This window comes from Zychaea mexicana (genome assembly GCF_025766255.1).
Source record: "Zychaea mexicana strain RSA 1403 chromosome Unknown BDB00scaffold_201, whole genome shotgun sequence".
Lineage (NCBI taxonomy): Eukaryota > Fungi > Mucoromycota > Mucoromycetes > Mucorales > Lichtheimiaceae > Zychaea > Zychaea mexicana.
In genome coordinates, this window is record NW_026516864.1 from 1 (window position 1) to 53,974 (window position 53,974).

The 53,974-nt window shown below is 39.6% G+C and overlaps 2 protein-coding genes across 2 annotated transcripts; both read left to right on the forward strand.

The window, feature by feature from the left end:
* Positions 1–13,922: 13,922 nt before the first annotated feature.
* Positions 13,923–14,548, forward strand: BDB00DRAFT_861695 (uncharacterized protein). Its single transcript, XM_053126044.1, has 2 exons — positions 13,923–14,284; positions 14,317–14,548. Exon 1 carries the CDS (start codon positions 14,022–14,024, stop codon positions 14,232–14,234), a length of 213 nt encoding a protein of 70 aa, XP_052972557.1. The 5' UTR covers positions 13,923–14,021; the 3' UTR covers positions 14,235–14,284; positions 14,317–14,548.
* A 13,356-nt stretch (positions 14,549–27,904) lies between these two features.
* Positions 27,905–28,254, forward strand: BDB00DRAFT_861739 (uncharacterized protein). Its single transcript, XM_053126045.1, has one exon. It carries the CDS (start codon positions 27,965–27,967, stop codon positions 28,178–28,180), a length of 216 nt encoding a protein of 71 aa, XP_052972558.1. The 5' UTR covers positions 27,905–27,964; the 3' UTR covers positions 28,181–28,254.
* Positions 28,255–53,974: the final 25,720 nt, after the last annotated feature.

The window sequence follows — 53,974 nt, forward strand, 5'->3', positions numbered from 1 at the left end:
AGGTGTGTATATGCTAATATGTGTCCAAGGCAACCCATTTTATTACAATCGTTTAATATTTCTCATACCTTCCAAAAGATGCTACTACAAGTTCTCCTGCACGCACATCATTGCTTTCGGGATATTCGCATCCCTATGTCCTTGTCATTGTTTTCCTTGTCCTCTTCCAGCTGCACCTTATGTCTGAGCATATGTCAACGGCGCTTATTGAGTTTTGTGGACTCCTCCTCGAAGATCTTCCGCTCCCGTCCACCGACCGCCTTTCTCTCTCTTGCTACCTTGCGTCGAATCACTGGCATCTCTGCCCAGATCAATTCCCTGCGTCGTTATGTATCTTGCCCTAAATGCCATAGCATTTACCTTTTGACTCCAGACTGCCCGCGCACATGCACGAATGACGATATCGGCTACAACCGCCTCTGTGGTCAAACACTGTTTCGATCCACGGGTAATAGCCTATTACCGATTAAAGAATTTGCTTACCAGCCCTTGTCTGCGAGTATTGAGCGACTGTTCAAGCGACCGGGATTCGAAGCAATGATCGAAGCATGGCGCGATCACAGAAGTGTGGCAAATGCTTTTTTGACGTTTATGATAGTGACATGTGGCGAGATCTTGTTGATGGTGCTGGTCGTCGATTCGTCGAAGAGATTCGATCGCTTTTGCTTACACTCAACGTTGACTGGTTTGGCCCGTTCATAAATTCGACTAACTCCTGTAGTACAATTTACCTAACTGTCAACAATCTCCCCTGATCTAAGCACTACAAAACCGAGAACGTTATACTCGTTGGAGTAATGCCAGGTCCTCGAGAACCCAGCACATCTGACATGAATCATTACCTGCGCCCATTGGTTGATAATTTGCTTCAGTGGTATGACTGGAAAACGATCGGGACGAATGAGTGTCCAGACGGAGCGCAAGTACGTTTGGCACTCCTACTCAATGCTTGTGATATACCTGCCGCCAGAAAAACAAGTGGATTCACCTCGCACGCAAGTACTTGTGCTTGCCATAAGTGCGCTTGCCAATTTCCCGTTTTCCCTGGCACATCAGACATCGACTACTCGGGATTCATTTTGGACGAATGGGAATTGCGGACACGCGAAGACAATCGAGAGAACGCCCAGCATTGGCGACAAGCCGAGACACTTGCTGCTCGCCGACAGATCGAACGTGACACCGGAACACGATGGTCTGAATTGCACCGCCTTGAATACTTCGATCCCGTTCGCTGCACGATCATCGATCCAATGCACAACTTGTTTCTTGGCACGGCAAAACGTATGACCAAGATGTGGATCGAAAACGGCGACCTTACCAGGCAGGACCTTTGTGAAATGCAGGTTTTGGCAGACAGCATCGTGCTCCCTCCTGACTACGTTTCCTTGAAGCGGAAGATCGGAGCTGGCTTCTCTTTTATGACCGCTGATGATTGGAAATCGTGGTGTATCGTATACTCGCCCTTCGTCTTGCAAAACCATCTGCCCCGCCATCTTCTCGCTCACTGGCTGAGCTTCGTAAACGCCTGTCGATTGCTGGTCAAGCCTTCCGTCACCATGAACGAGATAGAAGGAGCCAACACGTTTTTGCTGGACTTTTGTCGTGGTGTCGAACGCATTTATGGCAGAGAGCAAATCACGCCAAATATGCATCTGCATATGCACTTGGACGTAACGATCGAGGATTTTGGACCTTTATATGCTTTCTGGCTCTTTAGTTTTGAGAGATATAATGGATATTTAAAGGAGATCGATACGAACCAGAAGGATTCATTCGAGATGACGTTCATGAAGAAGTTCTTGCAAAAGACAGGTGCTCGCGACTTTGTCCGGTCGTTTGAGGACCGCTTCATGGACAAGCCAAGCCATTTCGCGTTCTTGAATCGCTTTTTGGACATCGTGCAGCCGATGAAGCAAACTGGTGACACTACGAGTGGTGCGTTCGATCCACACAGATTTTTTGCGCTGTCGACCGGTACTGAACAGGCCACTGGAGGCGAGCCACTACCACCAGATGCATACCCGTTAGATTTTGCACCAGCAACGTTTATGCCTGACCCAGTATATACTTTCCTTCTGGCCTTTTATCGATCCGTTTATGGCACCCACCTGGACCATTACAGAGATGCGCAGGGTAGCCGGGTGTTTGTGAACAATCGTTATAACAAGATGAAGACAATCACCATTATGGGTCAGCTCTATAGGAGCAAAGAAGCAAGATCGCGGCGTGGTGCGCACGCACAGGTGCTGTATGAAGCAGAAGATCGAGGCGAACCGATCGCTTGGCCGTGCGAAATCCAGTACTTCTTCCGCCACGAGTTAAAGGTCGACGCCCAGCTCAAAGAACATGTTTTTGCCTTTGTTCGCTGGCATAGCATTTACAGCAGTAATGAGTCGTTGTTCGTGGATGAATATCTGGAGACATGGCGTAGCCACTTCCTTGCTGAGGACATGCACTGCATCGTGCCCGTTCATCGTCTGTATAGTCAAGTGGCAGTTGTAAAATACGGCGATCAAACGCACGCAAGTGGTAGAACAGTCGTTATTCCGTTGCCTAAAAAGATGTTGGCGTAAAACAAAGAGAAGCAATTTTTTCTCCTCCCCCTCCTCAAAACTATCTTTCTCTTATTTCTTTCTCCCCCCACCAACTACTTAAAACGAGCGGCCTCTTGCTTCTTCCTCCCCCACCAAATAAATAGCACACTCACACACGCATATTATACAGACGTATTTTTGCCCACCCCTAACCCGCACAGCATAAGCCGGCAACCGCTTTATTTACTTTAAGCAAACATCCAGTCTTGCAGCTGCTCACGCACAGCCGAGCGCAAGGTAACTGCCTTTCGTGCTACTGATCGTTCAAGCACGTTCGGCTGCGAGTCAACGTCCACAGCCGGTCTGAAATCGTCAAGTCTTTTCAGAAAGACGTTTGCCTACAAACAACATCTCTGTCAAGATTCACGCGTAAAGAAATCTACTTTGAAAGTAATTACCCGCTCACTACGCCATTCGGGCACGAAGACCGAGACACGCTTGCCACTGCGCAGGACACCAGTGCTGCTGCTTTCGTTGTCGGTCTCCTCTTCCGACATACATCCGTCCTGGAGCAACGACTTTCCACCGGGGTACTGTTCCTCCAGTTCGATCGCGTGTTGCTGGAAAACATTGAGTCGTCGTACTAATTTCTGTTTCAGATGTTAAGACAATACTCTTACAAAACCTCCTATTACTTTACTTACGCTATGTCTGCGCTGATAGCGTCTTCTCATCACTTTTTTGCGCGCTTTCGTCTCGGGCGACTCGTTCCCCTTCGTCCTTAAATTATCAAAATGGGTGTAGACATTTTTTTATCTGCTTCTTGTCCAAGTTGAAGCAGCCTTGGCCTTCGATGTAGTCGACAAGGCGCTTCACGGCATCCTTGTTGGCCTGGTTTGTGAAGGGGAGGTCGAGCCTGAGACCAGCGTCGCCCAGTCGCTCATTCTGTGTACGTATACAATCCTTCAACACATTTATTGTAACATAGAATTCTTTTTAGCAATCATCACTGTTCTAATATTCACCACTTTCTTTTTTTTACAATTGTCTCTCTGTTCTCTAGTATGGCACTTACAGACACAAGTGGAACACGACGACCACGCGCTTCAGCTTGACGGCCAACGCCAACGCCACCACCTTGACCTTCACCGAGGGCCCCACTACCAACTGTGGCAGTACGATATGCCATATTGGCAACTGTTTGGCCAATTCTATCGACCTTTTCGTGCAGTGCCTGGTTCTCGGCCTGCAAATTACGGACAGTATCCAAGAGCGCGTTATGCTGTTGTTGTTGCTGCTGCCGATCCAGGACACTGTTCTGCTGTTGGGCATCATTTTCACGCTGCGCCATGCGCCGTTGTCGCTGGGCTTGGAGATCGCTTACAGTAGGCATCTATACAGTATTATCATCTCTCAATATACAACATTAACTAACAGCTGCAGTGGTTATTATAATTTACGTTCGTTTTGTTATTTTATCGTGTAGGCACAAGAAGTATTGGAGGAAAGAGGTTTGATAAAATGCAAGTACCTGGATCTACAGGGGATCATTTTATTGTACTCTTTTAATGCATGGTCAGCATGACTTTAACAGTATTGCAGGTTAGTTCAATTTCGCATCGATCGTTCCTTCGTATTTTACGCCTTTCTTTCTGTTTCTTTCTCTTCCTTTTCTCTTCTTTCCTGGCTGCTATGATACTCTATTTTCTCAAGGACCCAATACCGTAGGTTTGTAAGGCACTCTTTACTTTTATCGCTCTTCAACTACCTTTAAGTCTCTGCAGCTTTTATTAAGGATATTTTATTTCGTGTGTACATGTAGCTCATGATTCGACCAGTTTTCCTATCCAAAATCATAGGCATGATCCACACGAGTTGAAGCTTGTAAGTATTCCCTTTGTAATATTTACATACTTTCTTTCTATAGTTTCTTTCACTAAAAGCCTTCTTTCCTCATTCATAGCTTGTTTGTACTTTGCATGGTCTTCCATCCTAAACATCCGCGTAGATCCCCATTTGCACTGCTGCATGCAGGTTGCCCACTGTCCGATCGCTGTTGGCACCGTCCAAGCGGAACTTTTCAGGTACGGTAAAGCTACCCATATTTTTGCTTCTGTCTAGCTGCAGTACAGGTTACCTTCGTTCTTCTTAAGTGAATCGCGGACTCATTAGCACACACAGCATGACTCACCTTTTTGCCTTTGCCCCATCACCATCTAGAGATTTTATGCACCACATTCACACACATATACATAGAAGACTCCTTTCACCCTTCGCATTTATTCTTTACCACCCCTTTAATGCTTTTTATTGCTCTGTAAATGGTTTCCGAAACTTTAATAATGGAATAAATAAATTCGGTTGTATATGACCATACTATGATAATCATCACTGCTATACAATAATCAAAACCTGCTGCGATTATTTCATCCGTTTAGTATATGCCCAAAATCGATCGCGCTAAAATATGCTATGCAGACCTCTGTATGCACGATGAAGCTTCAGTACCCAGTCCGTATGTAAAGCAATTGGGGGATCCCTTCTATGCATATGCACTACCCATTATCAAAATTGGAAACCAACTATAAAGCTGTTGAAAACAGCTGAATATGTGATAAAAAAGCTGCCTTTTGCAGGAACTATAAAGCGGTTATAAAATAGCTTTATATTTGGATGACAAGCAGTATATTCAGCTTATATTCAGCTGTTTTTTGCCCCTTTATATTACCCCTCCTGCCCAGTGGAGGACACTTGCTCAAAGCACCAGCCCTATGATTCTTTTCTCGGGGGATATGATGGACATCCCAAGAGAAGGACATAAATGTCTCTAACCAATGAATTTGTCATTTATTCAGATTGGTGTTGGTCTTGAGAGATGATAGTGCCTGGTTGTCTGTAAAGACAGTAAAATTCTGCATATCCAAATGATGACTCCATTTTAGTAAACAATGCTTGAGCACCAACATTTCTTACTCATAAACGGAATAGTTCAACTCGGCTGGGGTCATAGATCTTGATGTATAAGCTATAGGGTGAAGCTTCCCATCTTCTTGTTCTTGCGATAGGATACCTCCAATTGCTACAATTGATGATGCATCGGTATAGACAAAGAAATGTTTCGTTAGGTCCAGCAGTGCCAGCACTGGCGCAGAAACCAAACTTTGTTTCAGTGTATCAAAAGCATGTTGTTCTTTCTTGGTCCATTGCCATGGAGTATCCTTGCGTAGCAACCGAGTCAATGGGTGGGCAATGCTTGAATAACCCTTGATGAACCGATTGTAGTAATTCACCAAACCGAGGAAGCATTGGATATCCTTGATATTACAGAGTGGTGGCCAATCTACAACCGCTTAGACCTTGCTTGGGTCGGTATTTAAACCTTGTTCATCAATATAGTGTCCTAGGAATTCAAGCTGCTTGACACCAAACTCGCATTTTTTCAACTTGGGGTATAGCTTGTTCGGACTTAGAATATACCAAAATGTTATCCAAGTAAATAATGACGCAGACATCTAAGAGGTCTCTAAGGATATCATTCATCAAGCGCATAAAGGTCGCGGGAGCCGAAGTCAATCCAAACGGCAGAACAATCTGTATTTATAATATGAATTTATATAATAGTTAATATAATATATTGTAGTTCATTTTTATACTTATTAAATAATATATTAATTCTTAGATTTTTCTTAATGTATTATATTCAAGAATAAAAAATTTAAAGAATTAGAATATAATAAATATATTAAACAGAATAATAATAATATTCAAAAAAGAAAACATTGATTAAAAACTATTATTATAAAATATAAAATTTATAAATATTATAAATCTTGAATATTCTATTTTTTTCTAAAATATGTTAAAATAGGTTATTATTATTTTTCTGAATTTATAACATTTTTGTTAATTACCTTAACTTTTAAACTCAAATTATATTTATTATTAAATAATAAAAAGATTAGAATTATTTATATTATAATTATAAATATATGTCTTTTTCAAATATTCTTTTCTATATAATATTTTTATAGATAAATCCTAAATATATATCTAAAAAAATAATTTATTTTTTTGATATTTTGTGTAACAATAAAAAAATGGAACTTCCATTTTTTGAAAATATACCAAAAAAAGATTTTAAAATCTTTTTTTTATTTGGATTTATCTTATTTTTGTTTTAATTATGTATTAATTATTATAAATTATATTATTTTGTCGGAGCTAAAGCTCCTAGAAGAACTTCGTTCTTGGGTTTAAATCGAAGATTTAAAGACTGGAAGGAAGAGGGAAGGAGAGTTTTATATATATTATTAAAATATAAAGAAAAAATAATTTAATTTTTTTTTTTTACTTATAAATATTTTTTTTCAAAAAAATATTAAGTTAATATAAATTATATTATCAACTCTTCTCTCTCCTTTCTTCCAGTCTCGTCGAAAACGAAACAAGGAATGAAGCGAGCAGCGGAATGACTTAAGGAACGAAGTGACTTCTAGGAGCTTCAACTCTGACAAAAAGAATTAATAGAAGTTAAAGATGGATTAATAGAATCATTAAACTATTAGTAAAAGAAAACTTTATAGTAAAGATTAATGTATTATATGTGTTAAATTAATTAAATGTGGTAATTAAAAACATTAAATAAATTAATATAAATGGAAAAAAATTAGATTCTGAAAATATTATGTTGTAATTAAAATAATAAGAAAGAAAATTATTAACTATATTATTTTATTTACTCTAAAAATAGTTGAAAATAGTAAAAAATATATAAAAAACCATAAACAATATATAATTCTTAGATATATAGAATAAATTTATATTAATCTATAAGATTATACTATTGTTGATACTAATTTTTATAGTTCTAGATTATTCTTCACGGTAAAACAGTATACTGATATAATCCATATTGGGTCATAACCACCGTTTTATGAATGTCCTTGGGGTCCACACGAATCTGGTGGTATCTAGAACGTAGGTCTAATTTGCTGAATACCTTGGCACCTTGTAATTGGTCGAGCAGTTCTTCTGTGCGAGGTAGTGGGTAAACATCCTTAATCGTTGTTGAGTTCAATGCACGGTAGTCCGTAACAATTCGTAAGCTTCCATCCTTCTTAGCAACAAATAGTACCGGGGCACCATACAGGATTTTGCATTCGATACTGCTGTCGGCCTTCTATTTCTTCGTACTTGAAGGATATTTTTTAGTGTTTAGGAGGAGTATTTTTTGGTATACGGGTTGCAGGTTTTTCACATAGGGGTGGGTGGTTTTTACTTTGTGGGACAATTTTTAGTTTGTAGGACAACAGCTTTTGTAAATAGGCGAAAAGTTTTTCGGAGTCGGTTCCGCTTACGGGCGGGCTATTTTTCGTATCTACACGACAGCTTGTTCGTAACTGGGTTACCACAACTTCGCAAGTGGGAATATCTTTTTTCGTAGTGGGCAAGAAGATGTTCATTACTAAGCAACTATATTTTGCGTTCGCGGGTGTGCAAATGTTCGTTTATGGAAGTGCCTATCTTTTGCATGTGGTAAGCATTAGTTCGCATTGGAGCTATCTAATTATTCGCACTGAAAAAAACAAAGTTCGTACAGGAGAAATAGCATTGTTCGCATTCGGCATCTCGCATTCATAAGTGAGAGGCAATATTTTGCAACTGAGTTAAGTGATGATACGTCGTCGCCGTTTCACGCCAGAATCAGATGTGTTGGCGTTCATCCGAATGCCTTATGTATTACAAGGGTCTGTCGGTAACCGTTTCCAGTACTATCATAAAAGCATTTTTCATATTTTGAACAGGCTCCCTTTTTCACCGTTTGCATATCCTATGGGAAGAATAAACCGAAACAAGATCGATAACGTCAAAAAAACTTCAGCTTCTAGGAAAAGCGCATAAAAAAAAGTACCGGAGCCGTCGCCGAAAAAGAGCTCAAAGAATCGCTTGCTGGCCTACGTTCGTTTATGGATGATGTCAAGCTCTTACAGCAAAAATGGGTGCCTGATGAGTATGAAATCAGCAACCTAACCGCGAAATTGAAGCGTCTTAACTTAAAGACAACTAGCAAAAAGCAAATTAATAAACAAGGTACAACTTTAAAGATGAAAAGAAGGGTTTGGGTCAACACTCATATCTTTGCTATAGTTGATGAGCATAACACCAGAAGTCTCCCATAATAGATAATGCTACTATGAAGAAACATGCAAATGCAGCTAAAGATGTCAGCCATGAGGACGCTTGTATATGCCACATTATAGAAATTAAAGCTAATTGTTCTAAAGAACTTACCAAGAGTCTTCATTTGTTTACAATTCCGTGTTTTTACTTTTTTACATTGAGATGGTTTGTGTTACAAACAACACCTTATGGATACAAAGATACTTCAATAAACATTAAGCACCTCTTTTTTCCCCTCTTCTAAAAAGAATTTGTATTCTATATCATGATATCACGCCAATATAAAAAAAATCAACGTCCCTCTCACCGCAAGAGCAATAACAAAGCGCTCTCGACAACCACAGCCAGTAGTGAGCACTAGACGGTCACTTCGGCTGATTCAAAAAGCTATGACGCTGATGCAGTTGAATAGTAGCACCGAAACTCCTGGTATACCTCATTTTTTTAATGGAGGTACATGGCTAACAATCTCTCTAATTCATTCGTTACCTTGCTACAGTTAGCACGACCTCGATTCCAAACGAGGATATCGAAATGGAGGAAGAAGTAACCTTTGTCCGTTCTGAGGAGCTGGGCAGTTACGAAATTGTCAGCTTTCCTAGTGACCCTACACGGCTTGGGCAGGAGAATGATGGCATTAACAGTGATACTGACGAGGACAGCAGTAGCAATTCTGATGACGGCCATGAAGTTGATGATGATGAGCATCAATTGCGTTCGATCGACACAACAGTCACTCTAACGGATGCTGATGAAGATGATATCAGTTCTTTACAGTTTGCCAGACGTAGCCGCAAACAAGCTAATGCACCCAAAGTTGCACATAGCAAAAATGCGCCGCACTCGTTAGATATAAAAGACCGGGCTCTTTTCTTGAAGTTGTGTGGAGCGACCAACAAGAAGGCATCCGAGATGTTAGGACTATCAGCGAGCACCATCAGAGATCATGATTCTCGATTCCAAGCACGAGATGGTAACGCCAAGCCTGTCAAACACAAAAAGACACGACCATCAAAGATCACGGAAGCTGGAAGCAAGTTCCTTGTAAAGACCGTCGAAACAATCAACACTGCAACTCTGGAGCAGCTACAGGAATTGTACTTCAAGAAATTTGGGCTGCTATTAGCTGTCTCAACAATTTACCGTCATTTCGTAAACAAGCTCCATATCACGATCAAACGAGCGCATATCTATCCAGAACGCCGCACAGATGAAGAAACAAAGGATAGGCGTGTCGCATTTGTTCTTGATAATATCCAAACCGGCATCGTCGACTATAGGCTCAACAGTGTTTTTGTTGATGAGGCATCTTTCATGGCAAATATGCGACGAAGCTATGCATGGGCACCTGCAGGGGAAGTAGCACATGTTATCGTTCCACAGATGTATGCCCGATCGCGCTCTATGCTTGCAGCCATTAGCTACACTGGCGCTGTCAAGATATGTACGAAGATCAACAAAGGAGGAAAAGGAGGCGGAACAAAAACCCAGGACTTTTATGCTTTTCTGACCATGGTAATGGACGAGCTCGATAAAAGAAACCTTCAAGGCAAGGGTTGGAATATTATATGTGACAATGCAGCAATCCGTACGGCAGAATATATCCGCAACAAGGTGGCTGACCGTGGATATCGCCTTGTCCTGTTACCACGTTATTCTCCTTTTCTAAATCCAATCGAGGAATTTTTCTCAAAGGTCAAGTTCGGCTTCAGACGCGTTAACATCCAGCACCAGCTACAGCATCAGAATACAGGGGACAGCCAGTCTGAGTATACCAACACAGACCAGATGAAGGATATAGATGATCGATTGGCGATGGCAATTAGTAAAGTTACACCACGCGATTACGTTGGCTATATTGACCACTCGATCGAATACTTTGACCGCTGCCTTGCTCGTGAGGACAACCTCTAAATTCAAAACCGATACTACCCCTTTTCCCTTTTTTATATCTCTGTTTGTAGATTTTCTTGATTACTTTTCACTACACTTCCAAAATCAATCAATCGTTCTTTCTTTTAAAAAGTATATATTCATAAAGACATATATTCAATGCATGGGGAAGTACTAGCATAAAAGGTTACGGGCTTGAAGAAAAAGAAAGTATAAAGGGAAGCGGGCAAAGAGATACATAAATAATAGAAGAAGGCATAGTGAATAAGTCAGAGGAAAAATGAAAGCATAGAGCATAGTGAAGAAAAAAAATTGAGCATAAAGACCAAGAAAGACAACGACGAAGAGATGGATACAGTATATAAAGAACGGAGACAAATAATGGAGGCAGAAGAGGGATTATAGACAGAATGAATGGAGAAAAGGAATGTAATGACGGCTTTTAAAGGCTGCAAATGCTGCAGTCGCAATCCAAGCTCTTACCGCGGATGATGGTGTTGAGATCGATTGCTTGCGTATCCCTAATGGCACGCTCCAATCGGCGGAAGATGTAGTCATTGGGGTCATCCACATTGGTCTTGTGCCGCTTACACCGTAGCTCTACTGTTGAAAAAAACCACTCAACAGGATTAAGTGATTCGTTCAAATCAGAGCATCGTGGCAAGAAGATAGCCCTGGAGCCACCTGCTTCGACAACCTGAGATATCATCTTTCTGGTCTCACGTGAAGCATTATCAAAGACGATGTCCCATCCTTGAAGTTCTGTGCTCGCCATTTTAGCTAGCAACGTGCGAACAAACTTCTTTACGTCGTCGTCTTCCGTCTTTCTAAGCTTCTGGTAGTCTTCGTAGACAACTTGTTTGCGCGTCATGGCAACCAGGTAAGATAGCCGTGTTGCTATCGGCAGTTCCGATTTTACTCGCTGCTTGATCTGCAGATTAGCACCCTGCTTTTTGGCAGCTCTGCTTCTTGCTTTGGCTTCATCGCCATACTTGCGATTTGTGTCGACATCGTAGGCTGCCTCACCAACAAAAACACACTTAAGCGGATCGACGCCTGCTACAGCAAGAGAGTGTACGATCTCAGATCGAAGATGCTTTGCATCCTCTTGCTGCTTTGGCCACGTTTGATGGCGTCTCAAGGTGATACGGAAATTTTTCTACAAATGCTCCTTCATCGCATGCCGAGGAACTTGCTCGCTAAAGGTGATTTGGAAGTTTTCGTACACCTGTTCATGCGATGCAATGCTGTTCACATCCACATACTTGCAAATATGCCTATTCATTTCCTCGGTAAAATGATCCTTCGCCTTAGGACCTCTCTTCTTTTCCACCAAGCTATTGACGGTATTGGAGCGGCCACTCAAGGTACTCAACTTGATGTTGTTGTCAGCAGCAGCTTGCTTCATTGACTTTCCAGCAAGCATGTCTCCCAAAGCTTGCTCAATCTGGGCTTTTGTGGGAGGGTTGTATGGGCCCCTTTTCTTATTAACATTGTTGCCTTGCTGCCGGGAAATCCTACGAGAGCTGCTGCTACTGACGGACTCCTCAGGCTGAGGTCGGCTGGTCGAAGGACCCTCCTGACCACTGGCACTCATATCAAGGTCGCCCTCCCAATCTAGTCGGTGATCTCTGGGGCGCTCTGTGTAAACCAATAAACTATATGTTAAGAGCTAGGATATTTACTCTTCCTGTTTGCCTTATTACCCTCAGAATGCGATGCGTTTGGAGTTTCCTCCTGATTGGCCTCTACGCACGCACCAAATACAGTGCTCGCTTCGTCAGATTGTTCGCCATTCAAATAACGTCATATAGAAGCAATGTAAGGATAAGTGCTTTTATTGTACGTTGCAAGTATATGTAATACATACTTTCGTCACTTGGATTGTCTTGCAAAGACAATTGACTTGCAGAACGCGTAAGAGCTGCAACGGGGCCACCAGCAAACATACCCAAAAGACTACTAGCAGCTGCTATTTCCGAGCCTGTGCGGTTGACAGTTCGAGCACGCTTTTGCTGATGAATGTCAACATCCATAGAAGAAGTTGAAGAGGAGCGGGATAGAGTACGTTTGTTAAATAGCATTATTTTTAGAAAAAGAGGAGAAGAGAGGAAGATTCGTAATATCCTTGTACAAGCATTTTAACGCGACTTGTCTGAGAAACATGTTGCACAATGATATTGCGTCTTTGAATACACTCGTCGTGGGCGTGAAACGGCGACGACGTATTATCACTTAACTCAGTTGCGAAATATTGCCTCTCACTTACGAATGCGAGATGCCGAATGCGAACAATGCTATTTCTCCTGTACGAACTTTGTTTTTTTAGTGCGAATACTTAGATAGCTCCAATGCGAACTACTGCTTGCCGCATGCGAAAGATAGGCACTTCCATAAACGAGCATTTGCACACCCGAGAACGCAAAATATAGTTGCTCAGTAACGAGCATCTTCTTGCCCACTACGAAAAAAGATATTCCCACTTGCGAAGTTGTGGTAACCCAGTTATGAACAAGCTGTCGCGTAGATACGAAAAATAGCCAGCCCGTAAGCGGAACCGACTCCAAAAAACTTTTCGCCTATTTACAAAAGCCGTTGTCCTACAAACTAAAAATTGTCCCACAAAGTAAAAACCACCCACCCCCATGCGAAAAACCTGCAACCTATATACCAAAGAATACTCCTCCTAAACACCAAAAAATATCCTTCAAGTACGAAGAAATAGAAGGCCGACAGCGGTATCGAATGCAAAATCCTATAGGGTGACTTGCTTGGCTCGATCCATCCTTTGGCGATTAACTCGTCAAGTCGCTTCTTGAGTTCACCCAATTCGTGACTAGAGAGCCGGTAAAGCTTCTGTGCTGGGATCTTAGCATCAGGTTCCATTGGAATAGTATGATCGACATGTCTTTGTGGTGGTAGTCCTGAGGGCAATTCCGCAGGGAACACATCAGCATATGAGTCAACTAGCTTGAGTAGAGCATTGGAGCTATGCATTTCAGTAGGGATCCGTATCAGAACCGTGGAACTGGAACCGAACCGAACCGAAACCGAGAAAATACGGTTCGGTTCCTGTCAAGAACCGAACCAGAACCGAACCGGTTCTGTATAAGTAGAACCGAAGAACCGAGAGGCAGAAGATTGCAATCAGCGATTTTGGTAATTAGTATAAAGTAGGCTATAATGGAAGTTACAAACAGTGTTATTCCGAAAAGACCACAAAGTAGTGTATTTGCAAGCTATACTTTATTGAAAAACTTAACAAAACCTGCAAAAGCAGAAGGGAGGGAAAAATAGTAAAGAAGAGAAGAGAAAAAACACTTCTTCTGATGGCAGCTTGCTTTCTCCGCCCATGACGCGCATTATTACTTGTTCCTCTACTTTGCTACCCACAATGCATTTTTCTCCGTGATGTACTACTTTACTAGATTTATCATGGCTTCTCGATCAGTTTTATCAAGTTTGTGCATTCTGTTTGAGATTGCGCATTCTGGGGCTCATAACAGAATTATCTTACCCATTCACCCTTTGCCTTTTATGAGACACTATACACTATACACACGTAGAGACACAGCAGCTGTATGTACTGCCGGTTGTGGTTTAATTCCTCCAATGTTACGATAACATATTGTACTAGTAATACTAAGTCGCTCTAAGTAAGTACTATAAGCTCCACTTTTTTTTATAAAAACTGTGCTTCAGTCTTTTAACCATGCAATGACACACATCGTATAAGAATGTTTACATTCTGTTTCTCTTATTCATTTTGAGATCGCTGTTCAATGTACAATAATAAACTTTTCTTTTTTACTGCAGTATTCAAGTATACCGCGACATTTGAACACACACATCAGCTTTCATTTAAAAATACCGAATCTTGCCTTTTTTATATACATGATGGGTTCGCTTCTTCGGTTCGCTTCTTCGGTTCTACGGTTCTCGTCGGTTCTAGTCGGTTCGGTTCTTGCTTTAGACAGTTCGGTTCGGATCCCTTCAAGAACCGAACCGAACCGAACCGTGCAGATCCCTACATTTCAGCTCCTTGAGCTGCCTTCCTTGTATCCATTCCTTCATGCTTCATCCTTGCAATCTGTCAGTATAAGTGCGTATAGTACGAGTTCGTTCCGTCGGCATAAGCAGTTAAATTGTCGGTGCGAGATAAATTGTACTTCTGGGGTCCAATATGTCCTTAAGCTAGGATCTCCTCCCCCGCCATAACAACCTTATGTGATCACCAAACAATCTAGGGTTCTTCATCGAAGTGCCATGGCTTGCTTAAGATAAGGTCGTGCTTAGAGCTCTTGATGCCTGTATAAGCCCAGATGGTCCGTGAAGAACTTGGGCCTAGGGTGATCTTCAGGTCTGCAAAGTAGGTAGATGTTGCCTGAGATGCATTGCCAAATGTGATCGACCCAGTATCTGGTTTAAGCAAATCTTAAAGGCCATGCTTATTGATGAAGTATAAGGAGACAAAATTGTGGGTGGCACCAGAATCAAGCAAAAAACAACAGGGATAAGATTGACAATGTCCAGTAATTCGTATTGTTTGATGGCGATGATCACTACTCTATTCGCTATTTGTGCCTTGTGCCGAATTGTCCTCGAGCCTAATATAGTTGCTAGGATGCTTGTCAGGATCCTTGCCAGGGTTTATATCTGCGTGTTACATACTGACAAATTTAGTTTTTTAGGTGGAACATGGAGCGAAGATGGCACTCTTTCTTGATATGTTCCTTGGAGCCACAGTATTGGCAACGACCTTCCTTACAAGCTTGCTCCCAGGTAAGCTTAGTGGGAGTCCGTTCAGTCTGGTCCACATCCATGGGGTCATTTTTTAATGTTCGAGAGCGGTCCTTAAAGTGGCGGGAGCCAAAGTGCTTCTTGAACTTCTTACCAGGTGAGCTATTCTTGTATGACATGTGGTGTTGGCTACCTTGGGTGTTGAAACTGGCATTGTTATAGTTCTTAGCAAGCTTCATTGCCTTGCGAAGAGTTTTGGGTTCCTCGAGTTCAACATACTTCTTGGTTTGGCTCTAGAGATTATTGACATAATGGCTGAGTGCTTCCACTTAAGAAGAATAATCAAAAGTTAAAAATTATTATATTATATGTAATTTAATAGAGATAATGGAATACAAAAAATAAAGTGGAATATATATTTTTATATTCCTAGAAGTTAGAAATATAACGAAAATTAATAAAATCAATGAAATTAGATTTTATATTTTCTAGGAGTAATAAATTTAATTATTATTTATATTTTTAAAAGAAAAAGAAAACATATAAATAAATATTTTGATGATTGAAAATCATCTAGTAGATATATAATTTGTTTTGTATACAAAACTAGTAGATAATAAACAAATTGTTCATTTTCATACAAATAAATTAGGTCACAAGTTGCTCCAACCTGCGACACGACTCTTTGTATTACTTTCTCTAGAGAAAGTAGCTAGTTGGAAATCTCCATAGAAAACTTTTAAATTTCGAAACTGGCAGAATCCCAAATAGGATGATAGATTCTCTATCATCTCCCATTTAAATAATTATATTCTTGTTATTGATGAATCCTCTTACTTACATCCACTAGGCTTATTGGGGAATATTAAGGGGTAGAAAAGAGCTTGATATTACATTGATATACAGCTTTTCTATAAAATATAAAGGTGTTTTCAAACACCTTGATATTTTTTTGTGCATGTAGTCTCCCAAGTACATAATTTGATTACATCATACATGTAGATGTCTATAACGGTCTTACTATACATTGCATTTGGACCAGGTGCCTTCTGTAGTACGTTCGTAAAAAGAAGGATTACGCATTGGATATTTTCATTCTTTTTATCATACATATAGTAAACAGACAAAGCATGCTATTGGTTTTTATATTCATGGTCATGTGTAATATATATATTATTATGGGTGTCCACAACCGTTTTTATTATATTTGGTATAAATAATCAATACTAGATTATGCTTTATAGAACATTAAAAGAACGTCATCAAATGTAAGTCTATGTTATGTAATGATTTTAAAAGGAAGGCTGTAATCGAAAAGAGATAGTGCAAAGGATGGCAGTCCTACTACGGAAAAATGCATGTTGAGTCAAATTATAAGTGAAAGCAAAAGCAGCGCAGAAGGAGATGTTCATAGACGATTTTGGAGATGACATACCTAAAAGACACAATGAAGATTATTAGTGAAGAATCCAGAATGCATAATTCATAGGATGAAGGAGTTAAAGACTGGCCGCGAAAGGAGCAGTTTGATATATACCAATGGTGCAGAGACAACGAAGCTCGTCATATGTCATAGGAAAAGAGTACTAACAAAGATACATATACCTATAAGGCCTTGCTCCTTATTATCCATATGAGTCAGCCGTAATAGTAGCACTCCATTTCATCACGTTAGGAAGCCTTAGCAAGGCATGAATAAGTTCGTAGTGTACATGTGGCATGATGAGATGGGTGGTAGATTGTAGTTAGTCAGGGTTATAGATAAATGGTATACAGTAGATAAAATGAAAAAAGGGAAACTTACGCTCTTCTAGCTATATATAACATCTGGCAGCGACAGCAGCTTCAAAAGGTATAAAGTACGAACTGTGTTGTATGAAATGGTATAATGAAGGCGTGCATTAGTATAAGCAAGATAAACCGTAGAAAAAGTAAAAAGGAAAGAATAAGAGCCAAGAGGATCACCTTCAAACAAGACTGCAAATAAAAATTGATATAATTAAAAACTGGCTGTTGTATCTGTTACGTAGTGAGAGGAAGAAGAAGAAGGAGGAGGAAGAGGAAAGAGAAGAGGAATCCAGTGAGCCAAAAAAAAGAACTTTTGAAAAGTACTCATCACATGCACACTCACAAAATCCGATCCAAACATTTGCCACAGATTATGCAAGTAGCGCGTCGATTCCACCGACCAACACTTTATCCATCTTTCTGTATTCCAATCTTACCTACCACCTTACACCTTGAGCATGACAAAGTTGTATCCATTTGGCGTTCCCATAGCACTGGGTATTGAATCGTTGAAGAAAGTGGTGGCCTGTGCAATAGCCATGATCATAGTGAAAAGTAACAGGCCGTGCATAAGAAAAGGAAGTGTAAGAAACAATGCACAGAAGAAGTCCAAGTATGCAAGGAAGAGCATCAAGTGAGATCGTTGATTACTCCCCCAACACAATCCATATTGTGCTACTTTATTATCGTACCATAACTTTTACGAACCTTTATCGTAAACCACGCCATCCATTTACATTTGCTGCTGGCAATTTGTCGCTTGAATTTATTACATTCCTAAGAGCATGTATAGTAGCACCTATAGTCGATGAGCAGTCATCCAATACGCCCTTAAAAAAGGTAAGAATGAATACACAGTGCACTACATCGTGACCAACCCCAATCCGATCCACATTGGTCCGACTGCAAACAATAATAACGGTATTCATCTGCAGCAAATATAAACTAATTGAGTGACAAAACATAAAGTCATTATAAAAGACGCTCTCAAAAATATACTTTCCTGAATCAGATCCCTTTCTTCATATCGAACTGCTTAGTGCTAACAACCAAAGTAAGCATAGAGAGTTGCTGGCAATACATTGTCGTTACATGTACTAAGTTATCCTATAGATGCCTACTATACGTGAAATCAACGCGCAAAGAGAGCGCGAAGCCGAATCCCGTCGTGTGGCCATCCAGTAGGACAATGCTACTGCTTACGAGCGTGCATTGATGGAAAAACGGCTGCAAAGGGTGGAGACGGAAAACAGGTTGCTGCGCGAACGGTTGACGTCGATAGGTGATACAGTTTCGCGCCTGTCCGAAGCGCGTCCTGAGCATGGGCAGCAAGAACCCGGTGTGGTCCAAACAGCGAGCACGCCAGGCCGTTTGCCAACTATTTCCGTAAGAAAACAATTATACAACGGCGAGCAATGGAATAGCAGTACATTGATGACTATGATGTGTTTGATAGGAGGCTATCCGCGACTACAATCGTACCCTGGGTGATTGTGGTTTCTGTTTCTCGACTGTGTTCACAGATCCACATAATCGCGCTGCTCGTGATCTGATTGTCAGGTATGTAAACAGCTTGAGCCATATCAACGTCAACAAGCGTCGTTTGTTGGACATGGTGTATACGTTCTTTGATAACGAGCGTACGAAGTCGCGACGACCGCCTTCCGCTGCAGAAGAACTGAAAGTGGTTCGGCGACGTTATCAGCGACGCAATACGGTAAGGTCATATAGATTAATTGGTGAGAATTTGGCTATTTGTTGGTAATAAAGGTAATGTTTAATATATATAAGAAATTGCAACGGTGATTATGAGCCCATGAGAACCATTCTGCTCAATTCGGTGAGCTCTACCCAGATGGTTCTCGGTTGCTCCAGCACAAGTGCCAGTCTGATGAAGAGACAGACACGGAAGGCAGCATCAATGGGAAGCAGTTGTTGGTGCTGGTGCCTGAATGGCGTACCGATAGGGTAAGACGCTTGCATGAGTGTTAAAAGGTTATGTCATGGAGCTGATGACATCTGTAGGCAAACGAGTTTTTTGCAAAATTAGACGAGATTGTGGCTACTAGTGCTGGTCTCCGGAATCAACGAGCGGCACTTGTTGGTAGAACAAGGGTTAGTAGAGCGGTGGATTTGGCACCTGAAGTGGTGTCTACGCTGCCAGCTTGGGCTCACCATTAGAAAAATAAATCGGTTGCACGGTTTCCGTGTGGGTATGGGGAGGGCAAAAGTAGTTATGTGTGTACTGTTTTGTAAGAGGATTGTTTAGGGGAGGGGGACTCAGAATGCAGTTGATATTGGGGGTCAGAAGAAAAAGTCTTCGCCATATTTTGGGGTGACATACAAAACGAACACGCGTCCTTTCTTTGTTCCTTTTCTTCTCTTTCCTGGTTTTTTCTGTTAATCTTTACACTGAACAGCATCTCCTTCATTCGACGCTCTATTCTCAATACACTCGAAGGAAGGGTATTCAGTACACATACAAGCTGCCGCACATCCACAAAAAAGCCTCATTGTTGGAACCAGCATTTGGTATGGTTGGCCTTGTATATACACGCGTTCCTAGATACTATACAGAACCATCTCTTTGTACAAATGAACACTTTCTTTATACAACATAATGTGCTGTTAATCGTTTCGCTGACGAGCTCAGCAAGAATGTAGGCACTTACATAGCTGTTTCGACAGTTGAATGGACATGTAAAGGCAAGAACGAATTTTTTAAGGCAGTGAACGGTTTTGTTTGTTGAGGAGGAAAGATGAAAGTATAAATGTAGAGATGGGACATTCATGCGGAAAGTAAAGGGTTTGCCCTTATGCTAACATTTTTCTAGGCAAGGGAATGACTACTGTTGTTCCGTCATTATCATTGTCTAGGCTATCATATTTAACGACTGCAACTTGTGTGTTCAAACGGTGAATAGGCACGATGCAATCGCTACTCTCGGCTCGAAATCGACTACTCTATGTTGTTTCCAAGTACTCATCCGTGAAGGAGGGAGGAGGAACATCATCGTCGCGCGAAGCATACCATCGTACAAATGCAAATACATGCTCTGTTGGCACGCTATCTATGGTCAACACATGCCGAAAGAAATACTGTATTTCACATGGCCATGCAACTGGCGGTGGCTGTGGGTTAGTATTACGTTGCCCTGATTCGTACAGAACTTGTACATGCGCTCCTCGCTGAGATCGTGCTGCCATGCTCCGGTAAGTCTGACCCATGATGTCAACTGTCTTGATCTTCTGATAATAATTGCTAACGATTTCCAAGCCAGTTACGGGGTACCGGAAATGGTCGAAAGCTTGGTCGTATACATGATCGTAGAATTCATACAGATATTCATACAATGTGTCAGGCATGGTCGCGGTCGGTCCAGTTTTCAGAGGGTAAGAGCTTGGGGGCAATGGCTCAGATCCTGTCGCTTCTTCTGTGCCCGTTGACCATAAGTAGAACCCATGAATGTCAAATCGAAGTGGGTCAACGTCAGAAGTTTGCTGGATGGGTTGAATATAATCAAGGAAACGAGTTAAATATTCAAAATGATGTGGACGGTCTTGGAATCGACCTTCAAACCAGCGAAGAAAATCACGACCACCAGTCTTTTGCAGAAACCGTTTCAAGAAAGTCACTTCGAAAGACTCCTTTTGGTTTGTATCGATCTCTTTCAGATACCCGTTGTATCTCTCAAAGCTGAAGAGCCAGAATCCGTACAAGGGGCCGAAATCAAGGATCGTCATATCCAGATGCATATGTAAGTGCATGTTTGGTGTTACTGCTTCTGCGCCATACAAGTCTTCAACACCAGTGCAAAAATTCAGCAAATTTGCGTGTGCCAAATCGACCTCGCTCTTAGTAATCGATGGCTTTACTAGTAAACGGCATGCGTTGACAAAAAGTAGCCAATTCTGAAGCAAACGATCTTCGAGGTGTCCCTGCAGCACAAAAGGTGAATACACTAGGCACCATGACTTCCAATCATCAGCAGTCATGAACGAAAAACCACTTTCGATCTTACGCTTCAAGGAAACATAGTCGGGTGGGAGGACAATGCCATCAGCCAGTCTAGGTATACGGTCATTCACAGAACAAGATCATGACATCCATCTATTAACAACGATAGCAACAAACACAATAAAGAACTGCTACTAAAACTTACGTTTGCATTTCCTTCAGATCTCGATTTGTCAGATGCGCATCTTCGATCCAAAGTTTTGTCATACGTTTAGCGGTACCAAGGAACAAATTATGCATTGGGTCGATAATAGTACAACGAACGGGATCAAAGTAGCGTAGGCGATGAAGCTCTGACCATCTCGTCCCAGTTTCACGTTCGATCTGTCGCCGAGCAGCCATAGTAGCAGCATATTTCCATCGAGTGGCATCACCCAAATTGCCTTCCTTCGTGCGCAGCTCCCAATCATCGACTTCGAAACCAGAGTAGTTTATACTCGATGTACCCTCGAAGACGGCGAACTGGCGAAGGCATTTATGGCAAGCACAGAGGCATGCATGGGACGTAAATCCACTAGTTTTTCGAGCAGCAGGGATATCGCATGCATTGTTGAGCAAAGCTACGCGGACAAGAGCGCCTTCTGTTGGATTGCTGTAGGTGCTGATCCTTTTTCCATCATACCACTCCAACAATTCATCAACCAGTAGACGAAGGCGATGATTCATTCGGATGTACTTGGCTCACTTGGACCTGGCATGATACCAACAAGGATTACATTCTCTGTTTTAAAGCGCTCTGACCGCGGCAAGTTGTTGACAGTCAAGTATAGGGCACCGCACGAGTACATAGAATTGATGAACGGACCAAACCAATCAACGTTAAGCGCCAACAACAACGAACGATATAAAGAAACGAATGGGGCACCACTTCTATCAAGGATACCACGCCACATATCGCCATCATAGATGTCAAAAAATTTGTTTTCATATCTTGTGCGGGAACGCCATTGTTTAATTTTTGCCTCGAACCCTGGTCGTTTGAAAAGTCTCTGTACACTAGCAGCCAAGGGCTGGTACGCAAATTCCTTTACTGGAGATAGGCGACTCCTTAATGCTTTGAACAATCTGGTACCGCACAATCCTTGGTATCGAATGTCGTCATTGGTGCATTCGGTGGGGCAATAGCAGGCTGTCCAATACTTTATTAATTGTTTTGTTTTTTATTTATTTTATATATTTAGTTGTTAAGTTTTATTTTAAATGATAAATAATGATCAATATAATTAGGGGTGGTCAGAAAAATCTTTGATTTTCGATGATGTGGGTAGCTGGTCATTATGACGGTAGTCATAACCCTAGAATGATGGTAATCACTCCAAACATTTGCCTACAAATGCCTCATAAACAGTGTTCATAGTCGGATCGTTTCAGGTAGAGACTGTGGCACCGGGAACACGACACATATAAGACGATGTTGTCTGTTTTTGTCTGTTAAGACAGAGAAGCCAGTTATACTACGCAGGGTATCAAGTGAACGAGGGATATGGGCATCCAGGCCAAGGAGATCTGCAAGCAGGACTGAGAAAAACTCGATAACTATGCCTGAAATATGCTCAGAAAAAAAATGCAACTGGAACAAGACAAGGAAAACGAGGACGAGTGCAACTGGATGTCGATAATGCTGAAGTAGCATTCTTTCTGATGCTGAATTATTGAGGTAAGTGATATCTTTTTTTAAGAAACACTTATTTAGTATTACTATGCAAGTGAATATAATAAAATTGTCCTTTGGGAACCGACCTCCTGTTATATCGACTATATCGTCTTCCTCGTTGCTGTACCCCCACTCAATGTCGTCCGCATCCAATACACGAGTATGAGCACCAACCACAGTCTCACTATCGCTATCACCACCGTTTTCGAATATGTTATCCTCAATGTCGAGAGGTATTCTGCAGTTGGCATTGACAGCTACATTCAGAGATAATTCGTTATTAGTCGATCTATCAACAATTCTACTCAACAACTTATCATACCTTGAGGACGAGGGTAAGGAAGTGAAAAGGACTCCGGAGATGAAAGATGAATAGGAGAAGGGGGGTTGCCATCATCAATATCCATCGTATCATCACCATAATCGTCCATGTCCGCGTTAGAATTGCCTGCTAGTGGTGGCAAAACACTGGATTCACTAGTACTATCCATGGTTACGCCATTGCCAACTGATGATCGGGACATGTTATTGCTCAAGGATTCATAGAGAGCGATCATACTAGCCACTATATTCGAAGTCAAATATCATTATTACCATACTGATGCTTGGAAAAGTAGCTTATAAAATACCATCCTGCTGTGTCTCGCCTCTTAGTACAACGTGATCACGCTCATCGTGGTTTTGACGTACTTGTTTTGTCACCAACTCATAACCCCGTGGGTTTGACCTGCTGCACGTCTCGACAGTAGCAAGCAACCATACGTCTATTGCTTGCCATTATGCATCAACAAAAAAGCGAATGTAGATAAAAGATTAACCTCAAAAGAATTCACTTTTATATAAGAAAAAGCTTCCTATAAATGGGGTCGTCTTAAATAATTCAGGGGTTGTTGCTCCTACACTGTCCCTAAATTTTCAAATCTCTACTTAATCGCATTGGTTATTCACAACAATGAAAAAAAAATAAACGCATTCGATCAGCATCGTAAAACATGTACTGCTTTGTAATACGCTGAGAATGTTTTAATATATAAAAATGCCTTGTAGCAACCTTTTTTTTGAATGCAACTGGTTTCGGCATAACATCAAATTATATATATGAGAGCGGCATTTTTCGGCACTTTGCATATGTTTGTAAGAGAGCAGTATGAAAAGTACACATGATCTTTTGAAGTAAGGGTTGTAGGGGGATTATGAGGATGCAGAACAGTGGTAGTGCGAGACCCGTTACTTTTTTTTTAGGTACATAGAATGGTGCATGTTGGTGTACGTGAAGAAAAATTCATAAAAGACTTCTCTTTGTAACGAAAGCATACACTTGGAGTGCTTCATCCGATGTAGTATTGAGTAACTAACATGAAGTTCTGTTCTTGCTAGGGGTCGCAATTGGACGGGTCGGGTCGGGTCAAGGGTCTGACCCGTTGACCCACGGGTCAAGAAAACACTGACCCGACCCGACCCGTTCAACCCGACGGGTCAAAACTCGGGTTGACGGGTCACTACTGATTTTGATTTGGTGACAAAGGAGGTGTCAATCAACCTGAGCTTGAGCACTGGAAGTGCAAAACTACATGTATACACAGCTCTCTAAGATGATGGCACGCAAATTCCTAGCAGTGCTAGCAATATCTACGTTTTGTGTGATTATTCTTAAAGGTAAAGGGTTTGTGCCATAACAAAAGAAATCGTTTGCGCTCACATGCATTAAAGAAAGCATAATGGTTAAAGTGTGGTTAAAAATCGACTTCCTTTAAATGCCCCTAATCCTTTTCCCTTTTCTTTTCATTTCTTCCTTCTTCTTCATTTCTCTTTTCTTAATTTCTTCTACGTCTTTTGTCAAATCTCGTCTCTCACTGCCACTCTCTATTGTCTATTCTCATTGTACTATTGCTACTTCTTTACTTTGCTACTTCTTTACTACTATTACATATATTGCTTATAGCTTACTTATCTTACACTTTTGAATATAAAATATGATCCCACAATGAAAAAGAATATAAGTACGTTTTATGTTACAGTTCTATAGCAGACATATTGACAACTACATCTCTAATATAATGATCCTTTCCAACAAGAAGATTGACTACTTGATTACAAGTACCTCATAGATATCATATGTATACACGGGTCACAACGGGTCAACGGGTCGGGTCAAGGGTTAGACGGGTTGACCCGCGGGTCAGAAAAGCATCAACCCGACCCGTTGACCCGTCCTCAACCCGCGGGTCGGTTTTGACCCGTGGGTCAGATTGCGACCCCTAGTTCTTGCAGCTATTGCATATACTGGGAGCTTTTTGGACCAATATAGTAAGCTTACATATACAAACAGAAACTTCATGCATAACTACTGCATCCACTCTCTGAAAACCCCCCAACTTCTTTGGGGGCACACCTTGCCTCTTTATATACAAATATCAAGGTCTTTCAAAAGCCCTTGATATTGGACTTTTCGCATGGTGATCAGTGCACTCAACAAATGCAGCTTGGAATGCCGAGTTGTACTTGGTTACGCTACCAACTTGGCGACAGGACTCGAGTTGTTGGCGATTGGTGTTATAGACATTCAATGGTAAGAATCGTTCACGAATCGCCTTCTTGAAAATTTATGCAATGTTTTAGAGGCCTGGTCTGCTTGTCTCAACATACGCCACCATAGGGTCGCATCATCTACCATTTGACTTGTTGCGATGGCGACACACATAGTCTTCTTGATGTTGGCCTTGGTAAAATACTCCTCGAGGTTGAATAGCCAGGATTCGATCTTGTAGGGGCTACCTGAGTATTTTTCTTCTGGTGGCTTGAACTTGTATGGGCTGCGTGAGTGTGAGTGGGATCCTTGCTTACTGTCACCCTCACTAGTGGAGTCTTCATCTGAGGACTTGTTCACCTGTTCCATTTTGGGGTCCGAGGCATCATCATCAGATGATGAAGATGAGTCCTTATCGGAGTCAGAAGGATCATCATATGCCTGTGTAGATCGGGTGCCCTGACCGTGGGATCTGTGCGCCTTGTCTGACATTACTTGTGTCACCTTTCTTAGTTTGCTGTGATCTCTTGTAACTTGCTCACTACATGCGACATAGTAGACGACAAGGTCGTTACTTGTTCTTGAATCTTGTCCTGGGTAACATAGACCTTATGCATTTCTGATGAGAGTTGAGTATTGAGCTGGTCCCAGAGCTGGTGTACTTCTTGTAGGGCTAGTGCCGCTGTGTCACCCATGTGGTGGGGCTCAGCACCTCGGTCCATGGGTATAGGTTTTTCTTGTGCTTCGTTCATAATACTTGTGTTCAATGAGGGAACTTGTTCTACTTCCTTTAGGTTTTTCATATTGCTGGGAGCTACTTCGTGGTCCAGAACTTCTTGCTCTATGGCTTCACTTGCGTCGAAATACCTGTTCCTAGTCGACGTTGACTGTGTCGGCTTAGGGCTAATAATCTATTTACTGGTACTTGCTTGACTAGAAGAGTCTATTCCAGTATGTGGGTTTTGCACTCTCTTCTCTTAGTTCTGAGATGCAAATTTCTCCAATAGCTGGTCTGCTGGTGTTGATAGAAAGCTTGACCAGAATTGCTTTATTTCTTGACGTTGTTCTTGTTCGTTCAGCTTGCCTTGTCCTTGCACGTGCTCTTGCTAGCTTGCTTATAACTTGTTGACTGTTGATTGATGAATCGAAACTTCCGCTACCAAGTGTTATAGACTAGGGTCTTGTCTACAGGGAACGTTTATCCAGGTCAGTGCATGATTCAGTGGAAAAGAGGTTACTTTTTATTTTCCCAGCCCAGCCAGCCTTTATATACTGCTCGGCCTAATAAGCTTTGTACAACCTAGGCCGGGGCTTAGGTTTCTTGGCTAAATGCTACCTAGTCGGTAACATATATCTATAGTTGAAAGACCAATTGTACGAGTTCTATCCAAACGATATGATCTCAGTACAAAAATGGCTGGATGAACGTCTTATACAAGATAGTTATATCGTTTATTGCAGCAACACAGCTGAATATACAAGCAATGTTAACACTTACTCGCTTGGCTTCCTATCACAGAACCAACTCGCCCAGCTTCAGTAGTCGTGGACAGTTCGCATAGATGCCACCTACAAGATCACTGCACGTATTGCTGACATTATGTACACCATTGTGACATGTGATCCACATACCAGACGCAGATATCTAGTTGCATACATGTTTACGAACGATTATTCAGCTGGCCCAATCCATCAATGGCTATGCTTTCTTCACCAGACATGCCAAATGGATGTTGAGCATATAACCATTGACTGCAGCATCCCTGAAGTCAATGTAATCCAATCTGAGCTCCCTGCTGCAACGATTCACTACTACGCCTTTCATATCATCTAAGCTTGCAACTGCAACCTGAAAAGCAAAGTTCGTTTGGATGCATCGCACACAGCAGAAGAGCTTCAAGATTACCGTGCTAGAATGATGACAGCACTAAAAGAAATTTTACATGAAGACGATGTCGATACGCTCTATCACTCAATCTAAACGTTTCAGACAGAGTTCGAAGTGCAAGAGGGTTTCCAAGACTACTTTGAGGCTCATTGGTTGCCTGAGCACAAGATCCAATACTGGGCATCTGCATATATTGAGCCTGCAAAAAGACATATGATGACTAACAACTTCATCGAGTCCTGGCACAACCAACTCAAGACCGTATACCTTAAGCATTTACGAAACAAGAGACTTGACCGTTTGTTTTTTGTCCTTACATATGAAGTCCAGTATTTTTCAAGAGCGAACAGGACCGTGTATTAAGCAACAATGGGCGCATGGGACCATTGGAGAATGGGCTATCGCGCCGTCGACACCTGGCATCTTCTGTTGACGTCGAAGTACTTGCAGCAATGATCCACAATCCTCAGGGTGAACAAAGTAGTAGCCCAATGGCAGGTATTTGGACAGTGAAATCATTTTAGGCTCAAGCATCTGAGGTATACGAAGTAGTAGTTAGCGATGCCATGCTCCTTGAATCATGTACCTGTGAAGATTATCAGCGTAGGCACACGCCCTGTAAGCATATGTATCTGTTGAAGCAATTTATAGGCATAGAGCTTCGGTTTGAAACAGAGCGGCCCATGACGCGCATCATTACTTATCCCTCTACTTTGCTACCTACAATGGATTTTTCTCTATGACGTACTACTTTACTAGATTTAGCATGGCCTCTCAACTAGTTTTATCAAGTTTGTGCATTCCGTTTAAGATTGTGCATTCTGGGGCTCATAACAGAGTTATCTTACCCGTTCACCCTTTGCCTTTTTTGAGCCACTATACATTATACACGCGTAGAGACACAGCAGCTGTGTGTACTGCCGGTTGTGGTTCCATTCCTCCAATATTACGATAACATATTGTACAATACTAAGTCGCTCTAAGTACTATGAGTTCCACTTTTTTTGTAAAAACTGTGCTTTCATCTTTTAACTATGCAATGACCCACATCGTATAAAAAATGTTTACATTATGTTTCTCTTATTCATTTTGAGATTGCTGTTCAATGTACAGTAGTAAACTATACTTTTTTACTGCAGTATTCAGGTATACCGCGATATTTGAACACACACATATCAGCTTTCATTCAAAGATACCTGATTTTGCCTTTTTTATATACATGACAGGTTCGGTTCTTCGGTTCGATTCTTCGGTTCTACAGTTCTCATTGGTTCTAGTCGGTTCGGTTTTTGCTTTGTATGGTTCGGTCCGGTTCCCTTGAACAAAACCGAACCGAACTATGCGGATCCTTACTCAGTACTCCTCTGTCACCCTTTGTCTTCGTATTGACGATGACGGATACTCATCGTCTACCCAGATCTACAGGACATAGGTCTTGGGCCAACGTCGTTCGCAACAAGAGCGACACTATTTTCACCGCCAATGTATTTGAGGAAACACGCCGTTCGCACCAAGCAGAGACCATCTTAGCCCGCGCCCTCAATGTTGATGCTGTCATTTTCGACTTCGGCACTGCCCTTCCGTCCAAATCAGAAGCGTATCGCTTGATCGCCACATTAGGCCCAGTGCATGGCGCATTGGTTATTTCTCGCACCCAACATCCAGAGGCACCTCTTCTCATCGAAGCTCGCTACATTGACTACAAGGATACACTAAAAGCAATAAACGACGGTGTAACATATCTGGACCACCCACAGCCTTATCGTGCAACAAAGGCCGTCTCCGTAGACGCTGAGTTAGTAAAGGTAAATTTCAAATACTTGCCATTTATATCTCCAGAGGCCCTGTCGGCCGGACTCCAGAACACATGGAAAACTACAGCAAAGTCTGCCAAAATTGCCTCTATGCTTGCCCGAGACTGGAATATTCGAAGGTGAAGCAACCGTAATTCTTGATATCACTCCTCCTGACAACACAATGCGCGACGATGGCAACCCGTACTACATGCCGCTGCGGCGTTTCATTGAATTTGACAATTGGGGTCAAAAATTCCCGGCTTCCTGGAAAAACTGCCCCTAATCTGCTGGTATTGCTCAGAAGAGGGACACCGGGGCAGAGACTGTCCTAAGTTGGACCCTGTCGAATGTTACTACTGTCGCCAAACGGGACATTACCAATGCAGCTGCAATGCCAAAAAAGCTGCTGATCAACGCGCCAGAATCGATAGAATGGACGAGCACGAGCTACTGGCGTCCTTTGAACAACAACCCGAGCAACACCCTGGAGCATAGTCCTCAGCATCGCAGCAACCATCTCAACGCTCTGCACTATCACAACAGCAACCTGAGTCCCCAACACTAGTAGCAGAAACGACCACAACAGCTTGTGAACCAGCCGACGTCGACTCAAACTCACACGCTGCAGATATTGACGATCAGACAGAACACCAACGACCAGCAGTTTCAGTTTCCTTCAGTGACGACAGTGACATGACGGAAGCCGATAAGTTCGAAAAACCCGCCCGACACTCAGACGAGTCGATCTGCCGAGATCCCAAGAAGCAACGAACCGACAACAAACCTCAGTACACCGACCATAGCAGCAATGATACGCATCCCCTAGCCACAGTCAAGGACAACCTACGTGGCTCGACGTTAGCCACCATATCTGAAGGGAGCTCTCCACCCTCTTCCGGTCTGCGATTATAAAGATTGTAACCAACTATGCAAGGGTGGCCTCCCTGAATGCCCGCAGCATTCTTAAAGAGGCCAACCCTACAACCCAGTCTCAATTCACTGCTCATTTACGATCCAAAACGCTTAATATAGACATACTCGCACTATAGGAAGTATCACACACACGTTCCATCTCTTTAACCGACCATGACTTATAAAAACTTTCCTGTATTTTTTCCCGTTCTTCCTCTTGCTTTACCAGACACTGTGGGCTCGTTTGCCTCAACCCCTCTTACTTTCTTTCTAATACCTATGTGACCCCCGATCAATGTTGTATTGTCTCCGATATTTGTACCTCACATGGGGCTCTATGTCGTCTGGTGGTGATATACGCCTACGCGGATGCACACCGTCGACCAGAGTTTTTTTCTTCTCTCCTTACCTTGCCATGTTTTAGATTTTTTACGGACTCCACCATCATTGTGGGCGATTTCAACTTGCACCTTCATGAAACCGTCCCTACTGGTATTCGCCCATGGACACAATTTCTGCTTGATCGTTGCGTCAACTGTCTTTACCTAGACGATAGCGACATCTTATCACCCCCAACAGCTACCCCTACGTTTTCACGAGGGAAGCACCGCACGACTATTGACTATATGTTTGCTCATACGGCACTACGCTCCCACATCATCCGAACCACGCAACAACTCACCAACCCAGCATGGACCGATCACGATATGCTCATGCTTGACTTGAGGACTCGCAACATCAACTGTGGCCCAGAAACATGGCGTTTCAACCCCCTTTTACTCGAACATGAAGACTATCAGTTACTCTTGCGGGAGTCTCTTAAAACTTTCTTTGACTATACCTCCAACGGCACCACCTCACCACAAGCGGAATGGGACCAGCTCAAGAATGTTATTAAGGAGTCCGCTCTCTAATTCAGTCGCTCGCTCAGTCGCTATACCAAGAACCGCCTGTCCGCTCTCCATCGCCAATGACAACAACACCTATTCAGTCCAACACCCACCTCTCGATCGACCCTCCCAGCACTTGAACGAGAAATCGCCCAGATCAATGAAGCCAAAACTCGTCAATTATTGCTACGCACAGCTACTTGCTGGCACGAGGAAGGCAAACGTAACAACAAGTATCTCTTCCGAGTGCTACGTGAGCGCCACAATACAGCTACTATTCAACAATTGCGTGATCCCGCCACGGGCGCACAGTTCTTTACCTCCGAGGATATCCTTCGCCATGCTCAGTCTTTCTATACCAACCTGTTCGCGCCGGAGCCGGTATCACCTCCTGCAATTGATAGCCTCCTCAGCAATGTCCCGGAAGACGCTCGGCTTTCTGAATCACAACAAACCAGACTAACCACCCCTTTCACAATGTCGGAGCTGGTCCTCATGTTGAAACACACTCCACTTGGAAAAAGTCCTAGCCTTGATGGTTTGCCATTTGAGCTTTACCGCCACCTCGCATCCCACGACGGCTTCATCCAGCTGCTTCTCTCTGTACTTAATGGAGCACTTGGAGAACAACTTTTCCCGGACTCTTGGATGAAAATCCGAATTATCTTACTCTTCAAGAAAGGAGATCCACAATTACTGTCCAACTGGCGACCACTCTCCCTCATTAACTCGGACGCCAAAATCTTCACGAACCTACTGGCAAATCGCTTACAACCAATGATGAACACGATCATTAATCCATTCCAGATTGGGTTCCTCGCCAACCACTTGATTTCTGACTACGGCTGGACGGTGCAGAATATCATGAGTCATGCGCACAAAATTGAATCGACACAGGAACCAGTTGGCGTATTAATCGATCAAACAAAAGCTTATGATATGGTAAACAGTGAGTATCTCAAACAAACCATGGCAAGGTTTGGACTTCCCTTTTCTTTCATTGACTCTATTGTATCTCTCTTCTTCTCTACCTCCATTTTTCTTTCTCTTAACAGCTGGCTCTCTGAGCCAGTTCGTCAGCTTCGAGGTTTGCACCAAGGGGACCCATTTTCCCCATTACTCTTTAATACTGCTTTTGAACCCCTCCTTCTCTCCCTTCTTTCTGATTCCCTTCTACTCGGAGCACCCTTGGCGCCACTCCCCCCTCGAAGCAGCACTCATTTACACACCATTAGTCTAGTAAGAGAGTATCCACCAATCAAAATACTTGCCTATGTGGACGACCTTTTGGTCTTCCTACACGGTATTGACGAGTAGGACTGATTGCTGACCCACATCAACACATACGGCCGTGCATCCAATGGACGCATCAACCTCAACAAAACCGTGGTGTTCTCTTTGTCTGGAAAAGCTCATCAACGGTGGATCTCACGCGTTGAAACGCTTGGCGCTCGCTGGCACGACAGCACCTCACCCCAAATGCTAACATACCTCGGGTATCCATTGTACAACAATCCACACCAGCTCGCATCTTTCTTGGATAATCTCTACACCATATTGCTCTACTAAAACAACGCCATCTCTCTATCCAAGCAGAATCTATAGTTGCCAACTCACTGCTACTCTCTCGACTATGGCATGTCCTCCGCGTGTGTATCGTCCTGGTCGAGTGGTTACAGAAATGTCAAAACTTAATTCGACAATACCTGCTCCCTTTCTTCCCTTTCCCTCGCTGGGGTCATGTATGCGCGCCCCGGCCCCAGGGAGGAGTAACCCTTAATAATAGATAAATCCTTAATAGTGTTAACTTTAAAAGATTAATAGTTTAAAAATATATAATGTTAATTCTTTTAATTGATAAATCATTTAATGATTAAAACCTTTAAAGATTAAACGTTATATCTTTTATAGATTAAAACAACCCCCCGGAATGGTAATGAGGATACCTAAGTTACAGTAGTAACTTGCTCTCCTCCTCCAAGTGCTTAAGTCCTTGACTTACGCACGTACTGGCTTGGTTACTTGTCCAAGGAACAAGTAACTTATATCCTTTTAAAAATTCTCTATAAAAAAATTTCCAATTTTTTTGTCTTAGCAGAATTTATTGATAAATCTTTTAATGATAAAGCCTTAAATGATTTATTATTAATGATTGATTCCCAGGGTGGACTCAGCATCGTTGACATCAAAGATCAATATGCTGCCCTCCATCTCATTTACTTACAACGCCTCTTCGCAACACATGCAACACCATCAAAACCACCCTTTGTTGTGTCTCTTATCCAACAACTTTTCGAACTATATACTGGACAGCCCTCTCGGTACAGTATGCTCCTCTGTCCCACTAAATTTAAACGTTTATATTCACCCTCCTCACATTTAGTCTAACTCCTCAAACTCATTCAACGCCTTCCACCATTCAATATCCCGGACAACACGCCGCTCTCCGCCCTTCTCGACCTGCCGCTACTCAGTGTGATTACTGCTCTCTCGCCGGATACGGAACTACGGAGACTTCCCGCTAAATACTTAGTGAGCAAAGCCTACTGTACTACAGATACTGGCCACGGCCTACAACCGTTCAACCACAGCCGGCCACCTAACATCGTCACTATGGTTCACACCCGCGTCATCCTGGGACAATGGCATCTCCACCCAACACTCGACAAGGCACTGCAACTGCCTCATCAACCGCCACCGCTCCACAGCACACCCCCTCACCACATCTCAGCTGCCTCATCGACACTGCCACGAACCTCCCTAGTCTACAGCCGCCCGACTCCACCAAATCCAATATATATACTACATATTGGTCCTGGCAGCCTCCGTTGCTACTGGCGTGACAAGCAACTGCCTACTCCTGACTCTTCCACCATCACAAACGCACTTAATTCGACTGAATGGCGACGCTTTTGGAAATCAGACATCCCCCATAGTGCACAGACGATCTGGTGGCGTCTGCTAATTAATTGTTTATCAAACAAAGTACATCTTCACTGGGTTTTCAGCCAGAGACACCCTACCGACCTCTGCCTTATCTGTGAGGTGGAACCCGAATCATTACGTCATTTCTTCATTAACTGCCCTTCGAACTGATTTTCTGGCAACACATGGCTCAAGTGGTCCACGCCCCCAACCCATAAACCTCATCACATCTGGGCAGCTCTTCAGTTCCGAACTCAGTCAGAACCCACCTTTTGGTCCAAAAACGTAGGACTGGTTGGACTTTTGATCCAAACTATTTGAGCAATGCATTGGCACACCATCCTTGAGGACGAACCTTAGCACTCTCAGACCGCAAATAACCACCTAGACCACCTACTACATAGATATCCCTTTTTACTCCTGCTACCCTCTGCTTAATGTATTATAAATTTTATATTTGGGGCACAAAGCCCCCAAATAAATCAATCCGAATTCATACAAAAAAAAAGTACTCCTCTGTCAGTAGCAAGCATGAACGGTTTAGTGGAATTTGTATAATTGTTGCTCCAAAGCGTATAATCTTTTGCCTGTTTCTTTATGCTCAAATCACTTCTATGTTTGCTTACCGTTTCATTTCGATTATATAAACGCATTTCTCTACCAGAATTGCAACAACATCTGAGATCTGAATGCACTTGCTTCCCCTTTATCTGCACACTAATATCCATATATCCGATCTGTATCTGCATGTATTTGATCCAATCTAACCTGTGAATAACGCTAGTCATTTTGGAGCATTTGGACCAACTGTTGACTATTGCAGAGGTAGTTAATACCTGTCATTGTCACTCAAGAAGTGCTGTTTTGGTTACCAAGAAACGAAGATCTTTAGGCATATTGTTGGTCAAGATGGGTTTTCCATATACACGGCGAAGGTAGACAAGATCGTTAGGTGGCTGGCACTTATATATGTTAACGGAACTCAACCGGTTTCTAGGTACAATTTCCTACTACTATCGCTGTTACTGCCTAGATTTCAGCGAGAAGGTTGCTGTGCTGAATCATTTAAAAAAGAAGAATGTTCTGTTTATGTGGGGCTGGGAAGAACAAAGCTCATTTGAGCAATGCAAGGAATTGCTGACAAAGGGTCCTATTCTCATCCATCTGGATTATACCCATGAATTTTATCTATTCTGTGATGCATCGATCTAGTCACTGGGAGTGGTCCTCACCCAACAATCGCCAAATGAAGACAGTGTATATTTGCCTGTATATTTCGGAAGCCGTGCCTTGACAGATGCCAAGAAGAAATTCTCTATATATGAGCTTGAGATGCTCTCTATAGTGCTCTTCATACATTTCTTTCGATTGTACAACATTAATCGACATATTCATATTATTTAAGATTAAAATGCTTTGTCGTTTTTAGCAAATAGCTTAAAAGAAGAAACATCGCCCAGAGTTTCCTAATGGTCAATGACACTTTCTATGTACGACTTCACAGTACATTACAAGCCTGTCTCATGTAATGTGGTCGCGGATGCAATATCAAGACTCTCAGAAATGGTCCCAGACAAGGTATTGGTAGAAGATGTGATCGTGGACGCCTATTTGCCTCTCTTCATGTTACAAGAGGAACAACTAAGAAAGTAACAAGCCCTAGTACCAGAAGAGTTCTAGGGAGGCATGGATACACGGCGATACAAGGCGATTCTGCACTACCTCAGGGGACCGGCCATGGTTATGATAGTTTTAATGCGATCTAATAGCCATATATGGTTTATAAGCTAAGGTATGCTAGGATAGCTAAAGTAATTTTTATTAAAATAATTTATTCACAAATGTCTTAGCATGCATAATTTAAAAATTTTAAAATAATAAAAATTGAATTTTGAATAAATATAAAAAGAGCATCCTACAATGATTCAAACACCTGCAAATGATGTTGTATTTAATAATGATAAAATTGTTATTGATACAAAAAAATTACAAAATTATTTATCTAAATATAATATTAATATAAAAAACTTTTGTGAAGAAAATATACATGAAAAATATAATATTGAATATATAGAGAAAAAAAATAAATTAAATATTAAAAGAAAAGCGTCTGAAAAATAAAAATCAGCGTCCAAATCAAATTTAAAAAATTCTAATGATCAAAAATATAATAATAATATAATTAAAAAAGTTGGAAATCTAAGAAAAGAGAATTATGAACTAAAAAAGAAATGTAACATATATGATAATTATTACGCAAAAATAGATGAAGAAGATTTAAAAAATAAAAATTCTCAGGAAGAATTAACAAATAAGGAGGAGATGTCTTATGAAAATTCTCAGGAAAATATAATCTCTGAGAATATACCAGTTAGAAAACAAGATTCTCAGGATATATATCCTGAAAATTCAAATTCTCAGGAATCCTCAATTCCTCATATTTCCGAAGCAATGTTAGATGGTAACACCTCTAGTGCGGTTACCTCACAGGGTGGACTAATTAATAGTGAAGATGAGGAATGTCAATTTTATTGCTTAGAGCCATGTGATAATTGTAATGAGAAATTATGGAATACATATCAATGTAACTTTGCAAATGATGTAATAGAAAAACTCGAAAAGGAAAAACATAAATATAAAATGTTCTTTACAAGATATTTTAGTTACTATACTGATTTAATAAAAGCTAAAGAGTTAAATAGGAACGATATCATGCAAGCATGCCAAGATAAGTTACAAGAACTGATTCAACAATATATACAATTATACATTGAAGAACATGAAAGTAGTAGTGAATATAAATATAACTGGGCAAGTAAACGAAAGGTTGATACAGTCAGTTTCAATATGAGATTTTTTAATAAGCAAATAAGTAAGAAATTAATTTAGAGCTGAATACCATGTGTGGCCATATATTCATGTAGCATTTCCCGGGAATTAATCTTATCAACTGTTAACCAACTATTATCCTTTACACTATATCCAACCCACTTAACCTCAAATATGTACTTATTATCAGTATACACATGTCCTACAATCTTCTCAATTTCATATGAATTACTATGTTCTATATTTCTCTGTTCTCTTTGATTTTTTCTCTTGCGTTTAGATGTATTATTTTCAGTTTCGTCCTCACTATCTATAGCCATATCCATTGATTGATTAATGTTAAGCTGTAGAAATTTCTGCTGCATGTCAACCATTTCGTTATATTCAGTATTTACTTTTTGCTCATTTGAAAATACTAAGTCAAGTTTGTTTTTCTTACTTGGGAATTCAAGATCTTTTCCATACCATAATTTATGATGTAATTGTACCTCTATATTATACTTGTTTACAAATCGCCATATATTAGTAAGAATACAAGCAACACGAAGCTGAATATTATAATATCTTATATCGGTTATTTGCAATGCTGCACGATTATTATTAAATCGTTCAAATTTAGAGCCTAACATAGAGAACTGTGCTTCTATTGCTGAACGAAATGATCCAAACTTGTTATTAAAGTATGTCTCATTGATTGTTAACTTTTGTCCTGGTTCTTTTCTTATGGGATGTAAAAAATTACGATCATAAAAACTATATCCAGCATCTGTTGCATTATCTTTAAACTTTTGTATAAATAAGTTATATCCACCATCCATTCCTAAACAATCTGCCTCACTTATTTTTTTATATAGTTTCATATTAATAAACATAGTACTATCATTTCCGATAGCACATTTTTCAGATACTGAAACATGTGTAATTATTTCATCCATATCCTGTATAACTTGTGTACGTACAGCTGGCCCTTTTAATTTATATGAATATAACTGTGAATGTGACTCATTTGGTTTATGATACTTTATTTTACTATCATATCCATCAATAAATAGTGTAACATTCTTAAAACCATCTGGATTGTTTATTATTGCTGATAGAATGCGAATACGTGGTGATGAGAACATACTATCTAGATCTTGTTTTACCTTTTTATTCAATTCATTATAGTTAGTAATCCAGAACCGCTTATATAAATCATAAAATGTTGCATATGGCATAACAGTATACATATCCTTTCCTGATACACCTGATACGATATGATATAATAATGCAAGTCCTTTTTCAATCTCGCGGTATGGCCCTGGATATTCAATATTTCCATATAAAACTGTAAGAAAATAAAATACAGGTATAAATCCAAATCTATTAAGTAATACATCCTTTATATCATTTATTGTATTATTCTTCATATCTTTAATAGCTGTTCTATGATTAAATCTATGTTGCATTTCAGGCCAAGATTTATCAAGAAAAGTCCATTTATTATCAATTAAATTTTTAATTTCAATATCGAGTTGTTCAGTGTGTTGTGTTGTGTTCATTTTTATTTGTTGTTATGTACTTTAAACAATCGCTCTTTTTTTTCTCATGGGAGGCTACCGATATAAATAAAAAAATTCAATTTTTATTATTTTTATTGTAAATCAATAATTAATTCGGTCACTGATGGTTATACCGGTCATAGCAATTTTATTATCTATATTACAGCTAGTAGATTATAATTGGTTAGACAACTAATAGTAGGACGCCAATTTTAAATATTCAGGGGACCGGCCATGGTTATAATGATTTTAATGCAATTTAGTAACCCTAGCTGGCTTATTAGCTAAGATATATCAGGATAGCCAAATTAATTTTTACTGAAATAATTCATGTATGTATGTCTTGGCATGTATACATTTAAATTTTTGAAAAAAATAAAAATTGATTTTTTTTTAATATAAAAATAATACTACAGAATATAAAGCAAAATATATTTGTTATATTTTTTTAGCACTCCAACAAAACTACCCCAATAAAAATACAACATGGACCATATGAACCTCCTCATATTTATTGCCATTATGGCTGAATTTATTCCTATTTTAGGAATAACATTGACGCTCTTAATAGAAAGAGCAAAGCATCTTGCTGAACATCATCAAGATGTTAGTGAAAAAACAATTGCTGACCAACTAAGGGTCGAACTCGAAAAGGACCTCAAAAAGGCTAACATAACAAAGGAAGTAAGGGACGAGAACCGTACTGCAATAATGGGACGGGTTAGGGCTTTTGCAAAATTCCTCAAATCCTCAAATCCTCAATTTTCCGAAGCAATGTTAGAAAACACCTCTGGTGCAGATTCCTTGCAGGGCGGCAAAAAATTCCGATTCCAAAACACTAAAGGACTATTACATATATTTGTAAGGACTTCCATTTAACAAAAGAACAAGTCATGGAATGGTTTATAAAACATGAACGTATTGGTTATCGAATTGAAAAGGCAATTGCATGCGATGAAATTGCACCAGAAACTGGTGAGAAACATGTTCATATATAGATACAAATGAATGAGCGGTTCGACACAAAAACAGCACGTAAATTCTTTACTATCGATGGTGTTACTCCAAATATGAAACCAGGTGGTAGTCCACAAAAGTCCATTAGCTACTGTATGAAAGGAAAAGATTATATTTGTTATAATATGGATCCAAATTATGAAGTTAAGACCAGAAAAATGCATCAACAGTTACTTGGATATCAATTAATTACGAAGCAGCTTAATATGCGGAAGGCTACCGAAATATATCCCGAATTGCTATGGAAATATGATACTGTGAAATCAAATTTAAATTCTTACTTTCATGATGCCGATATGGAAAATAACCCTGGAGATAAATTACATATGTGGTCTATGTTTGGGATTGAAACAATGTTTGGTGGTAAAAATAAGATACCACAATACTGGATTGTAGGTCCATCAAATGTAGGTAAGACATATAACATTGATGTATTAGAACAAGGTAGCCATCGAGCATATCTAATGAATAAAGAAAATGATTGGTCAGATTATAAGGATGATGATTATGATTTTATGTATAATGAAGAAACAGGTTCTGATTTCAAATTAACATTTTTAAACCAAATGCTAGAAGGAACACGATTAAAACTTAATGGCAAATTTACAAAGTCAATAACTAAAAAGAAAAATATGCCAATAATACTGAATAGTAACTATATGCCGCATATGTTATATAAAAATAAATCAGTATATGAGTTAGAGCCAACACTCAATCGTTTATATATTATCTATGTTGATAAGAACCGTAAAGGTCATATAATATGGAATCCATACATAATGAAAGTGAAGGATTATGAAAATAAATTCATGTATTATGAAAACATGGATATGTATGAGGACTTATACAAAGATGAATTCGAAAACGAATACCAAGATCAGCATACATTTATCCGTTATGTACATAATAGTGGTCAGGATGGTATTAAAAAATATACACCAATGGATAAAACAGTAGAGGAACTACAAGAATTAGCTGATACAGAAGAATATATGAAGGAATAAGAAGAAAAACATAATAGTAATAATACACAGAACAATAAACAACATAAACCGCCTCAACAAAATAATAGAGGATGGTCAACTGTAAAGGTACCATCATCAGCAGATTGTATGCATTGGGAAGATGTGTCTAATGATATAAAATGTGATGATGTTGTAAATGATACTACTGATTGGGAAAACCCACCAGAAGATATAGAGAAACATAAATACATAGATGTAAGTACATCTGAATCAGAGAAAAGCAGTGACTGCAACATACCAAATAATATACCAAAACGTAAAAAGAAAAAAAGACACAATAAAAATAAATAGAGAAACAAGCAAATAGTAGAAGAAATACAGCCAAAAGATTATTTTAAAAAGCATAAGGATATAAAACAGGCTATAATAGATGATATAGATATAACAAAAGAAACTGACGTCAAAAATAAACCAACAGATACTAATATAAGTACAAGTATAACTAATGAATGCATAAAACATAAATATAATTGGGCAAGTAAACGAAAGGTTGATACGGTCAGTTTCAATATGAGATTTTTTAATAAGCAAATAAGTAAGAAATTAATTTAGAGCTGAATTCGGCCACTGATGGTTATACCGGTCATAGCAATTTAATTATCTATATTACAGCTAGTAGATTATAATGGGTTAGACAACTAATAGTAGGACGCCTCAGCAGCTTAACGTTTCCCGAAGCTGCATCTGAGCAAGAAAAGAAAGCTATCTGTCATGTAGCAAGGATTCATGAAAGCTAAGGCTCTTGTCTATATAGGAAGGCAAGCCAGACCGTGCCGAGATGTGAAGTTGTCATACACAACGATGTGATAGCGATTCTTCAAGCCAACTATAATCACTTGCTAGTGGGTCACCAAGGAGTAGCAAGGATGTTCAAAAGAATCAAGCAAAACTATTTTTGGCTAAAACACTATGAAGACATCAGAAGATATGTATTGTCTTGTCCAATCTGCCAGTAGTTTGGTCCTAGAAGATTAGTAGAACAATCTATATTTATAAAATAATCCAAAAATATAGAATAATAATTATACTATAGTTTAATTTTTATACATTTAATAATTGATGTTTAAATTTGATATATAATATTTTTTTCTTTAAAAATAATCTTTAATAATTTGTTTTTTATAAAAATCATTTTCTTTAACCCAAGAATTATCATTATTATCATAACCTTTCCATTTAACAAAAAAGGAATATTTATTATCTTCTATTTTATGTTCAATTATGTTTTCTATTTCATATATATTATCATCTTTATTTAGGTTTCTCATATTTTCTATTTTTTTATTTGATTTATATAATCTTTTTCTTCTTTTTTTAATAACTTTTTTTAATTCAGGATAGTCTAAATCACTTTCTTCAGTTATATTATTTTCATTTTCATTGTCATTATTATTATTATTAGTAGAATTTATATTTTCATCAATAATCATATTTTCATTTATATCTAATTTTTAAAAATCATTTTGTATTTCTGTTAATATTTTAAATTTATTAATCTGTTTCATTTCATTATTATAACCAATATCAATTAATCTATCTTCTTATGGAAAATCAAAGTTATCAGTTTTCCATAATTTATAATATTCTTCTGTAATAATATTAAATGTATTTGAAAATTTTTCTATATTTTTTAATAAAAATGCTACTTTGATTTGTAAATTTACATATTTAATATCATCTGTCTTTAATGTTGAGTTATTATTACTAAATCTTTTAAACTTATTAAATAATTCTTGAAATTGATTTTCTATTTTACTTCTAAAACTTCTAAAGACTTTATTATAATATATTTCTTGTTCATTTAATTTTTCATTTACTTCTTTTCTAATTGGATAGAAAAAGTCATTATCATATATATCATATCCTTTATTATTGCATAGATCTTCAAATTGTTTTATAAATAAGGTGTAACCTCCACCAACAGCTATACAATCTTGCTTTAAAATTTTATTATATGATTTCATATTTAAAAACATCATACCATTATTAACTTTTCTACATAAATCACTATAAGATATATATATTACCATATCATTTATATCTGAAACAACTTATGTTCTAATACTAGAACTTTTTAATTTATATGACCACCGTTTTTGTATTGATATATTTGGTTTATTGTAAGAAATAGAGCTATCATGTCCATCTAATAATAGTGTAATATTTTTAAAATTTTTAGGGTTTTTAATTAATGCTGATAAAATTCTTATTTTCATATTTGAGAACATATCTAATAGATAATAATTAACTTTTTTATTTAACGAATCATAATTTGCAATCCAAAATTTTTTATAAAATACATAAAAGCTAGTATATAGAATATATTTTTTTATATCTTTACTAGTATATCCAGATGTTAAATGAAATATTAACATTAAACCTTTTTTGATTTCTATATATAGTGATGGGTATTCAATATTTGAATATAAATTATTTAAGAAAAAAAATATACTTGTAATGAATAAACAATAAATTATATATATTTTTTTAATTCTAATTTAAAAAAAGGTGTTGTTAATGTTAATTTACTCGTAATGGCTCGACACCCCATCGACCATTACCTCTATATATCATAATCAAGCAACCGTCGTCCAAGTATTCCTAGGTTGAGAGGGGATATGCTCATTACCATTCCGCCAATCATATATTAAAAAAAACTATTTTTATTTATTATAAAACTTTTTATCCATTATAAATAATAACTGAATGGAATTACTTTTTTAAAATGGTAAAAAATAATAATAAATTTTAATAAATAAAATAATAATAAATAATTTTAGATTTTATTTAATTCTTAAATTATATTTAGTATCTTAGATATATATCTAAAAAATATTGAAATTTTCATTCAAAATACTAAATTATACCTTTTTTATTAAATATAAAATAATCCTATATTCTATTATTTTTGATTATTCATCTATATAACCTAATTTTTGTAATAAATCTTCTTTTACTTCATCTATAGATTTTATATTTTTTATTTCAGTTCTATGCTTATATTTATAATTTATAATTTTCCAGTTTTCATTTAAAAAAGACCATTGATTTAAAACTAATTTATTAATCTCATCTTTTAATTCATTTTTTAAAGTTTATTATATTCTCATCATTTTTATTAGTATATTCATTCATAATTTCAATGTCCGATTCCATAATTAAATCCTATATTGGGTAATAATTTTAAACTAGGAGGATAAACAATATCTATAAATTTTACAGTAAACTGTAATTTATAATATTTTATTATTCTGTCAAGCGTTCTAGTAAAATTCTAATTTCATTGAATTTTATCTGAACTGGGCGTCGTCATTCTTCCTAGCCTGTTTTTTCTTAAACATAATAGTTGCGATTAATTCTAGTAGTTGAGAATTTTATAAGGTTTGAGAATTTGGTTTTTTATTTAATAAATAAAATAATATAATTATTTATAATTTATTTAAAATGATATTATTTATAGTTTTTTATTTTTTTGCTATATTATTGAAAACATAATACTAAGACTCACCTTCCCTATATGTAAAATTCAATTTTGGAATTCAAAATATGTAACTTAGCAGCAAATAAAAATTTATTACCGTATATTATATTTGTTTAAAAGTCCCAGAAATAGAAAAAAAAAGTTACCATGGTAACATAATATATTTCAAGTAATATTTCTTCTATAGTAAAATGAAAAAATAAAATGCTTATAATAATATTTATTCAGTAATATTATACTATAAAAAAATAAAAATATTGTATTTTTTATTAACTATAGTAACTGTTTGTTCTTCTTAATCCATGCCTGTAGTTTTAAAAAGAAATATAGTTGATGATATATTTTATAGTTTTATGCTTAATTAAAATAAATTTACTTTTTAATTTCTATAGATAATGTTTTTTTCATTAAAATAGTCTATTATAATTTCTTTTTGTTTAAAATCTGATTTTTTAACCCACATATTACCATCATCATTGTAACCTACCCATTTAACATAGAATATATATTTTTTATCTTCAATTTTATGGTTTATTATTTTATCAATTTCATATATATTTTTTATCTTCAATTTTATGGTTTATTATTTTATCAATTTCATATATATTTTCATCATCATTCGTATTTCTTATATCATAGTTTGGTTTGAATAGGGAGTCTGTAACAAAGGCGGTAAGGTCCCCATATTATATTAAAGAAATAGCATAGGCACAATGTTGCACACAAGAGATTTTTTGAGTTGATTCACCGATGGGATAAGTCATGTTCAGTAGAATGAGCACTATGTTGGCCCTACAATCGAGATATGTCATGGTCGAGCGAAGAAATAGCATAGGCACAATGTTGCACACAAGAGATTTTTTGAGTTGATTTACCGATGGGATAAGTCATGGTCGGTAGAATGAGCACTATATTGGCCCTATAATCGAGATATGTCATGTTCGATCGAAGAATGGCACAGGCACACAAGAGATTTTGGGTTCCAGTCCACTTTTTCTCGGTCCATTCCACCAACGGGATAAGTCATGGTCGGTAAAACAAACACTATGTTGGCCCTACGATTGGGACATGTCATAGTCGAGCGAAGAAATAGCATAGGCACAATGTTGCACACAAGAGATTTTTTGAGTTTTGATTCACCGATGGGATAAGTCATGATCAGTAGAATGAACACTATATTGGCCCTACATTTGGGACATGTCATGGTCGAGCAAAGAAATAGCATAGGCACAATGTTGCACACAAGAGATTTTTTGAGTTTTGATTCACCGATGGGATAAGTCATGGTCAGTAGAATGAGTACTATGTTGGCCCTACAATTGGAACATGTCATGTTCGATCAAAGAAATGGCACAGGCACACAAGAGATTTTGGGTTCCAGTCCACTTTTTCTCGGTCCATTCCACCAACGGGATAAGTCATGGTCGGTAAAACAAGCACTATGTTGGCCCTACATTTGGGACATGTCATGGTCGAGCGAAGAAACAGCATAGGCACATTGTTGCGCACAAGAGATTCTTTGAGTTTTGATTCACCGATGGGATAAGTCATGGTCAGTAGAATGAGCACTATGTTGGCCCTACGATTGGGACATGTCATGGTCGATCAAAGAAATGGCACAGGCACACAAGAGATTTGAGTTCCAGTCCACTTTTTCTTGGTCCATTCCACCAACGGGATAAGTCATGGTCGGTAAAACAAGCACTATGTTGGCCCTACATTTGGGACATGTCATAGTCGAGCGAAGAAACAGCATAGGCACATTGTTGCGCACAAGAGATTCTTTGAGTTTTGATTCACCGATGGGATAAGTCATGGTCAGTAGAATGAGTACTATGTTGGCCCTACGATTGGGACATGTCATGGTCGATCGAAGAAATGGCACAGGCACACAAGAGATTTGAGTTCCAGTCCACTTTTTCTTGGTCCATTCCACCAACGGGATAAGTCATGGTCGGTAAAACAAGCACTATGTTGGCCCTACATTTGGGACATGTCATGGTCGAGCAAAGAAACAGCATAGGCACAATGTTGCACACAAGAGATTTTTTGAGTTTTGATTCACCGATGGGATAAGTCATGGTTGGTAAATTAAACACTATGTTGGCCCTATGATTGGGACATGTCATGGTCGAGCAAAGAAATAGCATAGGCACAATGTTGCACACAAGAGATTTTTTAAGTTGATTCACCGATGGGATAAGTCATGGTCGGTAGAATGAGCACTATGTTGGCCCTACAATCGAGATATGTCATGGTCGAGCGAAGAAACAGCATAGGCACATTTTGTTCCACATGAGACGGTAATCAGGACGAGATCCGTTCCTTGGTGTGCCTATGCTGTTTCTTCGCTCGACCATGACATGTCCCAAATGTAGGGCCAATATAGTGTTTAATTTACCGACCATGACTTATCCCATCGATGAATCAAAACTCAAAAAATCTCTTGTGTGCAACATTGTGCCTATGCTGTTTCTTTGCTCGACCATGACATGTCCCAAATGTAGGGCCAACATAGTGCTTGTTTTACCGACCATGACTTATCCCGTTGGTGGAATGGACCAAGAAAAAGTGGACTGGAACTCAAATCTCTTGTGTGCCTGTGCCATTTCTTCGATCGACCATGACATGTCCCAATCGTAGGGCCAACATAGTGCTTGTTTTACCGACCATGACTTATCCCGTTGGTGGAATGGACCGAGAAAAAGTGGACTGGAACCCAAAATCTCTTGTGTGCCTGTGCCATTTCTTCGATCGAACATGACATGTTCCAATCGTAGGGCCAACATAGTGCTCATTCTACTGACCATGACTTATCCCATCGGTGAATCAAAACTCAAAAAATCTCTTGTGTGCAACATTGTGCCTATGCTGTTTCTTTGCTCGACCATGACATGTCCCAAATGTAGGGCCAACATAGTGTTTGTTTTACCGACCATGACTTATCCCGTTGGTGGAATGGACTGAGAAAAAGTGGACTGGAACCCAAAATCTCTTGTGTGCCTGTGCCATTTCTTCGATTGAACATGACATATCTCGATTGTAGGGCCAACATAGTGCTCATTCTACCGACCATGACTTATCCCATCGGTGAATCAACTCAAAAAATCTCTTGTGTGTGACATTGTGCCTATGCTATTTCTTCGCTCGACCATGACATGTCCCAATCGTAGGGCCAACATAGTACTCATTCTACTGACCATGACTTATCCCATCGGTGAATCAAAACTCAAAGAATCTCTTGTGTGCAACAATGTGCCTATGCTATTTCTTCGCTCGACCATGACATGTCCCAATTGTAGAACCGGAAAAAGTAGCTTGGAGTGGCTATAAGCTGTACTATTTTGTTTGTGCCTGAGTTTTATACATCCGTAAAATGTGAACCAAAAAGTATTTAAGCCGAAGTCAAATAACATTTTTCGAAATCATTCAAAACATAATACACAATGACCTTGGACACCCATACCACTATGAACACCGAAGATCTGGACTATTACGAAGACGAGGTTGAGATGCAAGAACGAGATGCCATGGAATTCGATATGACGCTACCATTCGCTGAGGCTGATGAAGAATTACAACTACCACTACCACCGCCATACTCCCTACCAGCATCAACTCCAACAACAACATCAACAACAACATCAGCAGCATCAACATCACCATCAACATCAGCAGCATCACCATCACCATCATCAGCAGCACCACCATCACCATCACCATTACCACGACAACAACGTCGGCAACGTCGATAATACACCAAGGATGATATTGTTTCTGTCCTTCGTGCTTACTTGCGGGAAGGACGTACCATGGAAGAATCTGCGAGAAGGGGTGACATGCCGAGGACAACAGCCGCCAGGCTCATCCGCACGTATCGCCCCCAAATGCCTCCACGACCAGCTCCAGTCCGTCCTCGTCAAGCAAGCATGATCAACCAAGTTGACGATGATATTTTGACGACTACCTTACAATAATAAATACAAATTTTATTATGCTGAAAATATAGCATTCACTGTGTTACGCGGTACAGCTGCGCTTTGTCCTGTCTCATCTTCTTTGTCACTTCCATAAAAAAGCTTCAACTTCGTGTTACCAAACACGTATATTGCGGCAAAAAAAAGTATAAAACCAGTACAGCTTTTCTGCTGCAGCTTGTGCTTACATTTCGTTCAAGATCTTTACTCAACTATTACCATGTTATCTATTGAAAACCCGATACTCCCACACGATACCGACGTTGATATCCATGAAGATGAGATGGAAGTAGACGATGTGTATGAAATTGTGTCCGACGAGTGTAGTAGTTTTACTGGTGGTGTCCAATCACTTGTATCAATGACCAAGAGGAAAAATATACCACAGGTACCTAATTAAAATCTTCTTGTTTTACGAGTTTTTTGTTATTAACTGATGGTCGTTAATATGATAGGCATGTTCCACATCCATGTTAACGGATCCTCCAACGCCCACTTCAACCGTCACCGTAGCCACCCAAAAAGCAACAGTGAAAAAGGTCAAGGGAAGACCTCGCAAAAACATTCAGCAAGAAAACATTGTTCCAAAAAGTATGTTACTTATTATTGCTAAAACTTCAGTTGCTTTCAATATCTAACCTTGAACTCTAAATTCATAGGGGCTCATCGAGTGTATCGAGATTCAGAAATAATCTAACTTATCGACAGAATTCAAAACATTACCTTAAACGCTGCAGAAGCTGGACGCGACCTCTTGATCCCTGAACGACCTGCACAGAGATACTGGAAACGCTTTGCTGATGGTGAACCGTATCTTCTAAGCACAATGGGCAAATCTCCCGGTCCCCCACCGACGTTAACACCAGAACATACCACATTCCTTCCAGGCTTATTATGACACCAAGTCAGACGCGACCCTGAAAGAGGCACAGCAATCCCCTTGTCGATCGATTCGGTATCAACATCACCCAAAGCGGCCTACAAAAGCATCTTGTGAGTAAATGTGGGCTTACCATGAAGAAGCTGGAACGGATTTCCGAATATCGCAACTCGGATGAAACGGTCGCCTCCCGCATGAATTGGGCGCATGCGTTCGAAGCCAGTGGCATGGACTACTACAAGTGTATCTTTATTGACGAAGCTGGTTTTAATATGCACATTAAGCGTAATTTTGGTCGTTCGCGTCGAGGTGCTCCAGCCAGGGCTTTGGTTTCGAGGTCCCGTGGTGTGAATATGACGATCTTGGGAGCGATAACTGGTGAAGGCGTGGTCAACCTCAGCCTTAGATACCACAGGCAGTTGTTGGCTCGAAAAAACGCAAACTCCGCGATGGCGAGGAAAAGGTTGTGGGCAAGATCGGTACGCGGGCAGAGCACTATATCAAGTTTTTGGAGGTGCTCATGGAAGTATTAAAGGAAAATAACATGGGAGGAAGAACTTATGTAATGGATAATGCCACTATCCGTCCAAGATCTAAGCAATTCTTCCAACCACCTTGCGTTTCTCGGGGAGCGTTCAGCTTTTCTGGAGCATACACGTTGCGCTTCTATATATTTAGTCTTCAGCCTTCAACTTTCCAGGAATTGTTCAATATCAGTACATTAAAATGCGCCACGATTTGAGACGAACAGCTTATACAAGATGGTGAAATAGTCAAGTAATTTGGTTGTTGACGTCATGCATACAAACAATGACTTCTCATGCTCGAGCAAGGGGTCTAAAAAATTAGACACTCTTACAAGCGAGTCAGTCACATCTCTCGATTATGAATCTATGCATAAGCATTTTTGCATTTAACTTGTTTATATCTGAGAGCATTGACGTTGTGACCATATAGTTTGGGACCAGAGTTTTAGTAAGAATGTTATCAGCGTAAAAAAAATAAGAAGAGAAAGTGGTGGCACGAACATGTTGTTGAAAAAATGATCCGGATAGCGACTGCCATTTCTCCTCCTTCTCGACCATCATCCTTCAAGAGTAAAAGCATTCTTGTAGTTTCGCAGCTCTATGAATCTATGCGGTCTATTAACAAGTGCTCTCGTATCTGGAAGAAAAATATACCTTTGTTTTACGCCGCCATTTCTGTGGCTGCTTACAAATGAGAATACAGCCGTAAGCGGAGGAGATGAGATGGCTCGGTTGTTACGCGCTTAATACAATTTACTGATGAAGAATCATATATGCGTAAGTAAAATCACGCGTATAATAATATTATTATTGCACTGTTTACTCATACATTCTTTAACACCTCGTGCCACGCCAACTCTTACCAACAAAAGTAAGCTGACTGATGCAATTGGCAATCTGCATTGTATATGTGTATATGTGTATAGCACGTGTGCCACATAAATTATTCATGCAGGTTACGCGACAGAGATAATGCGAGGATGATAACTAAACTGATAAAAGGGTCATTCTTCGCCTGTAAGCGCGAGGGAGAAGTAACACAAGCTCAAACGCCATTGACAAGGTGTATTCCGTTTACGAAAAACGAATGGTCAAGAGGAAAGTGGTACTTTTTGAAACCGGAGAGTAGCGGGAAAAAAGGCATCCTACTTGCAATACCAGCGCGTTATAAAATATCGTATAAACCTTTTTGAACCAAGCTTTGACAACGCGAGTCCGCAGCAGTCGGTCAGGTCAAGCTTGACTTGAAGTCAAGCGTGTCTCAATTGCTGCCGTTGATGGCCATTTGTTTCAAACGAATCGTGCATCGCAGAACTGAAAAACACGGATGCCAACCTCGTTTCTTTCTTTTAAGAACAATAGCAGGGTCTGTGCGTAGAGAGCACGGTGTCAAAGAGTTGCCACCGCTTTATATGCACTTATAAAAGATCCTAGATCTCAATCAGTACATTCACAAACAAAGTACAAAAGTACATCACAAGGTCGATCAGTACGCGAGAGATTTTTCTTTGTGAAATGGGACGTCATTACCCAACGAAAGATTAACTTTCCGTTATAATAATAATCAAACATAGAAAGCTTCTCTTGTTGATTATTATCTTTTTGTCATTTTCTTATTGTATTTTAAAGAGAAACCCTCTTTTTTAGGAAGTTCCAATAGAAAAAGAGGGAAAAACTCCTGCTGTCTCTTTTTTCCAGGAAGACAACAAAACCTGATCGAAGACGCAGGTAGTGAATGGTCGCTACGCAATGAGAGACCTTCGCCATTCACTAGTGGCGCCCGTGCCGTGTGTGCCCACAACGTCAACTAAGCACAAAGATGCCTCAAGGTTGTTGTACTACGTTGGTGCAGCCCTAGGGCATGCTTCCAACAACCTTGCTACCGTTGAAGCATCTTTCGGGTGAAAATATCCACCTCGACTCGGCGGATAGCTTTCCAAGTCAAGGATTCACACAACACTTTGTGCATCATAAAGTTTGTGTAAATGGAACTGCAGAAGAAAAAAAATGGGAGGGGTGGGGGGTTTTTTGGTATTCTTACCCAGACACTTTTTTGCCGTCACGCTCGGGTCTTCAATGAAATCCATCATGTTGATTGGCTCTCATTTGTAAGGCTCTGGTTGGCTCATTTTATGGACCGCTTATATCATATGACGCAACTTGGCACAAAAGCAAAGGGAAGGGGAAGGAGATGTGTAAGTGATAGTCGTCGTGAAGAAGTCAAATACGCTATAGCAGCAGTGATCGACATGCTATGTATGTTTCACCATGCCGATGTACCCTCCGATACTGTCGCCGCTTATTTTGGAAAGAAGTCAGTGCACGCACCCGGCCTCCACGTCAAATACAGGTACGTTTCGAATGCCAACTTGTTCAATGAGTACGCAAGAAAAAAAAAGATGCGACTGAACAACTCAATTAGAAATGACAAGGAAGAAAGACAGAATGCCAACGATGATTAAGAACAACGGATGAGTGCTCGTGTGCGATCTGGGAAGCAGTAACTACTGCTGAATTTCCAAGGGCTCGTATCATTTGCCCTGGCGGACCAAATATCTACAAGTGATAATGTGGATTTTGTTCGACCCATGGAGTATTCTGCTGAAAGTTCGCTCGACCCAATTCCATTCCACTTTTTTATAGGTTGCTGACTTGTATCTTTGCCTATTCAAATATAAAACAATATCTCTTGTAACACAGTCAGTATTAGCATAGCAAAGTCGTCGTCACTTTTATTTCAACAACACAAACTCACTTCTCAACGTCTGTTAGTGAAGATACTGTTTAACGAGATTTCGAAGCAAACTTTGTTCTTGCTGCAATGGCAAATGATTGCTGGATTTTACTGAATCGTTTGGAAAGGCGGAAAGGGCACTGCTTAGAAAGTTTGAGTCGCGTCTCAAGCTTTTGAATGGAATTACAGCTCAGCAAAACAAATAATAACTAGAGCAAGTACCATTATTGGCAATCACGACCTTTAGTATTATCTCTCGAATACAGGTACATACACATCAGCACCCAAGAAGTATAGAATATCCTAGAATTACTGTAAACAATCCAAAATAAGTGGTGTAGAAGAAGAAGAAGATAGTCCCATATACATCCAAGCTCATCATTTGAAACTTTAAACCCGAAACCAGACTAAACCCAGACCAGGACTTGCGCGTTCGCCTAAACCTGCTCACTCACTGGCGTTCGTGCCAGGCCCCACAATTCGTTGCGAGCTACTCGCCCTTCTTTTCAACATATTGAGTGACTTAATTCATAACGATATCCTATATTTATCAGTAACGTAGCTGCTTGATATCATGACAATGCAGTAAGATATTTTGGATCGCGTGGGCAATGTATTAGGAAGAAGCCTGCATACCAGCGAAAATGCTGCTGTTTCCTTTTTTTTTTCACAAACATCATCCTATCTTCAACTTGAGAATCCAGTGTCTCTTACACAGAAAGTACACAGACCGGTCTTTTTTATTCCATTGCAATCAAATAGCGTTATCCCTTCATTACTATAGCAACAGCAGAAATAGTAAAGATGACATACCGATTAATTTTGTCTAGATAGTCTGCTGGATCGAAGCCTGGATGTGTGCAAAATGTTATGAGTAGGATTGCCTGTTTCCTTTTGGTCCTGAGAAATGGGTTCGAAAGTGATTGGTGCTGTTGCTGTTCGGTGTATGGGATGATATATACATCTTTACTTGAATGTTGATAAAATTACACCAACGTCATAATCAAAAAATTAGCGCTGGATACCGTCTTTATTTTAATGGTGCTGTGTCACCCTTCTTTTCTGCACGTGATGGAAGAAAATATATCGGCTGGCATAGAACATATTCAAACGAGTTCGTCTGTATTTGCAGTGGTGTTGCTAATATCAAAAAATGCCGATTTTGACAGCGATTGAATGACCACTGACGATTGTGTAAAATGTGTGTTGTATATTCGTTCGTCAAAGTTTTTATATATGTTCGAGTGCTGTGAGTACAATTGCCGCCTTAATGTGTCACTTTGGTATGATAAAAACGCGTGGTCAACAACTCTGTATATATTATATCGTTACAGACGAGATGATCTGCTAATCGTCGTCCAGAGAAATCGTTGTATGCAAACGTTCGTGAGAAGCACACGGTCCCAGTGACACCAGTAGAATGGTATGTTGAGTTGTCAGAGGTGCTTGTACGATCGATGGTGTGGAGCGTTCGTGATATTCATGCTTTTTGTTTGGTAAAGAGGAAAAAGAGTAGAGATGTGCTGTTCTTTTTCAGCAGCACAGTCACTCAAAGACAGCACGATCATGGTTCACCGTCATATTCATATGTCGTTGTTCGACTATCCACATATACATGCTGGTAATCAAGCCAAGTTATAAAATAGAGATCCTTCTGTTTCTATTTCTTTTACCAGTGCTCTCACACAATCCGTCGTATCAGTAATCCGACAAAAGAACTGCCGTTCATAGCACATCTTCTAACCCGCTCAAAAAGTATTTTTTCTTTTTTAAATTGATCGTCTTTATTAAAGAATTCTATTCTTCTAGTCCAACACTGTTGCCTTCAGCAAACAAAGACCGGCACTCTGAAATATATATCCACATCACTCATCCATCACACCCATCCTCAACCAGCATGCTCAACACAATTAAACTAAGCACAGCATACTCTGCCCAGCAATCACTCTTGACCACTTACCTGGATCCTCACACGTAGCAATGATACAAAGACGTAGTATCTACATTATAAGGACAGCCTCAAATTAGAAAATGGCTCAAGCTGATCCAGCAATACACATACATCAAAAAGTAAAGTACCTTATCACACCAACGGTCAATGGTCTTGCATCTGTTCCATAAACAAACAGAATAACCTGCCCATCCAAATTCCTCTGCCACCGTCTCCAATACCCACAATGGCCGCCGTCAACGATCGCGCGTTTACAAGCACTTC

Bases quoted from the DNA above. Each gene is read 5' to 3' on its own strand.
- BDB00DRAFT_861695 (XM_053126044.1), top strand. From the start codon at position 14,022: ATGTACTACTTTACTAGATTTATCATGGCTTCTCGATCAGTTTTATCA.
- BDB00DRAFT_861739 (XM_053126045.1), top strand. From the start codon at position 27,965: ATGACGTACTACTTTACTAGATTTAGCATGGCCTCTCAACTAGTTTTA.